This window comes from Triticum urartu, chromosome 5 (genome assembly GCF_003073215.2).
Source record: "Triticum urartu cultivar G1812 chromosome 5, Tu2.1, whole genome shotgun sequence".
NCBI lineage: Eukaryota > Viridiplantae > Streptophyta > Magnoliopsida > Poales > Poaceae > Triticum > Triticum urartu.
Genome location: NC_053026.1, coordinates 226,662,223 through 226,734,311, shown reverse-complemented (window position 1 = coordinate 226,734,311; position 72,089 = coordinate 226,662,223). Strand labels below are relative to the sequence as shown.

At 44.5% G+C, this 72,089-nt stretch overlaps 2 protein-coding genes and 1 pseudogene across 2 annotated transcripts; 2 read left to right on the top strand and 1 right to left on the bottom strand.

The window, feature by feature from the left end:
* Nucleotides 1-47,287: 47,287 nt before the first annotated feature.
* Nucleotides 47,288-50,614, bottom strand: LOC125506949. The gene is made up of 3 exons (XM_048671656.1): nt 50,565-50,614; nt 50,305-50,437; nt 47,288-50,198 (listed from the first exon to the last, which is right to left on the bottom strand). Exons 1-3 carry the CDS (start codon nt 50,612-50,614, stop codon nt 49,362-49,364), a joined length of 1,020 nt encoding a protein of 339 aa, XP_048527613.1. The 3' UTR covers nt 47,288-49,361.
* A 1,460-nt stretch (nt 50,615-52,074) lies between these two features.
* LOC125508467 (probable glutathione S-transferase) lies at nt 52,075-53,202 on the top strand. The gene is made up of 2 exons (XM_048673183.1): nt 52,075-52,605; nt 52,687-53,202. The coding sequence occupies exons 1-2, from the start codon at nt 52,285-52,287 to the stop codon at nt 53,059-53,061; spliced, it is 696 nt and encodes a 231-aa protein (XP_048529140.1). The 5' UTR covers nt 52,075-52,284; the 3' UTR covers nt 53,062-53,202.
* A 5,915-nt stretch (nt 53,203-59,117) lies between these two features.
* LOC125506948 lies at nt 59,118-59,934 on the top strand (annotated as a pseudogene).
* Nucleotides 59,935-72,089: the final 12,155 nt, after the last annotated feature.

Genomic DNA, 72,089 nt, shown 5'->3' with positions numbered 1-72,089 from the left:
TAGGTGAAGCAGCAAGGTCGTCGGTGTTGTTCGGCGGTGCAGACGAACTCGAGGCAGTGTCGATGCGTGCAGAAGTAGGGAGCGGTGAAGTGGCATCGTCTTCATCCTCGATCACTCTGGCATTCACAGTTTCCGTGGAGGAAGAGAACTCAGAGTCTTCAAGAGACGGAGTTCGTCGCAGTATAGTCCTTCTTGGAGGTGTGGAGTCAAACTTGAAATGTTCAGAGAAGCCATCCTCTTGAAGATCATCTTCAGAACACATAAGCATCAGCCCTTTCCATGTACGCCGACAGGTTTCATGGGCAACAAAGGCATTCTTGGTGGCAAGATTGCGAATGCGGTTGACATCCACCAAGAGGCTTTGCATTTGGCGCTTCAGCCAGTCATGATGCCTATCTTGTTTCTGATGAAGGGCAACCAGAAGCTCTCGGTCATTGAGAACACGAGATCGCTTCTTGGGGCATTGGGAAATAGTGCTTTCAATGGCTTCAGTGAGGGCACGATGAGGTGCACGTGTAGTACCAGCCAGAGGATAAACACGAGTGACTGCTTCAACTCCTTCAATGTTTTGAGAGAAACTTTGATGCTCAGCATTCTGAAGACTAAGAGGCTCGTTGGCTGGCTCTGGATAGATGGCTTCAACGGACATATCAATGTCAGGCAGAAAGATCCGATGATTGCGAGCAGATGGCTGATATGAGACTGCTGAGTGTAGTTTGATCAGCCGCATTATCCATGGAGCGTAAAACTTCAAGCCAAAAACATCAGATCCTGATGCAGCAAGTTGGCGGATGAAGAAGTCTTGTGCATTGAAGCATTTGCCGTGAAGAATATAAAAGACCAAAGTCTTCATTGCACCTTCCAGCTTTGCATGTGGAGAATGTCCTTTGATGGGCCAGAGAGTTCGCCTGATAATGTGATAGATAGTGCATGGCAGATACTCAAGGTCTTCAACAAAGAACTCCTTAGGATATGCAGCATCTGGAGGCAAAGGCTTCATCATGCTAAGAATCTGAATCATGTTCGGTTCAGGCTTCTGAAAGATGCTCTCCATAGCTGCACTGTGAAGCTGACAACCAGGTTCATAAAGATCTCCAGGAGTGGACAGACCAGTGAGCTCAATGATTGCAAAGGCTTTGGCTTCGTGATGAACATTACCGGTCATCCACTCAAGGACCCAAGTCTTCAGATGTCTGTTGTAGCCACGAATGTGAAGAGTGGCATAGAATTGGAGCAGCAACTCTTCGTTCCAGTGCTCTTGGTCGGTGACGAAAGGCAACAGTCCAGACTCTTTGAAGCAATCCAGAGCTTCTTCCAAGCAAGGCAGACTAGTTATGGCTTCAGTGTCAAGACGCATATGAGGGAAAATGCGACCTTAATTGTACAGAATGCATGAGTAATAACTTTGCTACGGATAGCTCCAGAACCGATCAGAAGATATTCTTTCCCTTGAGTAGGGGTTCTTGGCGCTATTGAAGAAGGTGTTGTCTGCTTTGAAGCCGTTGACATTAAAGGATCCGGGTGCTGATGCAGGACCTGGAAACCTGGGCAACCTTGGCATTGGCTTCTGTACCTGAGGCCTATGCTCAACGTGATAGTCAAACTGAGGACCAGCAGCAGGCGCAGGAACAGGAGCAGTAGCATCATTGGCTTCACTGACTTCTGGCACATTTATTGGTGCAGGCTCCACATCTGCTTCAGCCATGACTACGTCATTGGCTTCATTTATGTTGGTGGTGGCAGCCTCAAGATTCTCAACCTCCACTTGATGAGCTGGAGGGTCGGGCACAGACACGTTCTCCTCGAGAACGGCTTCTTCAGTAATGGGGGGGAGTAGGGACACGTTCTTCTTTTTGTGTGTCATTGGCTGATGCAGCCGGAATGTCTTCAGCAGCTTTAGCCTCAGACTCGGAGACATTCACAGTAGGAGTGGCAACTGGAAACACTTGACATGCAACAGATTGGTGGGGCACTTCTCCTTCTGGAACGCTCAAAAGAGGGACTTGAGACCTTGGTCCTTTGCGAAGCCTGCGTAACGCTGGCGACGCCTCTAGAGACGGAGTTGGCTGGGTCTCAAATTCATCTTCTTCTTCTTGCCGGGGTGGTGTGACTTGTTGTTGTGGGTGGTCAGCCCATGATGCATCCTGGGTAATTGGCATCAGAGGACGACCAATACTGATGAGTTCGCTGTGCGTAAGCACAGGCGATGATACCTGTTGGTGCTCGATCTGAGGAAGAACTACATCATCTTCAACATTGTCATGGTGACCAATGTCTTCAGCAGCGGTGGGATCAACTGCTAGAATGTCTTCAGCTGCATGAGCCTCTGTGGAAGCGGGGTCATGGAAAATCAGTTGGCGCTCTTGGTGTGTAGATGCAGGGCGAACCATTGAGATAGGTTCAACAACTAAGGGCTCTGTGGGAGCAGCCGATCCTTCTTGGTCTTGCGCTTCTTCTTGGAGGGAGCAGCATCAGAGGCTTCAGGATGTTTCCTCTTTCTGGCTTCAGCCTCAGCAGTCCTCGTCTTCTTCAGTTCTGAAGCGGTTGACCTGACCTTTGGCTTCGAGCCAGTCATGTTGGCTGGGAAGACAATGGGATGTGCTTCCTGCCTTTGTGCGTCGGGTTCGGCCACAGCTGGCTTCTTCTTCTTCTTTGCAGCCATCCTGGGATCGATGCCAGGACGACCAAGGGCCTTGTGCTTCTCACCCTCATTGTAGGGTTGCACACACTTGTCAGCCAGGCTCTTCATGCGCTCACAAGAACCTTGAGCTTCTTCACGCTTCTTGAGAAAGGCTTCTTTGAGCTCGTGCAGCATGATCTTGAAATTTTGACCTCTTGCACGCTGAGCTTGGCCATGTGCTTCTTGAACTGAGCTTTCTCAAAGTCAATCTTTTGCTTCAGTTCAACGATGCGCTGAGCTAGAGCTAGCTCTGAAGCAATGGCGCCATGGAAGGCGACACTGAGGCCAATTGGAAGTTGCAGATCTTCAAAGCTGAGGTTGGGCGTGTCAAACCACTCATCAATGAAGTTGTGGATAATTGCCACGTCAAAGAGAGGCAAATCATTGAAGATTTCTGCTTCTTCTTTGCTCTTGATCAGTTGCTCAAGAGCGTCATCTGCAAGATCTTCATCGCTGGACAGATCAATGGCGTCGTTGCGCAGAATAGCAGTAGCAGTCAGTTCTTGGCTGGCGTGTTGCAAAGGCATCTTGACTCTCGAGGGCTTGGAGATGCGTGACAAATCTTCAGACTGCACACTGTCTTCAGGAGGTGCGGTAGCCAGTGGCTTCGCCCGTGAGATTTTTGGTGCTGAGGCAGGCATTGAAGCTTTAGGCTTCTTCAGTTTCTGTGGCTTCGGCGGTGCAGGCGCTTCATCAGATTCAGCGTCATCTGCAGGCTCATCCACGGCTGTCCCTTGAACCATGATATGAGTGATGAGACCTTCAAGGTTGTAGAAGGGCCCAACAAGATTGGGTTCAGCTTCGTGGGTGCCATCGGCACGGGGAGCAGAAGGGCCAGGGTTGAAGTCTAGTCCCAATGACTTCTTGTTTTGCTTAGACGAATTCTTGGCAAATTGGAAGTTGCGTTTGAACAGATTGTCATCACGACACCATAGCAATGACGATGGGTGTGCATCCGCAGGCTGTGGTCCACGGACCATGCAAGGATAGAAGTCTTGTTCAATGGCTTCATCTCTGGACCTGGGTTGAAGATTTTTGTATAGGATGTCTCCCCATGGTCGCTTGATGGCGTTTTTCTCAGCATATTCCTGTGTCACAAACCTGTACTTGAACCATTGTTCAGCCCAATATCTTCGAATCCATTAGATTTGGGTCTTGCGCTGATTGTAATCCTCTTCAGGATCTGTCTTGTAAAGCTCTGAGAGGTCATCGGGCAAATCTCTTGACGTTCCCCCAGGACGCTGTCTGCCACCCTTCCTTACTGATTTCTCTGCAGCCATGAACTTCAAACTGAATGGCTTCAACACGTTCAAAGGTTTCAAAGGCTTTCGCTTGCTGGACAAACAGGAACTGGCTTCGGGAGAATTTATATGATGCTGTAAGAAGTCTTTTGATCGAACTCTTTACCATTGTCGTCGGGACCCAGATGATGTTTGGCTGGCATTGGCGTCGTGAAGCATTTGCAGTCTTGCATACCAAATTTCTTCAGGCAATCTTTGAGGTACTTCTCTTGAGATATGAAGATGCTGTTGCGTTGCTGACGTATTTGAAGACTAAGGAAGAACTTCAGCTCACCCATCATGGATATCTGATATTGCTCTTGCATCATATATCCAAACTCTTCACTGTATTTCTGATTGGTGCAGCCGAAGATAATGTCATCCACATATATTTGGCACACAAACAGTTCACCATCATATGTCTTCGTGAAGAGAGTGGGGTCGAGGGAACCAGATTTGAAGCCTTTGCTCTTCAGGAAGTCTTTGAGTGTGTCATACCAAGCCCGAGGGGCTTGTTTGAGGCCATACAGTGCCTTGTTGAGCTTGTACACCATGTCAGGATGTTTTGGATCTTCAAAGCCAGGCGGTTGTGCAACATACACTTCTTCTTCAATCTTGCCATTGAGAAAAGCGCTCTTCACATCCATTTGATATAGAAGTATGTTATGATGATTCGCATAGGCCAGCAGTATGCTCATGGCTTCAAGTCTAGCCACAGGAGCAAATGTTTCATCGAAGTCAATCCCTTCAACTTGAGTGTACCCTTGAGCAACGAGACGAGCTTTGTTTCTAACAACTTGACCATGCTCATCTTGCTTGTTGCGATATATCCATTTGGTGCCTATTATATTGTGCTTGCGAGGATCAGGACGCTTAACCAGTTCCCATACATTATTCAGCTCAAACTGTTGAAGCTCTTCCTGCATAGCTTGAATCCATTCAGGTTCCATGAAGGCTTCTTCAACTTTCTTGGGTTCAGATATTGAGATGAATGCGAAGTTCCCACATAAATTTGCTAGCCGTGTTGCCCTTGAACGAGTGAGTGGACTTGGTGCATTGATGCTATCAATTATTCTCTCAATCTGTACTTCATTTGCAACACGAGGATGTACAGGACGAAGATTTTGCTCTTGCTGATCATTATCATTGTTAGAGGGATTGTCTTCAGGCTGAGCATTGTCTTCAGGTTGATCAAGTGCGGAGATGATAAGTTCCTCTTTAGGCTGAGCTTCAGACGGTATGATTTCTCCAGTTCCCATAAGTTTGATTGATTCACTGGACGGAACTTCATCTAGCACATTTGGCAGGTGCTCTCTTTGTGAGTCGTTCGTCTCATCAAACCGTACATCCACTATTTCAACCACTTTATAGTGAAAAAGGTTGAAGACTCTGTAGGAGTGCGAATCCTTTCCATATCCAAGCATAAAACCCTCATGTGCTTTTGGTGCAAATTTTGAAGTGTGATGTGGATCCTTGATCCAGCACCTGGCGCCAAATACTCTGAAGTAACTGACATTTGGCTTCTTGCCAGTAAGAAGCTCATAGGATGTCTTGTTCAGAAGCTTGTGAAGATAAACACGGTTGATGATATGACATGCAGTATCAATGGCTTCTGGCCAGAATTTTCTTGGAGTCTTGTATTCATCAAGCATCGTCCGGGCCATCTCAATAAGTGTTCTATTCTTGCGTTCGACGATGCCATTCTGCTATGGCGTGTACGGAGCTGAGAATTCATGTGTGATGCCTAAGGTATCAAGATATGTATCTAGGCCGGTGTTCTTGAATTCAGTGCCATTGTCACTTCTGATGTGCTTTATCTTGGCGCCATAGTTGTTCATTGCTCGATTGGCGAAGCGTCTGAAGACATCCTGCACTTCAGTCTTGTAGAGGATTATATGCACCCAAGTATATCTTGAATAATCATCAACAATGACAAAGCCATAGAGATAAGCAGTAGTAGTAAGAGTTGAGTAATGAGTGGGACCGAAAAGATCCATGTGGAGCAGTTCGAAGGGTTGAGTCGTTGTCATGATTGTCTTTGAGGGATGCTTGGCCCTCGTCATCTTTCCTGCTTCACAGGCACCGCATAAGTGATCCTTCTTGAACTTGACGCCCTCGATGCCTATGACATGCTTCTTCCTTGCAAGGGTGTGGAGGTTCCTCATGCCAGCATGCCCTAGCCTCCGATGCCAGAGCCAGCATTCAGAAGCTTTTGCTAGAAGACATACTGCAAGTTGTGGTCCTACTGAGAAATCTACCACATACAAATCATCTTTCCGACACCCTTCAAACACTAGAGACTTGTCAGATTCCATTAGAACAAGGCAACGATATTTTCCAAACATCACAATCATGTTTAAATCGCAAAGCATTGAGACAGACATTAAGTTGAAGCCAAGGGATTCAACAAGCATGACTTTATCCATGTGTTGATCCTTTGAGATTGCAACTCTACCTAGACCCAATACCTTGCTTTTACCAGTGTCAGCAAATGTGATGTGACTTTTGTCAGATGGAGGTAAAGTTGAGTCCATGAGAAGGCTTCACTTGCCAGTCATGTGATTTGTACACCCACTATCAATAATCCACTCTGAAGCAGCTGGTGTTGTACCCTATAGTGCAGTTAGGGGATAGGCTTCACGAAGAGAATTGTGAAGCAAAAACATTTGACGAACCAGTGGATTATTAAAGCTTAGATCGAGATTAGGATTGATAGGGCAAGTAGCAAGCGACTCAGAAACAAAGTACATAATAAGACCATTTGGGCATTTGATCTTGCGCCCTACAAGATGTTTAAGGTCCCCAGCAATAGTGTCAGACGATTTTGGTTTTCGGCTGGAGACCTTTCCCTGCAAAAGAGAGTTAAGCTTTCTTAGCCACCCACATCTTCAAGGGTGGCTTCGAAGCAATGAGTCTAAGTGCAGCATCTGAGAACTTTGGCTTTGGAGCCCTAGCAAAAAGTCTTGCAGGTGGACAATAGTACTCATAAGAATAAGCAGAATAGTTCTTGGTCTTATGAACATGGCGGTTTGATGAAACGCGCTCATATTCATAGGCCTGAGTATGATTTCCCTGCAAAACATTTGCGTTAGTGCGACTCAGGTGAGTCCTCTGTCTGTATGAAGCCTTTGGACCGTATGAAGCCTGTGGTCTGGGGTTCGTCTTCTTCACCTGTGGTGTCATGATGACATTCACAGGAAGATTCTCCAAACACCTTTTCGGCACCCAGATCTTCTTCATAGGCGGTCCATTCCTGCAGTTAGTACCAATATACCTGGCAAACACTTCACCATTCTGATTCTTAAACAGTTTATAGTTTGCATCAAAGGATTCATCAATAACAATGGGATTAGCACAAGTGAAGCCAGATAGGGTGGATGGATCCGCTGAAGGTTCCTTTGCAGCAACCCATGTGGTTTTGGGGTACTGCTCAGGTTTCCAGTAAGAGCCATCATCATTCATTTTCCTTTCGAACCCAACACCCTCTTTCCTAGGGTTTCGGTTCAGGATCTGCCTTTTGAGGACATCACATAGTGTCTGATGCCCTTTGAGACTTTTGTACATCCCTGTTTCAAGCAGTGTCTTCAACCTAGCATTCTCATCAGCAATAGCAGTGGTATCCTCGGCAGAGGGGTTAGTTACCACATCAACAGTTGAAGATATTGCAATAGTAGCAGCAGTAGAACATTCAGCAACATAAGTAGCGTTATCACGCTCAATGCATTTAAGACATGGTGGTTCAAATCCTTCCTGAGCTGAACTGATCTGTTCGGCGCGAAGTGACTCATTTTCCTCTTGAAGATCTTCATGAGCCTCTCTCAATTTCTCAAGATCTTGCTTCCTTTGAAGATAATCATAGGAAAGCCTTTCATGAGTTGTTGAGAGCGTTTCATGACAACTTTCAAGTTCCTCATACTTACCGTGAAGATTTTTTATGTCTTCAATTAAGGACTGAGATCGAGTCATTTCAGCGTCTAACAGATCATCGCTTTTGTCTAACAGTTTTTGAATATGTTCCATAGCTTTCTGTTGTTCAGTTGCAATTTTAGCAAGTGTTTTGTAGCTGGGTTTGGAACCACAATCAGAGTCATCGTCACTAGATGTTTGATAGTGAGTAGTGCGTGTGTTTACCTTGGCACCGCATGCCATGAAGCAGTAGGAAGGAGCGGAGTAGTCCTTGTCATTTGCATCGGTGTCGGTGATGAAGTCATTGTCTTCAGTGTTAAAGATGGACTTGGCAACGTATGTTGTAGCCAGATTCGCAACGCCAGAATCAGACTCCTCCTCAGACTCCACCTCCGCCTCCTCAGAAGCGGACTCCTCCTCGGAATCCATTTCCATGCCAACAAACGCACGTGCCTTGCCAGATGAGCTCTTCTTGTGTGATGAAGACTTGGAGGAAGACTTGGAAGAAGACTTTGAGTATTTCTTCTTCTTCTTGTCATCAGAGTCATACTCCTTTCTCTTCTTCTTCTTGTTGTTCTCATTGTCCCACTGTGGACACTCAGAGATGTAGTGGCCATGTTTCTTGCACTTGTGACATGTTCTCTTCTTGTAGTCATGAGCAGAAGCTTCATCATTCCTTGAGCTTGATCATGAAGACTTTCTGAAGCCTTTCTTCTTGGTGAATTTTTGGAACTTCTTCACAAGCATAGCAAGCTCCTTTCCAATGTCTTCAGGATCATCAGAACTGCTGTCAGATTCTTCTTCAGATGAGGAGACAACCTTTGCCTTCAAGGCACGAGTTCGCCCATAGTTGGGACCGTAGATGTCTCTTTTCTTAGAAAGCTGAAACTCGTGTGTGTTGAGCCTCTCAAGTATGTCAGACGGATCGAGTGTCTTGAAATCAGGACGTTCTTGAATCATCAGGGCTAGGGTGTCAAACGAACTGTCAAGTGATCTCAGGAGTGTCTTGACGACTTCATGCTTGGTGATCTCAGTAGCGCCGAGGGCTTGAAGCTCATTTGTGATGTCAGTGAGTCAATCAAATGTGAACTGGACATTCTCATTGTCATTTCTCTTGAAGCGGTTGAAGAGGTTGCGAAGGACACTGATTCTCTGATCTCTCTGGGTTGAGATGCCTTCGTTGACCTTGGAGAGCCAGTCCCAGACTAGCTTAGATGTTTCCAAAGCACTCACGCGGCCATACTGCCCTTTGGTCAGATGACCACAGATGATATTCTTTGCAGTAGAGTCCAATTGAACGAACTTCTTGACATCAGAAACAGTGACACCTTCTCCAGTCTTGGGAACGCCATTCTTGACGACATACCATAAGTCGACATCAATGTCTTCAAGATGCATGCGCATCTTCTTCTTCCAGTAGGGATATTCAGTTCCATCGAAGACGGGGCACGCAGTGGAGACTTTAATTATCCCTGCAGTCGACACAGCTAAAACTCCAGGTGGTTAAACCGAATCACACGGAACAAGGGAGTACCTTGCTCTGATACCAATTGAAAGTGCTAGTGATCGACTAGAGGGGGGGTGAATAGGCGATTTTTATTGAAGTCTTCAAAACATGTAAGCTTCGAAGACAAACGATAGAAATAAACCTATTACCATGCAGCGGAAGGTAGACTACACTAGGCAAACCATAGTCAAGTATTCAATGAAGTGAAAGCACGATGACTAATAGCAGCTAGGCAGTAAGGATCAGGTAGGAAGATATTGTGAAGTCAATCAGAACAAGTAATCACTCAGTGAAGCCAAATGGTGATGCAATCGTATAATGACTTCACAAGGACCAACAGTAAGTAAAGGGAAGGGAAGGATGAAACCAGTGACTCATTGAAGACAATGATTTGTTGGACCAGTTCCAGTTGCTGTGACAACTGTACGTCTGGTTAGGGAGGCTAAGATTCAACTCAGAAGACCTCGTCTTCACCTTATTCCCCTTGAGCTAAGGACACCCAGTCCTCGCCCAATCACTCTGGTAAGTCTTCAAGGTAGACTTCCAAACCTTCACAGACTTCGTTCACCGGCGATCCACAATGACTCTTGGATGCTGTAACGCCCCGAGACCGATGTGCCAGGTGTCGTCCAGTTATTCGCTGTTGTTGCATTTTCATTGCTTGTGGGTCATGAATTGCATATCATGTCATCATGTGCATTTCATTTGCATACGTGTTCATCTCTTGAACCCGAGCATTTTCCCCGTTGTCCGTTTTGCATTCCGGCGCTTCGTTCTCCCCCGGTGGTCATTTCATGTGTGGGGATTAAACATTTCCGGATTGGACCGAGACTTGCCAAGAGGCCTTGGTTTACTACCGGTATACCGCCTGTCAAGTTTCGTGCCATTTGGACTTCGTTTGATACTCCAACGGTTAACCGAGGGACCGAAAAGGCCTCGTGTGTGTTGCAGCCCAACACCCTTCCAATTCAGCCCAAAACCCACCTAAGCCTGCTCCATCATCTAGAGCGTTCGATCACGATCGCGTGGCCGCAAACCGTGCTCAATTTGGACTCTCCTAGCTCCCTCTACCTATATAAACACCTTCCCCTCCGAAATTTTGGATAAAACCCTAGATCCTTCTCTCTCCTCGCGCGCCGGACAAAAACATCGCCGGCGGACATGTCCGTTTCGACCTCCGCCGCCGTCCGCACCAATCGCGTCGCGCCACCTGTCACGCCGCCGCCCCACCGCCGCCGCGGCCCGCAGAGCCCATCCGGGGCCCGCGCGAGCCCGGATCTCGCCGCCGCCCGACCCGCGTTGCTCCGTCGCCTTCTCCAACGCCGACCGGCACCGCTGCTCGCCGGACTTCACCACCACCGCCCTAGCGCGGCCGCCCGACGCCGCCGGCGAGCTTCACGCGCCCGCGCCAGCCCCGCCTCTTCCCGCCGCCGCGCGCTCTTCTCGTCGACGCCACGCCGCCGAGCCCGCACCTCACCCCGCCGCCTGCCAACCACCGTGCCGCCCTTCTCCCTCGCCGGCGCCGCCACGGTCCGCCTCGCCGTCACCGCCACCTCGTCTCCACGGCCGCCGTCCGGCACCACCATCCTTCACGCCGGCGCGGCTTCGCCACCCCGCCGCGGTTAGCTCGCCTCGCCGCCGTCCTTTCCGTCTCCCGGCCACCGAGCCGCCGGATCTCCACCGCGCCTCGCCGGAGTCGCCGCCCGCCTCGCCAGAGCTTCGGCCAGATCCGATCTGGATCGGGACCAGATCCACCGGTCCTCGATCCAAACGCCTCCCCTCGTCCGGATCCACCTCGTCCCGGATACCTCCGTCCCGCGTTGACTTTCGCGGAGGTAAAATTTCACTAAGTCCCAAAAATCCCAGATCCATGTGCCTCTATTCATCGCATCGTAACTTTGCATCCATAGCTCCGATTCATGCATATAGCATATCAAAATGTTCGTCTCAGAGAGCACATCATTTCATTCCATTGCATCATTTTCATTTGAGTTCATCTTGATGTCCGAAATGCTGTTATAAGAGGGTTACTTGAGTTAATTGTCAGATCTGCTACTCCATCTTAGAATTTTGTCATTTTTGCCATGATTATTGTGTGCATGATATGCCCTGATGCTCTACATATGTTTTGTTAAGAGTTTTGTCATCTTTCCAGAGGTGCAACCCATGTATTTTTGTGAGGTGTGTGGTGCCTATTGCAAGCTTGCAAAGTGGTGCACTTGCTAATTCTGTTTTCAGGGACTTAGAATTTCCACTAAGTCCTTGTCCTGTTTATCTCATGTTATCATATGTTCATGTTGTTTCCTAGTGATCCGTGCCTCTTTTGAGGATGATCAGTAAAGGAGTTTTGTTAATATTGTAGTGCTCTATCCATCCATGCCTTTGTTTGCAATTATGGAGCATCCTAGCTTAAGTCAATCGAGCTCTACTTTTGCTACTTTGTGAATCTGGGCAGATCGTCAACTTGTTTGCGATTTTGCCGTTGTTGTTGTAGTTGATCCGTGCATGCTATGCTATTGTTCTTGCCATGTCTAGCTTGCATTTTGTGCCTTCTTAATGGATGTATGCTTTTTTTGCCATGACTTGCACCGTAGTGAGTGCATCGAGCTCGTAAACATGCCTACTTGAGTTATATTTTAGAATGTGTCAGTTTTCACTAAGTCTGAAAACTGATTATGTTTTTGCTATGTTCGTGTGCTTGTTAGTATATTTTTTGATTCCTTTTGGCTCAAGGTCACTAAGGGAATTTTGTTAAGCTATTTGATTAGCTCCATGCCATGTTTTACTTTGTCATGTTCAGATCCTGTAGCATGTTGTTTTGTTGCTCTGAAGAGAGCTACTTGGTCTGAAATTCCAGACAAGTGTTAATTTCACTAAGTCTGAGATCTGTTTGCCATTTGCATTTTTGCCATGCTTGTTTGAATCTGTTAAGGGATGTTTTGGCCGAGACTCAGTGCTAGACTTTTGTTAAGCATCTTGAATGCATCCCTGCCATGTATTTTGTTGTCATGTTTGAGTGCTGTAGCATGTTCATTTCGCTGCATTTAGATGACTACTTGCTATAAATTGCAGATCGCGGTCATATTTGAATCGCTTGCCATTTCCAAACCGTAACTCCGATTCCGGCGTTCTTTATATCGTTTTCAAGCGATTTCATCTCATCTTTCTAGTGGCACACTTGGTTTTCCAAGTTGAGGCCAGGTTCATGCATTCCTTGTCCAATCATGCATATGCATCGCATACCGCATCCCGCATATCATACCATGTCTATGTGGTGGTTGTTTACTATGTTGTTTGTTTCTTTCCGGTGTTGCTTCTTCGGGTTGGTTCCGATAACGTCGTGTTTGTGAGGAACCGTTCGTCTACGTTCCGCTTGCCTTCTTCATGGACTCGTTCTTCTTCCTTGCGGGATTTCAGGCAAGATGACCATACCCTCGAAATCACTTCTATCTTTGCTGGCTTAGTTGCTCGCTCTTTTACTATGCCTATGCTGCGATACCTACCACTTGCTTATCATGCCTCCCATATTGTTGAACCAAGCCTCTAACCCACCTTGTCCTAGCAAACCGTTGTTTGGCTATGTTACTGCTTTGCTCAGCCCCCCTTATAGCGTTGTTAGTTGCAGGTGAAGATTGAAGTTTTGTTCCTTGTTGGAACATGGAGATGTTGTTCCTTGTTGCACCATGTTTACTTGTTGGGATATCACAATATACCTTATTTAATTAATGCATCTATATACTTGGTAAAGGGTGGAAGGCTCGGCCTTATGCCTGGTGTTTTGTTCCACTCTTGCCGCCCTAGTTTCCGTCATATCGGTGTTATGTTCCCGAATTTTGCGTTCCTCACGCGGTTGGGTTATAATGGGAACCCCTTGACAGTTCGCTTTGAATAAAACTCCTCCAGCAAGACCCAACCTTGGTTTTACCATTCGCCCCCTAGCCTTTTTCCCATGGGAGTCGCACATCCCGAGGGTCATCTTTATTTTAACCCCCCCGGGCCAGTGCTTGTCTAAGTGTTGATCCAAACTAGAGCCACTTGCGGCGCCACCTCGGGGAAACATGAGGACTGGTTTTAGCTGTACGTAGTGTTCATCCGGTGTTGCCCTGAGAACGAGATATGTGCAGCTCCTATCAGGATGTCGGCGCATCGGGCGGTCTTGTTGGATTTGTTTTACCATTTTCGAGGATGTCTTGTTGTACGGGGTTACCGAGTCTGATCGGAATATCTTGGGAGGAGGTCTATTCCTTCGTTGACCGTGAGAGCTTGTGATGGGCTAAGTTGGGACATCCCTGCAGGGATTTGAACTTTCGAAAGCCGTGCCCGCGGTTATGGGCAGATGGGAATTTGTTAACGTCCGGTTGTAGAAAACCTAAACTTAACCTTAATTAAAATGAATCAACCGCGTGTGTAACCGTGATGGTCTCTTTCCGGCGGAGTCCGGGAAGTGAACACGGTTGTTGGAGTTATGCTTGACGTAGGTTGTTTTAGGATCACTTCTTGATCATACTTTTATCGACCGTGCTTTGCCTTCTCTTCTCGCTCTCATTTGCGTATGTTAGCCACCATATATGCTAGTCGCTTGCTGCAGCTCCACCTCATACCTTTACCTTACCCATAAGCTTAAATAGTCTTGATCGCGAGGGTGCGAGATTGCTGAGTCCCCGTGGCTCACAGATACTTCCAAAACCAGCTTGCAGGTGCCGATGAGTCCGTGCAGATGACGCAACCAAGCTCAGGAGGAGCTCTATGAAGATCTTGTCCTTTGTGATGTTTCGTTCTAGTTGATCAGTAGTGGAGCCCAGTTGGGGTCGATCGGGGACCTTTGTCGCATTTGGGGTTCTTCTTTTATTTTGGTTCCGTAGTCGGACCTTGTGTGTATCTGGTTGATGTAATGCTTTATTCATGTAATTGTTTGAACTGGCGATTGTAAGCCAACTATGTATCTTTTTCCCCTATTGTATTACATGGGTTGTGTGAAGATTACCTCACTTGCGACATTGCTTTCAATGCGGTTATGCCTCTAAGTTGTGCTTCGACACGTGGGAGATATAGCCGCATCGAGGGCGTTACAGATGCTCAGAACGCGACGCCTAGCCGGCTGGAGGATTCACAGTCCTCAAGTGTAATAAGTCTTCAGATAACACAGACAGGAAGACTTCAGTGATGCCTAACACTCTTTGGCTCTAGGTGGTTAGGGCTTTATCCTCGCAAGGAATTCTCTCTCAAAGACTTCGAGGTGGGTTGCTCTCAAACGACAAAAGCCGTACTCTAACTCTGAGCAGCCAACCGTTTATGGTTGTAGGGGTGGGCTATTTATAGCCACTAGGCAACCCGACCTGATTTGTCCGAAATGACCCTGGGTCACTAAGGAACTGACACGTGTTCCAACGGTCAGATTTCAAACACACACGACAACTTTACTTGGGCTACAAGCAAAGCTGACTTATCCAACTCTGGACAAGATTTGCTATCAAAGTCTTCACTCGAAGACATAGGATTTTGGTTAAGCATCACTTCAGTCATTCTGACTGGTTCTCTTGGACCCCACTTAACAGTACGGTGGTTCCTATGACTCAACAAAGAAAAACACAGAACGACGAAACTGCTAAGTCTTCGCGCTCCATAGTCTTCACGCGATGTCTTCTCTTGTCATAGTCTTCAATGTGAATGTCTTCACATACCACCTTTGACATCAATGTCTTCATACATTTTTAGGGGTCATCTCTGGTAGGAAAACCGAATCAATGAGGGACTTCTACCTGTGTTATCCTGCAATTCTCACAAACACATTAGTCCCTCAACTAGGTTTGTCGTCAATACTCCAAAACCAACTAGGGGTGGCACTAGATGCACTTACAATCTCCCCCTTTTTGGTGATTGATGACAAACTAGTTGAAGTTTTCAACGGGGAATATAATCTGTGAAATTGTAAAGGATAGGGAATTGTCTTCATAAGTTGCAAGGGCTCCCCCTGAAGATGTGCGTATAAGTAATTTGCTTTTGGAATGCAAATGCACATGGCAGGTTGTACTTGTGGAGATCCTCTTCAACTTATGATGACAATTCATCATGCATGAAAAGTATGTGAAGATAATGACATGCATAATGAAAAACGGACGTCTGCAAAATGATCTAAGTGCGGAATTTATCATCGCACATGCGGAATTTATCATCACATCACAGAATAGCAAATAAGTAGCAGACGACCATCGAGTTTAAGTGTTACAACTCAAAGAACCAAATGTATCAAAACGAGAGTTGTAAACACTAGGCAAAACATAAAGCAACCGCCCATATGGACCCGCTTGAAGACTATCAAACTCATATGCTTCTCCCCCTTTTGTCAGTAAGGACCAAAAAGGTTTGAAGACATAGAGCGTCTACTCGTTCCCATGAGGAGTAGGTGAAGCAGCAAGGTCGTCGGTGTTGTTCGGCGGTGCAGACGAACTCGAGGCAGTGTCGATGCGTGCAGAAGTAGGGAGCGGTGAAGTGGCATCGTCTTCATCCTCGATCACTCTGGCATTCACAGTTTCCGTGGAGGAAGAGAACTCAGAGTCTTCAAGAGACGGAGTTCGTCGCAGTATAGTCCTTCTTGGAGGTGTGGAGTCAAACTTGAAATGTTCAGAGAAGCCATCCTCTTGAAGATCATCTTCAGAACACATAAGCATCAGCCCTTTCCATGTACGCCGACAGGTTTCATGGGCAACAAAGGCATTCTTGGTGGCAAGATTGCGAATGCGGTTGACATCCACCAAGAGGCTTTGCATTTGGCGCTTCAGCCAGTCATGATGCCTATCTTGTTTCTGATGAAGGGCAACCAGAAGCTCTCGGTCATTGAGAACACGAGATCGCTTCTTGGGGCATTGGGAAATAGTGCTTTCAATGGCTTCAGTGAGGGCACGATGAGGTGCACGTGTAGTACCAGCCAGAGGATAAACACGAGTGACTGCTTCAACTCCTTCAATGTTTTGAGAGAAACTTTGATGCTCAGCATTCTGAAGACTAAGAGGCTCGTTGGCTGGCTCTGGATAGATGGCTTCAACGGACATATCAATGTCAGGCAGAAAGATCCGATGATTGCGAGCAGATGGCTGATATGAGACTGCTGAGTGTAGTTTGATCAGCCGCATTATCCATGGAGCGTAAAACTTCAAGCCAAAAACATCAGATCCTGATGCAGCAAGTTGGCGGATGAAGAAGTCTTGTGCATTGAAGCATTTGCCGTGAAGAATATAAAAGACCAAAGTCTTCATTGCACCTTCCAGCTTTGCATGTGGAGAATGTCCTTTGATGGGCCAGAGAGTTCGCCTGATAATGTGATAGATAGTGCATGGCAGATACTCAAGGTCTTCAACAAAGAACTCCTTAGGATATGCAGCATCTGGAGGCAAAGGCTTCATCATGCTAAGAATCTGAATCATGTTCGGTTCAGGCTTCTGAAAGATGCTCTCCATAGCTGCACTGTGAAGCTGACAACCAGGTTCATAAAGATCTCCAGGAGTGGACAGACCAGTGAGCTCAATGATTGCAAAGGCTTTGGCTTCGTGATGAACATTACCGGTCATCCACTCAAGGACCCAAGTCTTCAGATGTCTGTTGTAGCCACGAATGTGAAGAGTGGCATAGAATTGGAGCAGCAACTCTTCGTTCCAGTGCTCTTGGTCGGTGACGAAAGGCAACAGTCCAGACTCTTTGAAGCAATCCAGAGCTTCTTCCAAGCAAGGCAGACTAGTTATGGCTTCAGTGTCAAGACGCATATGAGGGAAAATGCGACCTTAATTGTACAGAATGCATGAGTAATAACTTTGCTACGGATAGCTCCAGAACCGATCAGAAGATATTCTTTCCCTTGAGTAGGGGTTCTTGGCGCTATTGAAGAAGGTGTTGTCTGCTTTGAAGCCGTTGACATTAAAGGATCCGGGTGCTGATGCAGGACCTGGAAACCTGGGCAACCTTGGCATTGGCTTCTGTACCTGAGGCCTATGCTCAACGTGATAGTCAAACTGAGGACCAGCAGCAGGCGCAGGAACAGGAGCAGTAGCATCATTGGCTTCACTGACTTCTGGCACATTTATTGGTGCAGGCTCCACATCTGCTTCAGCCATGACTACGTCATTGGCTTCATTTATGTTGGTGGTGGCAGCCTCAAGATTCTCAACCTCCACTTGATGAGCTGGAGGGTCGGGCACAGACACGTTCTCCTCGAGAACGGCTTCTTCAGTAATGGGGGGGAGTAGGGACACGTTCTTCTTTTTGTGTGTCATTGGCTGATGCAGCCGGAATGTCTTCAGCAGCTTTAGCCTCAGACTCGGAGACATTCACAGTAGGAGTGGCAACTGGAAACACTTGACATGCAACAGATTGGTGGGGCACTTCTCCTTCTGGAACGCTCAAAAGAGGGACTTGAGACCTTGGTCCTTTGCGAAGCCTGCGTAACGCTGGCGACGCCTCTAGAGACGGAGTTGGCTGGGTCTCAAATTCATCTTCTTCTTCTTGCCGGGGTGGTGTGACTTGTTGTTGTGGGTGGTCAGCCCATGATGCATCCTGGGTAATTGGCATCAGAGGACGACCAATACTGATGAGTTCGCTGTGCGTAAGCACAGGCGATGATACCTGTTGGTGCTCGATCTGAGGAAGAACTACATCATCTTCAACATTGTCATGGTGACCAATGTCTTCAGCAGCGGTGGGATCAACTGCTAGAATGTCTTCAGCTGCATGAGCCTCTGTGGAAGCGGGGTCATGGAAAATCAGTTGGCGCTCTTGGTGTGTAGATGCAGGGCGAACCATTGAGATAGGTTCAACAACTAAGGGCTCTGTGGGAGCAGCCGATCCTTCTTGGTCTTGCGCTTCTTCTTGGAGGGAGCAGCATCAGAGGCTTCAGGATGTTTCCTCTTTCTGGCTTCAGCCTCAGCAGTCCTCGTCTTCTTCAGTTCTGAAGCGGTTGACCTGACCTTTGGCTTCGAGCCAGTCATGTTGGCTGGGAAGACAATGGGATGTGCTTCCTGCCTTTGTGCGTCGGGTTCGGCCACAGCTGGCTTCTTCTTCTTCTTTGCAGCCATCCTGGGATCGATGCCAGGACGACCAAGGGCCTTGTGCTTCTCACCCTCATTGTAGGGTTGCACACACTTGTCAGCCAGGCTCTTCATGCGCTCACAAGAACCTTGAGCTTCTTCACGCTTCTTGAGAAAGGCTTCTTTGAGCTCGTGCAGCATGATCTTGAAATTTTGACCTCTTGCACGCTGAGCTTGGCCATGTGCTTCTTGAACTGAGCTTTCTCAAAGTCAATCTTTTGCTTCAGTTCAACGATGCGCTGAGCTAGAGCTAGCTCTGAAGCAATGGCGCCATGGAAGGCGACACTGAGGCCAATTGGAAGTTGCAGATCTTCAAAGCTGAGGTTGGGCGTGTCAAACCACTCATCAATGAAGTTGTGGATAATTGCCACGTCAAAGAGAGGCAAATCATTGAAGATTTCTGCTTCTTCTTTGCTCTTGATCAGTTGCTCAAGAGCGTCATCTGCAAGATCTTCATCGCTGGACAGATCAATGGCGTCGTTGCGCAGAATAGCAGTAGCAGTCAGTTCTTGGCTGGCGTGTTGCAAAGGCATCTTGACTCTCGAGGGCTTGGAGATGCGTGACAAATCTTCAGACTGCACACTGTCTTCAGGAGGTGCGGTAGCCAGTGGCTTCGCCCGTGAGATTTTTGGTGCTGAGGCAGGCATTGAAGCTTTAGGCTTCTTCAGTTTCTGTGGCTTCGGCGGTGCAGGCGCTTCATCAGATTCAGCGTCATCTGCAGGCTCATCCACGGCTGTCCCTTGAACCATGATATGAGTGATGAGACCTTCCAGGTTGTAGAAGGTCGTCGGTGTTGTTCGGCGGTGCAGACGAACTCGAGGCAGTGTCGATGCGTGCAGAAGTAGGGAGCGGTGAAGTGGCATCGTCTTCATCCTCAATCACTCTGGCATTCACAGTTTCCACGGAGGAAGAGAACTCAGAGTCTTCAAGAGACGGAGTTCGTCGCAGTATAGTCCTTCTTGGAGGTGTGGAGTCAAACTTGAAATGTTCAGAAAAGTCATCCTCTTGAAGATCATTTTCAAAACACATAAGATGATGGTGCCTGCAGCCCTACGTGGGCTGGAGGAGAGGGGCGACGGAGAAGGGATGTATCTCCAACCAGGTCCGCACAGTCGACTGACAGAGTCAACCCTGAAGCACCTGGCTGGACTAAAAGGTATTAATCCGCTGTTTGGTTTAACTTGCGCATCTAGAACTGGAAGGATTTTTCTTTAAATAAAGAATGAATGGATAAATACAATCTGAGGAAGCACCCATACATGACCCGGATATATGAAATCAGAACTAAGTGGGCTAAGCCGTACTTAAAGGGTGTGTTCTGCGCTAAAATGACGAGCATCCAACGAAGCGAGAGTTACATGTCACCTGTTAGCCCGATGCACTTTTTTGTTAGACAAAATATGAGGCTCCAGTTTAACCGTGAGAGGGAGGAAACAATGAAGAGAAGAGAACCATGATAGTAAGTGCCTGCCTGTTAGTCAACGAGTTTACGTTGCTAATTAATTTTCAGTTTTCATTGGCATAAAAATTTGTATCTTTTGGTGATGGCAGAGAGGTGTCGTGCGGAGAACAAATCTCACAATAGAGCGGCACCCAAGCTAAATGTACAGTGCGTGCTATGTTCGAGCAATGTGGGCGGATCTTAATCTAAGGCTCTGCATACAATGTTATAGAGGTTGAGAAGATGAAGTATGTAGCGAGGCACAGCAATGCGTCAAACCGTAAGAAGTGGAGTCTGAGTTGTTTATGAGGTAACAATCAAGGACTGCGGATCTGAATTAGTGTGTAGTGGTCGGTTCCAGCATACAGGGATGCTATGCTGACATGTCTTAAGGGTGAGCCTGCTATTTTTGTAGCGTTGCATACATGGCAGCCATGCTTGGTTTAACTGAAAATTACATGTGCTGAGATATTTATTATTATCCTTTGCAGGTCATGGATGTCCTTCACATTGAGGAGATTCCAGCAAAACAAGAGGTGGACAAAGGATGCGAAGGACATTCTGCCTGGGCATCTCGTGCATTATCAGAAGGACCAATTTGTTGATAAGTCTTTGTAGGCAGGCAATGGATGCTGCTAGGATGGCCTGGATGGGGGATGGTATTGCTGAAGCGCTCGAGCACCTGTCGGCCGGTCTGATAGCTCTAATGGCGAGTTGTGCGCTGCTAGGTGAGAAAGATTTAAATATGGCCGTGTAGTTTGTGATTCGAGGATTTTCTCGTGTGTTCTGTGAGCCACTCCACGCCTGTTCCTCCAGTGCGTAATCTTAGTATTGCTGTGTTGTTTCGTGCTGTAGTGTAACTCGGCAGACCTTATCCATTGGGAGAACAATAACAAAATTGTTCTACTTGGCATTTGAATTTTGTATGCTGTTGTACGACTCATGCGAGTCCCAAAGAGGGTGCGTGCCAAAAGGCCTGTATGATGCATGTCTTTTTTTTTTTTGAGGGAACTGTATGATGCATGTCGTAGGTGCTGCCATGGCTTGCATGCAGGGATGAGGAGAGGTAGAAAATGTTTGTGGACTGCCAGTCATGGCTGAAATTGTAGCAAGAAGACAGCGGCGGCGGGTTTTGCTGGGTGATATAGGTGAGCGCGTGATCTAGGGTTTTCTGAAGGGATTCACCAGTGAAAAGATGGATAAGGCCGTCTGAGTTAGTGGACGTGAAGGATTCTTTCTGACGGATCGTGATGGCTCAGGAAGAAAGCTAGGCCGTGAGCCTTCGCTGAAGCTCACGCAAACGGGCCGGCCCATTGGCAGCGTCGAACCTAGAATTCACGAAAAACAAAACGTGCCGAGAGAAGTCGAACTCCCGACCTCTTGTTGAAGAGCACCAGTGGTAACCACTCGGACTGGTAGGGCACTATGGTAAAAAGTAGCGCTAAAGTTTTAAGTACTAGATACAGTAGCAGATCCGTCTTTTTTCAAAAAAAAAACAAATTAACATTCAAGGGAAAACTGTGAACGAAGTTTCTTTAAAAAATGCGAATACTATTTGAAAATGTGAACAAATTTTCAAATTCAAAGAAAACCTTTAAAAGGGAACAAATTTGTAAGAAATGCACAAAAATTGAATAACATGAACAACTTTCTAAGCTCTGAACAATTTTGTAATATATGCTGAACAATTTATAAATACACATTGAACTTTTTTTTATATTCGCTGAACAATTTTAATTACACGTTGAACATTTTAATGATGTATGTTGAACAATTTTGAAATACGTAATGAACATTTTTTTAAGATACCCTGAACATGTTGTTAATATACGGTGAACATTTTCTTAAATATACAATGAACATTGTTTCAATATACAATGAACTTTTCGTATAATACGGAACAAAAGAAGGAAAAGAAAAAATAAACAAAAAAGGGGAGAAGAAAGAACCATACGAAAAATCGGAGAAAATAAAACAAAAAAATGTGAATGAAACACAAAAGGGAAGAAAAAACAGAAATAAAAAAGAAAAGAAAAAATCGGGAAAAAAACAACCGAAAACCGGCCAAAAACAGTGAAAAACTGGAAGCAAAAAAACCATAGAAAAAACCCCCAAGAAACAAGGAAACAGCAGCGAACCAAATCCGTACGTGGGCCGGCCCAAGTGGGACTTGCTTCAGCGAAGGCTTGACGCCTGCGGGCGTCAAATAGGATCTGCCTGATCTGCCAGCGAGATGGTGCCTACCGTCACAATGAATGCTGCCAGGCCCACGAAGACTTCATACGAAATACGTGGTGACTACAGCCGCGAATACAAAGAGGGGCGCTGATCCTAATGCGACTGGGCGGCTGAGATTCCGGGAGCAGCTGAGCTCGCGCTCAGAATTAAATTTTTGGTATATTCATATACTATACCTAAGATACTCCAAGTTGAGTTATATGGAAAAATTGCAAGTGAGCTCATAGTTTTATTGTATCTGTGAAATACGTACATATTTGTACGCAAAATGGAGTATGAACAAAATATAATACATACTACCAGAAAGTAGTACATATACTACCTAAACATTCTTATATACTACATACTACGTGTACATACTCTCCTATATGATAAATACTACATATAACGTACGAAACAAAAGTGGGAGTATCTCCGATATGATGCAGTACCTACGCATATATATGAACAAAATTAGTAAAAAATCTGAGCATATTGCATTTGCTAATTCATCCAACACATTCAGAGATACCTAGCTTTTGGGTGAATTGAGAGGAGAAGGAGGTACTCACACGGTAGGTAGCCCAGGGCCGAGAAGGGGATGGAGAGGGCAGGCGCGCGGGAGGGTGGCGGCGCATGGGGGAGGGCCAGCGCGTGGGGAGGGCGGGTGTGGGACGGGGGAGGGCGGCCGGAGCAGTGTGGGGGCAGGCCGCCGATGAGAGTGGGAGAGAGAGTGGAGATGGAGAGTGAGGAGGGGAGACTGAGAGGTCAGGCGCGGAGGACGATGATAAGATGGGCTTAGTAGTAGCCGTGTTTAGGCCCAACGCTACTGCTAAAGTCAATAGCTCTAGCACTGGTACAAGACAGGCGCTACTGATGGGTGTCAATTTAGTCCTATAACTTTGAAACTGCAATTTTAGGTCCCAAAACTATGTTAGTTTGTTCATCTCAGGTGCTAAGCTTGCATGGCCAGCATCGATGGTGCATTTTTTTGAAATGAGCCATTTATATGTGTCTACTTCCCCAAAAGTGGTCCACACGCTTCCACGTTTGTTGTGTGTGTTTGCAACCTGCACACCCACTACTTGCGTGGCCATGAGCTTCAATGCAGCATTGCTGGGAGGTTTGCCGCGGCCGCCGGGGAGATCCCGAGTCTGTCGGCATGGAGGACGATATCCCTCTCCCTTGGCATGGCCGCCGGGGCAACACCGAGCCAATCGAGATGGAGGACGCCATCCCACCTTTCTCTCATGACACTATCATTGCCCCTACACCCTTGCCGCAGAGCTGGTCCTAGAGGTTGTTGTTTGGGCACGAGCATGGCCAAGGGTGGGGAGTTATCGTTGCTGCCGGACGATGAAGAGGAGTAACGCAGGCCCAGCAGTAGCCACATGTGGGTAGAAATTGGACGTTGTGCGACGTGTCGTTCTGCTACTGTGGGATGAGGTTGAGATGACCGGTCTACTCCCCTCACTGGAGCTCAAGCCATTATGCCACTGGTGACCTGCAATTTCTATGTTATAGGACTAAATTGACATACCTCCAATAGCTTTAGGACCTAAAACTGCACTTTTAAAGTTATAGAACTAAACTTACACACCTCCAATAGTTTTAAGACCTAAAAGTGCGGTTTTGAAGTTATAGGACTAAACTGACACCTCCTATAGTTTTAGGACTTATGATGCATTTTACGCTTTTTTCTATATGCAAAAAATTTAATTGGTGGCGTGGCGCCAACAAGGCATGTCAGTGGTAACATATATTTACTGCTGGGGTTGGCCATGTGGCACGCCATTAGCACACAAATACTGCTGACGTGTGCACAAACGCCACCAGTAAATTTTATCACTGGCGCCATATTGGTGGTGTTGGCACCCAACATCAGTAAGGCCAATTTTGCCACGCCATAGCTAAGCTTTTATGCACTAGCGTATGTGGTCTACATTACACCGAATGGAGTACCAACCATTGTTCAATGCAGTGTGTATGCTGCTGAAAATTTTGGCAACATGATCTCCGGATCAAACCACCACCTCCCACGACATAGGTATAATTTCGGTCACATAGGACTTTACTGTTGGTACAATGTCTTCTTTTTAGTTTGCCGGACTGTTAATTTGACTATGCTGGCCATGTGCTATTCATCATGCTTTTGTATCCTCTTGATACTACTTTTTGAGTTAATTTTGATCACATACTACCTCTGATCCTTATTAATTGACACTTGTTTAGTAGTACAAATTTAGTTCAAGTTTGTATTAAACCAGCGTCAATTAATCTGGATTAGATGGAGGACTACTATAAAAAGATGCATGCATCAGGAGGCGCTGGAAAGCATGCCCCATCCTCTTGTGATACGTAACCCATTCCGCATATGAGCATTCCTTTCATCTTCATGGTTGACAGTATAAGCATTTGACTGATTTACAATTGGAAAACATTCAAATTTCCTAACTAATAAGCAGCTGCCACTTGTATGTCCAAACCCCACCCCCGCCTGCACTGTATGTAGTTATATTTCAAAAATAAAACGGGTCAGGAATAAACCCAATTCAACTAAACCTGGACCGCAACCCGGTTCCACAAAAACAGAAAAGGAGGGATCACAAAACACACCAAACACCTGTCATTCACCAATTCTTGACCCCCTTCACCAGCTTCACCCATTCTTCATCCCCTTCACCGCACTTGACCTATTACATGAGAAAAACAACTATAAAAAGAACCATCAGAGAAACTAGTTACAAAAAAAATTCCAAAGACAACAGGAGACTCTGGAATGTGTGATCGCTAGCAATTGTAAAGCTCTGGAATTTCAGAAATTTTGATGTCTAATGCCCAAAACTACAATGGGAAAGGTATGGAAATTACACTACAATCCTGAAAAAACATACAGTGGATGTACACTGTAAAATACAAAGGAAATGCCACTGCAAGTTCACATCGATTTATAATTGTATTGCTCATGAAGTTACACTGTAAACACCCACAAATTACACTGTAAATCCCCTAGAATTGCATTGTTATTATCAGGTATTTACACTTGTGAAAACTAATGAACTTGCACTGTAAGTACCCAACAATTTCAGTGTAAATCCTCTGAAAAAATACATTATACATTAACCCAGGGAGTTACGCTGTAAAGACTGATGAACTTACACTGTAAATACCCAAGACGTACAGTGTAAATCACCAAGAAGTACAGAGTAAAATAGCAAAGAAACTACAGTTACTGGAGTCCAAAAAATACATACTACATACATAGGAGTTTAAGTTGAAAGTATGCGAGCATATGCTATAAAAACACAACAAAATTACAGTGAAACTTCAGAGATAGTGTACTACAATTTACAATGTAAATGCAGGCAGAGCAACATTTTAATTACCCAAACTTTCCATCTATTTCTAAATGGTTTGTTGCTCATAATTAAGCTAACACTGACATTCCTCTTTTCAAATATGTCGAATGAGGAGCATGATAAGGACAGTAACTGAAGAGGATCTACTGAGAATGTCATAGGAAGAACTCATAGTACAGTGTAAGTCTGTAGTAAAATCCACTTTAATCTATCTGACATAAACCTACAGCAATTACAGTGCCGAAGCATTCAAATTACAGTGTAAATCTGCAAGAAAATCCACTGTAATCTACCTGACATAAACCTACAGCAATTACAGTGCCGAAGCATACAAATTACAGTGTAAATCTGCAGGAAAATCCACTGTAATCTATCTGACATAAACCTACAGCAATTACAGTGCAAAAGCATTCAAATTACAGTGTAAATCTGCAGTAAAATCCAATGTAATCTATCTGACATAAACCTGCAACAATTACAATGCTGAAGCAATCAGAGTTTGGGTGGATGCCCCTGAACTGGATGTGGCGGCCTGGAACGGGATCCCCACGGTCAAAGAGTGGTGGTCGGCAGTGGTCCTTAGGCGTGGACATCGAAGGAAGGCGATTTCATCACTCATCATGCTTGTTACTTGGGAAGTGTGGAAAGAGAGAAACGCAAGGGTGTTCCACCATGTATGTAGGCTACCATGCGTGTTGGTCGAGGCTATTAAAGCGGAGGCGAGACTCTGGATTATCGCAGGGGTGAAGCATTTGGGTTCTTTGATGCCGCGAGAGTAGGATTGTATTTTCTTTCCATTTGTGTGAGGTGTAATGGCCAGGGGCGGAGCCAGGATTTGAATATAAGGGGGGCGAAGAAGCAAGGATCAAGTCTCACACTCGCATAGCAACATTCATTTTCGAATAACATTACATGTAAGTTATACAAGTCGCAACAACAAATGTTGTCATACTGTTTGTTTAAATTTAGCCATGCACACATTTATCTATAAGATCATAAGAGTAACCCCTCAGACCCATATTAAGTGTCGCTCAATGAAGAGAGTAATAATCTGTACCATTCTTAATTCCTCTCAAGGTTAAACTAGACAATATTGTATAGCTAAATGGAAGCAACAGGAAAAATTAGATCTTATCTCTCTCAGTACATGTTGTAATTAACTATTCTTATGAATTAAGTGATTTAAAATTGGTGCATCAAAGAGTAGATTAGCTGTAATGTATATACCTTAAGGAACGATCTAGCCAGAGAGTTCACTTCACGGCGCCAACTGCGTGCAGAAAGCCGGCGACGGTAATAAGAGGCCGTTGTTGCAGGACTACTAAAGTGGCCAGGTTGAAGATAGTATATATAGATACTCACAGCAGGTCTCCAATCTCTTGTCCTCCCGCGGTGCTCTTGTATGTGACTCTGGACGGCGGCAAGCGGCCACGGGAAGTGCACTAGACCTAGACTCCCATATAGCAGCGAGAGGCAGATACACGGTCGACCTGATCAGACGCAGGTACACCGGTCGATCTGATGATTCTGATCGATGGCAGGGCAAAGCCACGATGTTACATGGGCTGGGCTTTTTAGTTCTGTACGTTGTTGATCAAGGTTGGGCTAATTAGCGGCTTAATTATTATTACCCCCGGCCATTAGCACAGCAATAGTACCACACCGCTCGCTGAAATTAGTTGGGGGTGCGATCGGTTGGGGGGGGTCTAGCCCCTGCTCGCCCCCCCTGTCTCCGCCCCTGCTGCCCGTGGAGCTGTCCACATCCGACCACGTCACCGCCGTCCGTTGCATGACCTCCTTGCCTCCTTCACGGGCTACCCACTCAACGAGGTGCTCGGATGCAACACGCGGGTCTTCCAGGGAGCCGCTGCCGAGCGCGCCGCTGTTGCCGAGGTGCAGGATACTTATAGTTTGAGTGTTGTTGGCACAGCCTGACCTCGCCGATGAGACATATGGAGTTTTTTTCATAGCGATCACACACCTCTGGAGGTTAACTGGACTACTTTCCGAACTGACCTTACGCGGCAAGATATGCAAGTGCAGAGGAGCTAGCTGATGGATTCACCATATACAAGGCATGCAGGTATACTTGACCATAGATTGATTCCGGCATGATGTACTTTGCGCGTGCTATTGGCGCATTGCAGGTGGATTGATTTGGTTGCACAAGCTAGCTTTGTACTTGCAGATTGGTTCCCGCGGCATTGCATCAGGGAGCAAACGGAGCCTGGTTTTCATGTGTAAGATGAGAGAGGCAACTGATGTGGTTCTTTATCACGTTGCGACTTTCGTAACCACGTGTTAATTGAAGTTCAAGTGCAGGTATTCCAGTGAGTCGGATATGCTAATTATTAAGTGACATCATTTTTTTACTAAATGTTAGTACAATGGATTGGCAGATGATATTACTTTTTTTGAGAAAGGGAATATATTAATATCGCGAAGATACCAATCAGATGATATTACTTGGGCCTGACACTCATGATTTTCTTTTTGCACTCCTCAAAAATATATGTGCACCAAGAGCTCTATAAATGCGGAAAGAAAGAACCTTGGCGTAATGGCAACATATTCATCTACCTTTTTTTGCGAGGACATATTCATGTACCTTGACAACTTTTAAGTACCAATAGTTGAATAATTATATGTTTTCTTTACAGAACAAATTTTTTTATGTAACCCAATATTTGTAAATGAAAAGGAGAGATACGCTGCTTTTACATTATAGGTGGTCCCCTTAATCTGTTTCAAGCTAGAGAATAGTGTGCATGTATAGTCTGATCTGTAATTCACATACTGGAATCAAATATTAAGCACCGAGCAGCCTTAAATATCCCTGGATTACATAGGTTATGTATTGTAACCCCCTTGCATCCATGTTGCACTAAACTACTCCAATTTCCATCTTATGGAAGAATTTCGAGCTAAAGTCTTGCTAGCATCAGATTTTGTCTCCTAGGTAATGGATATCATACTGCATGTAGCTAATTCAAGGAATATTACAGTCCGAGGCCACCACTAAGCTCACAAACTCTCGGGTGGAACTCGGAACGAAGTCTTACAAATTTTATTCAAGTAGCCATCCCTAGCAAACACATGCACGACTCTATTTGCAGACCATTGCACCCAATTAACACCAACCTCCTCAAAACTACAAAGGAGGTCTTTACATGCTCCACAACATGGCCATTTGTAAATCCTTGACGACGCTATTGATCTTCTGGACCATTTTCAAAGTTTGTAAATTGTAGTGGTGTTTTTCGGACTCACAAGAATTCGAGCGTCATTTATCCAATTAACCCTTCTTTCTTTCACAGGTGTGTGCGGAACGATATACATAAGTCAAAGATTTACTAAAGCTTTTGGGTTGTCTTTAGCTGATAATGGCCCACATTTTCATCACTATGAGGTCAAACATAAGTCAATAGTTAGTCTTAGTGCGACATTTAATGCTAGAACCATCAAGCATTCCACTTTTCTCAGGTTAACAACATGAAAAAGATGATTTACTTGATTTTGTGTACTATTGAACTGAGGCATATGATATATTTTGTTCTCCCGTTGCAACGCACGGACATGTTTGCTAATCTATCCCTAATAATAAAGCACGGATTGACTCTGTGGGTTCACCGTCACAATACGTTTTTTTAGTGAATTTACGCTTTTAGTTTCAATTTAAAACATATACATGAGGTGGGACTAAAGCGATGATCGACCACGGATTTGCTTCTTCCTCCGTAAATTTTGTCCCTCAAACTCACCGGCGCACTGGCCCACGCGTACACTCGAATGGATTCTCGGCCCAATAACAAGCCTGTTCCCATGGGCCACCCAGGCGGACATCCAAGGAAAACATAAAAAGAAAAGGCACCGTGTTGCAAGAATTCGAACACGTGACCTCGATAACCCTGAGATGGAAGTCACGCCATTCTAGCCAGCTGAGCCTGCGACATGATGTGAATAAAGCAAAGTTATCTCTTAGTTGTAGACTACACCCAGACATGGAGGTTGTGGGCCAGCTGAACATGCAGGTAGCCATAATAAGAATCCTAATTCAACTTGGCTACATGTATAAGTCTGTAGAAAAAGTACCTATGTTTTTGGTTCGTTTCGTACGTACATATTACAAGCTACATTGTTTCTCAGCTGCAAAAAAAAGGTCTTCTCTATTGAACCGTCAGCAACAAGAATGGGCTCTGCTGGAAGTCATGAAAAAGAAGCGCCGAAAAGTAATACTTCGCTAGGGATCAAGCTTATAACTTCCCGTCGAGTATAAGCTGCAACAATCAATTATCGTTAGTCCCATGTTGCTCCCTTAAACTTATTCACATAAATTTATATACGTTTTACCCAAGATCCATGAGACATGGATGTTGAATTTATTGGGACAGAGGGAGAAAATCTACTAGATTATATGTTGACTAAATTAAACAGAATTTGTGAGGCGTTTGTGGTGGAATTAAAGGAAGAGAAGAGAGAGACCATTGGATTATATGTGTGGCTAATTATGATGGGATTCATTAGACACAGGAGAGACTGAGGTGATCCATGATGGAACGAGTGGGGGCTCTCCGATTAAATCTAGACACACATATTTGAGGGAGAGAGTGGGATCATGAGCCCATTTGGAGATTAAATCGGTGCTTCATGCACGCAGTCAACTAATCAAACTTGATTCGTGAATCGCATGACCAAAGGGTGGGGTCATGGGGAGTACATCGCCTGTTCGGTACCAGTCGCCTTGAAGGGAGATTATGGGATTTGTGAGTTATGGAACAAAGGTTACAGATTGCCTAGCAGGATATAGTCATATCATAGCATGACTGTGTGGTTGGATCTAGGACCTTCATGTATAGAGAAAGTCTTACATCTAAATTATAACTGTATTACTATGGAATAAAAATCTTATTAAACCCGTGAAAAAAGCCAATTAGTTATGCCTCCCCTTAATATTTATATCCACATCAGTGGTCATGTATATTCTACAAGATGTGATTTATCAGCCACATAATTCTTAGCTTTTGTTGCATCATATTTGCTGAACAATGAATAAAATGACATATCTTCTAGATTAATTCCTCAACAACTTTTGTTCCACTTTATTTATACAGTGGAAAATTAATCATCTATAGCGGTGCTATAGTGGTTTTAGCAGGCAAAGGTGCAAGCATTTTCTATTTTTACCCGTTGCAACGCACGGGCCTTTTTTGCTAGTAATAATAAAGCACGGATTGACTCCGTGGGTTCACCATCACAATACGCTTCTTCTCGTGAGTTTACGCCTTCAGTTTTTTTTCAACACGTCCATATTTTTTCCAAAATCCAAGGTGGTACTAATCTATCTATCTATATCTATATCTATATCGATATCTATATCGATATCTATATCTATACCTACTAATAAAGGGGCTATTGCTTCTTACCACCGTAATTTCGTCCGTCCGCTTCACCCATATTATTTTCTATATCTAAGGTGGTACTATTTATGTGATCACGGAGCGATGCGAAGCCTGCGTGAGGGAAAGGCACACGCAGCTTGGGCTGTGGCCCAACTAAGCTAGCCCACATAAAGGGCCTGGCAAAAATATTAGATGTTTCTTGGAATTGAACTCACGACATCACCTTCACCTACCTATTGTCGGCACCAATTGAGCTGGCTCGGTGCTTTGCTAAGAAGAAGAAAGATTGTTTCACCAATTATTAGTCCCACCTCGTGTCCTTAAATCCAATCCTACTAATTTATATAGGCCTCTCAATGTCCTGGTTATCAAGGAGCTGTCTCGGAATCAATAAGCAAAGGCTGAGAAAAGGAAGCAAAGGAAGGAAGTCATACATGCACGTTGGGCTTTGAGGGAGATTAACGGAAACTAGGAAGTGTAAATGGAACAAAGGAAAGGAGCGAAGGAAATGGAACGGAACGTGCGGAGAAAGGCTGCTGGACTGGCTCCGATGGAGCTACGAAAGCCCACGTGTGTCCGCTCGCTCGGCTCCAAGCGAGCACGGGCGCGACGCAGGGGCAGCAGCTTCTGCTCGATCCCGTCGAGCTGCTCGACCGGGGCGGCGTGCTCAATCTGCTATAGAGAAAGCTCTACTACTCTGCGCTATAGAGAAAGCTAGCTCCCAGGTTGATTTTCTTTTGACAGAATAGGTTGGTTTCACTACAACGACGAGGCGTACACGTGATACATGTACGAGGCTACCGGCCGTCCGTGACCAGCGGCGGCGGTTTACTCGAGACAACAAAGAAAATATTTCTTTTTCTGTTTAAAGTGGAGGGAGAGAGAAAACATAGAAAAATAAATCTGTTTCAGGAGCTTGGAATTGATGAACAGGACGAGATGTGTGCGTGCGGTTCTGGTCTCTCAACGTGTGCGCCTTTTTTTTTACAGAAGGAGCCTATCCGATGTCTATGTGAAATGCTTGTGTTTGGATCAAGTTCAAATTATGCAAAAAAATAAGAAAGAGAATGGAATGTAACCTTGCAAACCAAACAACCAATCTTCTCTAAAAAAATTTACATAGCAAAAAACGGCCTGCATTCGAATATTTTAAGAACTTCCATCTGATGATTGTGCGAAGCTGAAGGAGGTGTCATCGGAGTACATGAATGCGGCTTCATGAAAGAGAATGGAATATAACCTTGCAAACCAAACAACCAATCTTCTCTAAAAAAAATTAACATAGCAAAAAACGGCCTGCATTCGAATATTTTAAGAACTTCCATATGATGATTGTGCGAAGCTGAAGGAGGTGTCATCGGAGTACATGAATGCGGCTTTATAATAAAAATTTAATTGTGGATGCCAAAAACTTTACCATCATCGACGAGAGGACGACATTGCGAACATTAAAAGTGCCAACATGAATGAATGACTCACTAGAAAAGTGTGACGATTTTTTTCTTAAAGCATGATATGCATTTCTTTTATACCTCGACATGCGATGGGTGTTTGGTGGACATTAAATTTTTGGGGACATTTAAAATGTGTTTTGCCTTTGGAAAATGCTATGTAATTTTCAAATAATGTTATTGCATTTTAAATGTTTGTGTAGTTTTAAGAAAAGTATTCACGTATATTCATATAATGTTCATATAAAATGTTCGCTCTTCTTTAAAAAAATGTTCATGTAATTCTAAAAGGCATTCAAATGCTTCAAAATATATTTATAATTTAAAAAATGTTCATGCTCTATTTAAAAGGCCCATGTGATTTAAAAAGTGTTTATGTGTTTTGGAAATAAAGTTGATGCATTTTGAAAAACAGACGTACAACTTCAAAGTGAGTGCTCTTTTTAGCTCATGAGGAGTGGCCATCATGTCCAGCTCGACAAATTAGTTTTAATAGTATTATACTTCCGCTTGCTATGGCCCGGTTCAATAATAGGTGTGTCATGTGGTGGTCGAGATAATCACCTTGTGATTGACCATGTTCGGATGCATTGTGATCATGTCAACACCGCGATCATAGTCGGTAAGGGCGGAAAGGAGGATAAGAGACAACACATGTGAGGTGCTATGGTGAAATAGATAGCGTGGACCTATGAAGGGTCCTTGAGTCATGCTTATTGTTGTAGGAACATACGATTTTTCTTCTCCCGTTGCAACGCACGGGCAACTTTCCTAGTTAAATACAACTGTACAAATTACATCGTTGCCATGCGGGACCTAAATAAAAAGGATCCATGAGTATAAAGACACAAGGGTGGGCCTTTGGGCCAAACCCACACACGCACGGTACACACACTCAGCCCAACAATTACTAATTAGTGGGCCTGAATGCAAAAAATATCAGTTGCAATGACAAGGTCTACCCAACTTTGACAGTAAAAAATAGCAGGGCATGTAGTTGTCCTTACATTGCCTAAAAAAATGTAGTTGTCCTTACAATTGCCATGGAATCACGCAATCACTAATAAAGCACATTAATTAAGATAAACTTAGTCCTAAATTATGCGAAATACTTACAATCACACGCTCAAGCAGCAATAGCACACATAATATTTCAAACAGAAGCTCAAATTTGATAAGAGAAAAGAAAAGGAATATCGGAAAGGTGCCATAGCACCCGGGTGTCCCGGCACCCCCTTATCCGGTGGGTTCGGTGCTTTAAAGATTCGTGCCGGGGCCTAACAGCAACAGGCCACTTGCGCTGTCATGTGAATTAAGCAGTCAATTTGCAGAGTCAAGCAGGGGCCGTCCAACCAGTAACCCTATTTCAAAGGCATGCAGAACCACTAAACCATTAGAAGAAATGGCTCAATACGCTTCCATTTTCAACAAGATGGACCACAAAAACAATTGCTGCCAGGAAAGGACTAACAGGCTCAGGTAGTCTTATTCAGATAAAATGAGAATACTCTTGCAGGACAAAAATAAACAAGAGAGTTGGACCTGGTACTCTTTAGCATTCATCCCAAACAACCAGAAAAAATAAGGTTTAATTTTTGCAATGCAGTGTAATATTCAAGAATTATAACAAGATGTAATGCCTTCACAGAATATAGTCAAACGATACAACACAATGGTATAAACAAATCAAGTGTTCAGTTATGATCAAGAATTTCACCAAATGCTGCGAGTGGCACTTGTTCAGTTATTGATGGCTGCAGCTTGATACCTTCTTCACCTGCCAACCTAGACCTTAAAGATTGCCTTTAAAGTTCAGTTTAGGCTGGTCAGCCTGCAAAGCATCAAAAGATAATAAGCGTGTGTTAGGAACAATCAACAACTCATGTCATTTTAACAGAATTTTGCTATAGACCAAATCCTCATGCAAAGGTAAACATTGGCAAAACATTGTACCGATTCACAAAAGTATTTGTCCAACTACATAGCAAGAGCAAGCAAGTCAAACCTAACAACTCCAAATAATTATCATATTGTCACAAACCATACTTGTGCAAGATAAGAGCCGGAAATGACAAGTAGCATATGAGGAGACAATTGGCTGTTAACTAGAACTGAAGTTTCGAGAATTGGACAATGCCAGTTGACACAATGAAAGAATAGCTCATCAGTGATTCAACATACATAAAGCAATCAGTATGACAACATCTAAAATAGGCAAAGGTGGAACCATAAATCAGCATTACTTATGGCATGAAATGTTCTGTTGTAGATGGATTATATTTTAGCCCGTCGGGAAAAAACTTGTCAAATGCAAATCCAGGTCATTACTGAAACTACCTCATAGGCATGAACTAGGAATCATGTTCTGGCAGTCATCCAAACTTTTCCTAGTGCAGGAAATTTCAAGCTACAAGAATCTATCAGTCTCATAGCTTATAGCCAAATTTACTACCTCATCACAACAAGAAAATCTTTGCATGTCCACACAACAAAACAAGGTTGAAAAAATGAGACAACAGAACTGAAATTTCAAGATGCATACCTGTATAGACCAAGAACGAATAGAGAACAGAGCACAGTGGCAGCCTCTAGCTGCGACTCTAAGGCAGAAAGAGATACAGACTGCAGTCACCAAGCAAAGAGAATAGGGATTACAAACACTGATGCAATGGTTCCAATTAGATACCGGATAACCATGTGGCACAAAAAAAATTGTATGCTGTAGATTCGACTCATGATACGGCGCGTCTATTCTTGTATGCAGTTTAGGGTTCAAGCTGGAGCGATCATGGTTATAGTTGGGTTCCAGCTTGGTGGTCACTGTGATATTAGTGCAAGAGACCTACTCGGTGAGAATAGAGAGCTGCTTACTAGCACGTCAGATCTTGTGCACATAGTGCATTTGTACTAAAGAGCCACTAGGGATCTCACTCGCTGGGTCAGCTTATTAGTGGTGGCGTAGTGCATGTGTACACATGTCTACAGTGTTCATGCTTACATTTAATGCTGACAAAATTAGACTTGTAAACTGGCAAGGCTATTCGGATGTATTCCTTGCTTGGACAAAGATCGATCAATAAAACTCATATTGAAGTAAAGGAAGGAAGCATTGTAGCAGCTGCCAGAAGTTGACATCAGAAGTTCAGATGCCAGTATTGATATGCGAACAGATGGGCCAAATCTAGTGGAGAAGGCAGAATGGATGAAGCCTAATACCATGACAGGTAACAAGAACCAAACAGAAGAATTTTCAAATATTTGAACCAAACAGGATTCCTAATTAAATTGCCTAGGCTGGCCGGGTGTTATGACTTATTATGTAAACTGTAAGAACCTCAATCTTGTAGATTGATATGAATACAGGATGCACCCAAATTGGATAGTACAAACAAGTACTACCGCCATCCCAAATTATACTTATAATTTGGAACAGAGGAAGTAAAACAATTTGGATGAAGGGTATTCTTCCAACTGTAGCAGCAATCAAGCAGGAGGGCACATGAAACCAAATGAATGGCACTGAGTAGAAACGACAAGAAACGCTTCGAACAGACAGATCAACACTGGAAACCAACAGTCAGAAGCCACAATGGAGACAAGGTTTGATGCTCTCACCAACCTGAAGGATGTATGCTCAGCTTGATGCTCCAATCACAGCAACCGCCTGCAACTGAAATTGAACTGAACAATATAATGACATGGACCATCAAAGATATATCAGCATGCAATTGACATCACATTAACAGCAGTAGCCATAGCAAATATGAAAAGAAAGGAGATAAGACGTTTCATCGAATATGCCTTACTGCATTTGCACTCTTAACTATACATGCTTACCACATTGTCAGTATTGCGAAATGCCAGAATGTTTCGAAACTTATAATACCTACTAACATCAACACAGAGCATAACAATTATCCAGACCTTCCCAGGAATACCACAATGAATAAAATCAATGAAGATTGAAAAATATCAATATATAGTTCATTAGTATGCCAAAGGCTCAAGTAAACCAGAGCATGGTAAAGAAATACAGGAACATGCAAACTCAGCAAGAAAATATTACTATTGTCATTCATCACAGGGTTTACACTTTACAGTACATCCATCAGAAGAATCAGTCCATGTGATTCTGAATTTACGAAGGACTCGCTATCTAAATTGTAAGTTCGAGAAAGACGATGCCAGTCTAACATTAGAAAGAATCAAACACTTGACACAGATAGAACATGTCTGATGAAGTCCGACATACCGATAGAGCTATAAGTAATATTGTAACATGTTTGCATTTAGGTGGATGCATGTGCGCTAATTCTTCATATCCTGTTATAAATCTGGACAAGGCCATGTACTGTGTAGACAATGAAAATTGGAAACAAAGGCAGAGAATTTGCCTGTCAATAACAGTGTGTATGCAGTGAACACCTACTATTTCTGGATACTGAAACTTTCAAATCAATAATTTGAACTTCCAAACATAGATTATAACATTTACAACTGGAATCTGAAACCTTTCAAACTCAGGAAAGTACCAAATTTAACTTGAAAAAGAAAACAGAAGAGAACATTTGACTCATAATACATGGTTCAAGAAAAATAAGTTGGCTACATCCAGAAAGCCACAGGAGTGAAGAATATCTCATTTAATTCATGTCCTTCAGTCATCTGGTAGGAGCGCGCCGTTCGCCGCGTCGTCCTGAGCTCTCCATTTTTATCATACTTGAGACTAAACTTGGTGAAGTGCAGCACATGGCGGCGCGGCCCATCACAGGGTCCGAAAGGCTCCTGATCCTTGTGCAGGCGAGACTCGATCAGGCAGTAGTCACTGATGCCGCCCAGGTAGAGAAGGGTGGCCCCTAGGTGCCTTTCGTCTGCATTGAAGAGCTGGTCCCCGAGCTTCCAAGCTGGCATGGTCGACATTGAAGTGTAATCAGCCATTGGCGGCACCTCGCAGGAGCAGACGTAGCCGACTCCGCCATTGTGGCGGCAGAGCCCTACCCAGGCATCAAGCTTGTCATCAAAGTAGGCCTGGCCTTTGAAAGGCATTACCCAGTTGCCTGGGGTCATCCAGGCGAGGCACTTGGTGTCCAGGACGAAGGTTCTGGCTGCTTTGGAGACGAAAAGCAACCGGTCGTTGGGGTGCACTGCAAAGGACACAACTTCACCGGACATGAACGGAGCCAATTTGTGACTTTTGGTCCAAGAGCACTGCTTGCCTTGCTCAGTTCTGCGGGGTGGCAGGGCGTCGAGCACATACACGGAGGATCCCAGCATCAAGTAATGCTCGCCACCTACAGACGCGAACAAGGGCTTGGGACTGCTGCCGTCTGGAAGGGAGCAGAGTTTGACCCCCAGCGTTTTTGTGTCGAATATGGGGAAGGCGCCTGTGGCATCACAGTGGACTGGCATGGCGAGTATGCTCGTGCCGTACGCGCCGAAGTGCGACAGGCGGCAGTGGCGGCCGTAGAAGCGCACGACAGGGGGATCTGGTAGGGGCTCCGCCTCGTCATCGTCATCCAGGTCGGCGCCGGCGTCAGAGTACATGGCGTCGATGTCTATCTTGCGGACGCTGTATCCACTTTCCCAGTCATCCACCACGAGATAGACATGCTGTCGCAACTGCTGCAGCTGCGACGGCGGCGGCCGCCGCCGCTTGGCTGTGTGGCAACACGGCTGAAGAGTCAGCTGCCGCTTTGACATGCCGTCGAGTTGCTATGCCCCTCCTCTCCGGCGGTCCTGTGTTGCAAGCCGGCGAAGTGATCGAGCCCGTAGAGTAAGAAATCAAGACCGGCTGGACCATATAAATAGGCGAAAGAAGATGGTACCTGAATTCGAGTCAGATTGGCTCAGGCAAAAATTCCCCCCGCGAAGGAATCCGCCATCGGATTGGACTCAGGGAAACGCCTCCCCGCCAATCCGACTCCCAGCTGGCGGCGGCGGGGGAGGGAGATTGGGGTCGGGGGGGCTGCGGCGTTGTGGCGTCCCTCTATACATTTGAGAACCCTAGGCCGCGCGTGAGAACCATCACGGCCACTTTCAGGTAACCATCACGGCCACTTAAACAAATGTTGTTTTTTAGTTGGCCGATGTTCATACAATTATTACATTTCTATATAGATTGTCTCGTTAGGACATCCCGACATTCAGTTGTCGGAGGTACAGATTGACCGGTCCCTAGAGGCATATATTTTTTGGCTGTTCGGCAAGACAATGTTTACGGAGAACCACGTGACCACTGTCGATGCACGACTCATCGGTATTGCACGAGAGATAACTGACGCACGTTGCCCTGCGGATATTCTATAGAGGAGTTTTTGTTCTGCTCTGTTAGCGGCTACGTACAGAGGCCTGTGCAAAGCTTGCTTGTTGAAGTCTAGAAAATCTAGTCTTGTTGGATGTCCATTATTGTTGCAGCTCTGGTCATACGAGAGATTTCCTATTAGATGACCCTATGTCTACGTTGATAAACCTTTTGGTTTGGAGGACTTAGCTGGGACTTATGTGCCTGCTATCAGCGACTTACCTTCTATGGGATCTGTTTGGACACGGCGAGAGGTACTTTTATATTAAGTAATAATTAATTCAATTATTTCTTGCCATTCAATAGTATTACTAATGCTTATTTGTTGTCATGCACAGAGACAGTTTGCGCATACTGAGGTTAGGGGATGCTACCCGTCCTTCATGGCGCAGTTTGATAGTTTGCACGAGGATCAAATTATTTGGGAGCCATACTCACCTCAAGCTATATCATCGAGGTACCCAGTTGGGATTTCTGGATTGTGCACTAGAGATCGGCACTTTTGGATGACCAAGACCAAGTTGGTGTTCGACGTGACGGTTGAGGAGATGTCTCTTCATAGGGTGATGAGACAGTTCGGTCTATATCAACAGCCTGAGATTCCAGATATTCCACACTTGCCAGACCACGTGCACAAGTAAGTACTAATACTATTTTAGTTGGCAGCTCTGCATTCATAATATACCTAATCATGTATCGCGCATGTCAATCTCAGGGACAGTCGCCTAGGAGGAAACAAGTCTATGGCTTATTGGCTTCAGAGCATTACCCCTTACGTTGAAGAATGGACTACCGCTGCAACAAATATCTGAGGTGAGGTTCGGCCCTTTAACTGGGAAATGTTCGGGTTGTATCTGCAGCGTTACCGGCATACAACGAGGATCTACTTGGTTCCATCAGCTGCTCCTGATCAGATCGAAGCCCCTCTCACCAGCGATATGTATCCAACTGCCTCTGTTGTGGGAAGTAGACACCACGCGGTAAATGCCTTGGTTCTCATATGTTAAGTCTTTTGTTAATCTGGACATATTCGCTTGGTTGTCTATTCGTGGTGTCTATCATACAATGAGGATATAATTGGTTAACTCTTTGTGTACAGGGTGACTTGACACTACAGGCGCGAGAGGAGGTTTCCACTTTAATGCGGCGCTTTCAGAGGGGAGAAACTATCCCACCGCGAGAGGGCGTCTCATGGTTGAGGCGTCTTGATGACAAGCTACGCGGGATTTACGCAGCTGTTACGTGTAGACGGACTTCGGATGTTGCACTTCCTCCTCCAGCACATCGTCCGCCACGTCCCTCTATACAGCATTCAGAACCACGACCCTCTGTGCACCGTTCAGAACCACGACCCTCTGTGCACCGTGCAGAACCTCATCCTTCACAGCAGGGAGATCTTCCTGGCATGAGCCACCTCCTTCGCAGCCAGGGAGCTCTTCCTGGCATGAGCCACCTCCTTCACAGCCAGGGAGCTCTTCCTGGCATGAGCCACCTCCTTCACAGCTAGGGAGCGCTTACTGGCATCAGCAGATGAATCTAGGTAACACTACTCACTACATTCTTTTGAACAGTGTAGTAATCGTTCTTGCATTCTCAGCAGTCACTGATGCTTACTGGTGGTGCTTCGTTCATGCATTTGTATCAATTTTACTTTACCGCAGGCGGCAACCAGTTGCAACCGTTCATGCATTCAGAGCAGTCACCGATCCTTAGTGGTGGTGCTTCGTACTTTGAGGGCGACCGCGAGGATGATGACCAAGCTACAAACATTTATGGCTTCTCGTAGACAGTGTTTCACACTCCACCACCACCACCGACGCAGGAGACACAGACCGTGACAGACGAGGTTAACTATGGTCGTGGTTATCGCGAGCCTCGTCCACCGCCTCAGCGCTTATCGCCTTCCGGTCCTCGCCCGAGGAAGACCCAGACTCGTCGTCGTCCCCCGCAGTGATATGCTTATCTATCTATGTATGACTCATTATCTATGTTAGTTTCAGACTATTCGCAGCTGTGTGTCAGTATTTATGTATGAGACATGCTTCATGTATGTGTTACTATCGCACTTGCTTCTATGTGATCAGGAGACATATATTGTTTTATGTATGCGAGAGACATATTACTATTAATTCGCATTCTTATTCCAGTTACATTTCCAAATAGACTACAACCGATAATTAAGATACAAGTACATCTGAATTAAACGGTGCGGCTGAACTTGTGCAATACATCTTACATACTACAAAATGAAATTCAGATAGAACATAATGCCCTACAATAATACAATACAAACTAATAATGCAAATACATCTGAATGAAACGGTACAACGGGAATACATCTTACATACTACATGAAGTCATCATCGTCATCCTCCGTTGATGCAGCCCTCTTGCCCTTCGACGATGCGCTCCTCTTGCCCTTCGACGATGCGCTCCTCTTGCCCTTCGACGATGCGCTCCTCTTGCCCTTCGTCGATGCAGAACTCTTGCCCTTGGTCGATACAGAACTCTTGCCCTTCGAGGATGCAGAACTCTTTCCTTTGGACAATGCAGAACTCTTGCCCTTCGACGATGCAGAACCCAGAAGCGGCGGCATGAAGATATCATCGTCGTCCTCGCTCTCCTCAGTCCATAGAAATGGATGCTTTTCTGCAGTCCTTCTGAAAGTTTCACTCTTCGGCTCCACCACCGTCTTCCACCTTTCATGCAACCTAAGAAGTTCTTGACGTACCTCCTCATAGGTCCTTTCAGGCCACCCAGACCTACGTAATTGGTGAGCCAACTCATTCATTATGGTGTCACTACCGGTGAGTTCGTCCCATGGAACTATCCTATTGTCCATCCTGAAATCGGTAGATAGACTCAGCAGAGTGTTGCTCATCTCAGGGTGAAAACTACGATCGAATGGATAATGGGACATCTCGACTACACTACACTGGAATGCTTATCCACCTCCGCCTGAAGGGGGTTTTATAGATACAGAGGAGAAAATGGCGGGAAAGAATAACTGCGGTATGGCAGGAAAGGGTTGGCGGGAAGGGATTGACGGGAAAATAAGGCGGGAAGGGATTGGCGGGAAAATAAGGCGGGAACGGATTGGCGGGAAAATAAGGCGGGAAGGGGTTGGCGGGAAACGGGTGGAGGGAACATATGGCGGGAAGGGGTTGGTGGGAAACAGGTGGCGGGAAGAGGTGGGCGGGAAACGGGTGGCGAGAAAATACATTTCAGCATGAGCCATGCAACTTCGGCCTAGGCTTGACCAAAAAGTGACTTTTCGGCCTAGACTTGACCAAAAAGTCTATTTCGGCCTAGAGTTGACCAAAAAGTGCCTTTTCGGCCAGGAGATGGCCGAAAACAATACTTCGGCCTAAGTGTGGCCGAAAAGTACTACTGCGGCCAAAGGATGGCCGACGGGCTACTAGTTTTGGTTTTTTTGCATTACGTCCTATAGTTTCCGAAATTGCTACAAAAAATAACATAGTTTTGAAAAAAAATCGAGACAATAAGAAGAGAAGAAAATGTGGGCCAAGATTGATAGTTTCTCATCTTGTCAGTGGTCTGACTGTATTATTTTTATGAAAGAAACAGGCACTATAATTTGCAAGACACGGGGAAGTGAAAAATATGAGCTCATGTTTCTTTAGAATTTTAGAAAAAGTGTGTTTTATCTTGATGTTTAAAATTAGGGCAATAATTTTTTAGAAGTCCAATTGAGAAAGGTAACATGATGTTTTTTCAGCGGTCCACACAGATTGATGAGTTCACAAGGAATTTGCCTTTTGCAACCATAAGATTGATGAGGACCCGGAACGCATTCAGTGTAGAGCTGGTAGTATGACATCAAATCTTGAGTTAGTTAATTACATGCTATTTGAAATGTTTTGTTGTCCATACTTCACCCCTTTATATCCGCTGATTTTATGTTAATCACAAAGATTGAAGGTCGAGATTTTTTTTTCATCCGCCGTTTCCTTATGATAGACATAGACCAATTCATCCGATAATATTTTTGTTTGTGAAAAGCTAGACCCGAACCAGGATGACAAGTTCATAGACGGCAGCGCACCAACCAACTAACCCAAGAACTGTTTTTGAAAATTTTAAGGAAGATGACTTTTTATTGGTGACGCAAGTTTTCTTTAAAACAAAACTTCCCAGCCCAACGAAAACAAAGTTTGGGCTGACCTCCCGATACCCCAGTTTGGGCTGGACACGGTCGTTCTGCACTTTGTTCTCTTTCCTTTTTTTTCTTTACTTTTTCTATTTCTTTTCTTTTCTTTTTCATTTTTCCATTTTTCTTTCTTTCTGCTTTCGTGTACTATACAAAGTTCATTGCATGTTTTATATACAAAAGTGTTCATCGTATTTTTAAGGGAATGTTCACCCTATATTGAGCAAATGTTCATCATATTTTTAAAAACTTCAATGTGTATCACAAAAAATGTCAATAAGTATTTGAATAGTTTTCAGAGTATATCACAAAAATATTCAATGTGCATTTTAAAATTGTTCAGCATATATTACTAAATTGTACAATACATTTGTAAAAAAAATATTATATATAAAACATTTCAACAAATGTTCGGGATTTCAAAACTTTGTTCATGTTTTTTGAAACTTTTGATCACTTTTTTCAACAATTGTTCATGTTTTAAAAGTTTTTCAAATTCGGAAGTTGTTCACATTTTTCAAATACTATTTCATATAAAATTAAAACACCTATTATTTTAATATTTGTCATCTGAGAGATTAGGGACAGGCACAAGCGACAAGGACTAATATAAAAAGTCTCTAATTGTCTGCACATAAATGGCGCGCCATGAGGTAGGTGATGGTTGGGCATGCGATACGCACGGGGATGTTTGCCAGTGAAACTAATAACAGCTGCTGGAGTAACTCCCAGACTCCCGTTGTAACGTGGGAAGAAAACCAATCTTCTCTGCCTGACCTTCCTTTGACCTAAACTAGCCACGACGCTCCAACCGTAGTCCGAAAAGAAAACCAATATTCTCCATATGACTCTGATTACATTTCATTCCTCTCTTATCCTCCGCCTACTATACGCAAAGTCTCCTTCAACATGCGGACGGCTGCGCCGCTGGTATTTTTTCCGTAATTGCTAGGTACTATCTGATGCTAGTTAATTGTGTTTCAGGATTTCATATGTTTAGTTCATGATTCAACAAAAATAATTGCTACCTTTGGATCTGCTAGCCAAAATGGTGCCATGCAAGCAAAATTCAGTGGTAGAACATACTGCCAAAGAAAATAAATGCTTATAAATTTTGTTTCCGGGCATTTTAGACCACTAGCGTGCAAGGTGAAGCGAACACTACCATGTTGAGAACTAATCAGCGGTGTGCATCCTGCCAGGCATGCTACAGGTTGAGTTGCGATTAGTGCTGTTCGGCCGTAACCGTTGCTGGAGTGCTACCGGTTAGCAGCGTTCGGCCCGAGTGCTGCTGGCTGTATACTACCAGCGGCGCGGTAGTAGCGTCGCTCCGGCCAAACGCTGCTACAAGGCACGTCTGGACGCCACTAATGAGGGGGTCTTGTACTACTGAGACACCGTCTCACCACCCCATCCCTCTAACCACGTCCCCACCTACCTCCTTTTCTCCAACGCTGGCAGCCTGTGCCCACTCTCCGCCGACCCTGCACCCCGAACAGTCAACCTCTTGTTAGAGTTAATTGCTCACATTATGCTACTGGTAATCAGATCTTATGTAATACACATGAACACTATTTGATTTGATGCGGAAATTAGTGGACAGTAGAGTGATTATACCTCCGTTTGAAGAGGCCATCTCGATGGAGGAAGTAGAGTCTGATGTTGGTGATGAATTGCAGCAGCGTAGTCGATCACAACTCCGGCACCTCACCAGAGTAAGGCTAAGCCTTCACGTTAACGTCCAGTGCGGTCCTGATTAAAACAAAGTTGGAGTAATTATCAGAGGGCATTGTTACCCTAAGAGATACCATGATCAAATAGGTGCAGGGATGCCCTCGTTTATATATAGCGTTGTATATGACGTGAGACCTAACCATCATCGTAATTAGGCCCCCAATCATAGGTGCAAATTGCTAATTACTGTTATTTACTGTTAATCCCATAATTAACTCATGGACCCACTTTAACTTACGGTAATTAACATATTAACCATTTAATCACTTAATATTTCTAACGTTCTTCCACTTGATTGAATCGTTAACATCATTAGTGCATACTTCGACAAAGGCATCACACCAAGATAATGTATTCACAACAATAGATAATCATTACTGGAACCCCAAATATATAGCGTAAGACTTCATCTCGGAAGAGATAATTATTTATGGTTGGCAGTCTGTATGGGCATGCATCATGCTCCCTAATTATGGTCATAATAGTTTGTTTCTTTATTAATCATTATTTGCACTTAGTATGCGAAACAAACTTCCTTATTCCAAGTTGAAATATTGAGATCTCATTATTTTAGTTACCCGGATAGTTATAGGCTTTCCATTAGACCGATGCTACCAATATGTTCTCAAAAGAGATTTGGTGGGAAGCCTTTAGTCAGGGGATCAGCAATCATCAATTTAGTACTTATATGCCGGAATTAATTGTTTTCACAACTAGATACTTAAGGTCAATGTGTTTGGCAGCACCACTTGACTTGTTACTCGAAAGGAAAACTGCAACTTAATTATCGCAGAATAATGTAAGTGGTTTATTTATATTGTCTACCACTCTAAGTCTAGGAACAAAGTTCTTAAGGCATACAGCTTGCCCGGTAGCATCAGAACATGGCACAAACTCTTCTTGCATCGTTGAAGATGCAGTAAGTGTCTGTTTGCAGCTTTTCCATTAAATTGATTCCCCTGCAAGTGTGAAGATATAGCCTGATCTGGTTTTCTTACTATCCTTAGAGCATGCAAAATCAGCGTTTGAGTAACCCGTAATTTCTGGGTTGTCAGTCTTTCTATATCTAAGCATATGATTTTTAGTCCCTTAAAGATAGCGCTTTACTTTCTTGATAGCTTTACAGTGATCTAAGTCTGAATTACACTGATATCTGCCAAGCATTCCAGTTACATTTGCTAAGTCAGGACGTGTACATACTTGAGCATACATAATGCTCCCAACAGCGCCGAGGCGTAAGGAATTGTCTTCATTTGATCAATCTTAAAAGGCCAAACCTTAGGCAGCATTTGTGTAGCCAAAGGGAAGAGTTCCTGCAGTGGAAGATAACATCATAAAGATCCCAATATACTATTGAATTGGACATGTGTGGCACCTGCACAATTACTAGTGTCTGATAAAGTTAATAGAGATGATAAAGCTGAACTGCTGTGGTAGGTGGGCCATCTAATAATTGTACATAATCAAGTCGTAAATATAGGCATGCCCGCTCCACTTTTGAGCCCCTATATAACGAGCACTCATGGAGCAGCTAGTATACATGAGACATGATGTTTTCCAAGGAGTTGCCGCTTTACCGAGAGCCAGCACGTCGAATCAGTTAGAAACAAGGACAGTTCATGGGCTGTCGTAAGAATGAGAGGAATCGGGATCAGTTCTATAAGAATGTCTGGCAAATTTAGGATTCAAATTCCAGCGAGATCAATCTTCCTAGAGGAATGGTTCAGTTTCCAACAAGATGTTCGTGTACATAGGGTAGTTTTGCTATCTTAGAAGAAATGAAAAATTATATAGGAAATAGTTAATAGGTGTAAATGCTAGGGTACTGACTAGACCGACTTTCTATTTTGGAAAGGGGATGATCCCAGCCTCTGCATCACACGATGCACACAACCATTTTATTAAACGTAGATAAAGTTGAAGTCGTCGATTATTAGACAGTAATACAAATTAAAATAGAACATGACAACTACCGGTCGCACCCTAGACAGTCATAGCCCATCCACGTAATCTACAAGTAGCTCACCAATCAAACTAATTGAGTAAACCCTGCGCAACTATTTGCAGCCGGCTATACCCAGAGGCTATGAGAGTCCGTATGTTGACATGATGCAGTGATGACCACATATGGATGGAAGTCGTAGGCCTATAGATAACATGTAAGTAATTATGAATAGATGATCTATTAAAAACATAGTCCTTTCAGCAATTCCATATTGCCCAGGGAATGACACAAACTCCCACACGAATTTGTCCTTTCATCGTATGACGGATACAACTCAACTAGTTTCCAAACAAATTTGGGGTACACGTTGGCGCTGCTAAATTGTATGTAACATGAATCGTGTGTTAGATCAAGGTAGTAAATGGACATGACGGAAATAAATGATGAATTGTCTTGTTCTAATCACAAAAATAACATTTTTGCTACCATGACGATTACGTTTAGTCTGCTGCTTTAGACTAGTCTACAAAGCCTCATTGACCCGTGTAGTGGTCAAGAAGACGGCCAGTGAACAAGAAAAACAATCATACAAGGAATATTAATAGTCCCTCCGATCCATATTAATGATCGATGATTTAGTAAAAAGTTGTATTAAATCAGCAGCAATTAATATGAATCAGAAGGAGTATTGTTAATTTCAGGGGGAAAAAACTACCAACAACTAATCATGGGAGAGAAGTTCTACTCATGAATGACTAACCTAACAACAATTTTGTTTAACTTCTTAGGGGACGAAGTGCACATATCACTCTTCTGTACAAAACTAAAAAGGGAACAATTCAAGAGTATCTCTGACCTTCCCTTAGTTTCATTCCTTAGTGGAATTTTCATAGCGCTTTATTCCAATAACGCACAATCCATGGTAGCTAAATAAACCAAACAATTTTTTTACCAGATATATAGTCGCTCGCACCCAACTTCGCTTCGTTTCAGTCCATTTCACAGAAGATGATAAAACACCCGAGGGTCGTCATTCGTTTATACACAAAAATGTGCAGCAAAGCCAAAGCAAATGAAGCAACCGGGTCCAGAAGAAGGTGCCGCTGCTCCTCCTCGACAGCAACCCGGTCCACAAGGTGCTGCTGCTCCTCCACAACGGCCTTGCCGTCGACGAGTCGCTCGTCGGGGCGGGCGGATGGGGTCTAGAGGTCTGCACCCGTTGAGGATGTGTCGGGTTCGGATATCCATACCCTGCTTAACATGTACACGCCACACAGCCGAGAAATACAAGCACAACAGCGAGCTTGGCCATCATTGCCATCGGCTATGCCTGGTGGGTCTCTGTAAGACGCTGAATTCACCATTGCCATTTATAGCCTACTGTCAGCTCCAAGACGAGAGATACAGAGATGCACCGAACGCTGGTTGCGCTACAGCTAAAGCAGTTGACATCCCTCTGCAGTCCAAAGTAAGACAAAATCTCTGCTTGACGCCACATTCAGCACTAATTGCGACGGTAGCCATGATCATTGGCTAAAGACGACGACACTGGAATATATAACATAGAAGCTGATCAACACACAAGATTTGTTTGTTTACACACACAACGTGAGTGTACAGAAAAATGAGAGCAAACGACTACGAGCCCACCAAACGAGCCATGGTTCTCTTCGTCACGCTACAGACCGCAAAGCATACTGAATCAGGCTCCCCACAGCCATCATCACTTGTTCAAGATTTCTGTCGCCACTGCCAACAACAACTTGGCCACGAAGCACCGTTTGCTTCCGAGGTTAATTTCTCTTCTGCAAGGCAAACCGATAAGACAGCACATGTGAACATCATAGAAATAACAGCATTAGGTTTAAGAGAGTACAGATTGCTACAGCAAGCAACGCTGCAACTCCACCAGAAACAAAACATCTCCTTCGCTCCCTAAAAATTTAATACACACGCCTCATCATCTTACAAGGTACATCCAACATCCAGAATCACGGCAACAATCTTCCAAACATACCTAGGCACAGCACACTGAAAAAGCAATGTGACCAATGGATTCTTTCCAGCAGCAAAAGCGACATTTCTCATCAACCTTCCAATATCTCTTATCCAAATGCAACAACCAAAGTTCTGAGGCAGCTACGACTCAGCTAAACAATGGGTATCTACATTGGACTCATGACCTTCACATATAAAATCCATCTCTTATAAATTTTGCCAAATATCACACACTTCTGTTAGTCTTAATGTGAACTCCATAGTTTGGCCCCTGAATGGATTTGGCAACCTGGATAGAGTGTAAGACTACCTCTGTGTGCATGCCATTGTTTTCTGCGGCATCAGATCCAAGATGTGATCAAAATAAATAGATAGTGACAATAGCAAGGGGAAGGACTGTGCATATTGATTATTTGTTCGTACCAACCTTGTCTTCCCTCGGCACGACTTGGCGTAGGAGGGAAATTCTAGCTCCCGCTCGTTGCAGGAGTGAAGGAAGCGGCACACACTACCCAGGCCTTTCTACGCAATCCCAAAAAACATTTTTTTTTAAATTGCAATCTTCCTCTGAAGTATGTATGCGGTTCTATTAAGTGATGCTCTCCACTTATTCCCTAAATGTCCATTTCATAGTTGTTGCTGTCACCAATTAACGAAATAATCAAACCATACGCCAAGACTAATTTGATGAACATTAATTACTGTCAAATATTTGAGGAAGACAGTGAGTCGGGATGTCCATTCATACACAAGTTCATATACATTTGTTGCTGAAGAGTCACATAAATATTTTGATTAATAAACATAAAATGCAAAACTCTAATCCATTAACAATAGTCACAAGGGAGCAAATGTACCTTGAGAACTTCTGGGCAGTTCTTATACGCATTGTACTGCATCAACAAATGCTTGGAAGGACCCAAGCCAGTGATACAAAATCCTTTGATGATACTGATTGCCCTGGGTAGTCGGCAACAATTTCATGCAAAGATCTATCAACCAAAGAATACTCGCTCCAGTTCCCAAAGCTTCCAGTAAAGTACAAGCAGTCTCTTCGAACTCCCGGATGATCTGGACCAAGGCAACCAGCAAACTCATGCATATTAAAGAACAAGCTACAACCACCAAGGCTATGTGTCCTCGCCCACTTCCTCTCCTTGGATTGCCACTGTAACACACGGTACTGCCTCCTTCTGATAATTAGCAATAGCTCGTCATGACACTCTGCGAGCCAGGCCACCAAATTACCATCTGGTACTGTATGTGCGCTAAGTTCATCCCCAAGAAATGACAACACCACGGAATTGTTATCAAGCTCGACAACAGCAAGACGATAATTTGGATAAATCAACGCGTAGAGGGTGCCTTTCACGAACATCAGACTGTGAAGGTTGTAGCCCTCATGGCACCGCGCCGCTTGCCACTGAGCATCCCCAATGCGGCAGTAGTAGATGTCGCGGTGCCATGGCGTGAAGGCGAGGATTAGGTCATTGGAAAAGAGAATAGCTCCAACACATTTCGGGGGATCGGGCAGGCGGGCTCGCTCGCCTGTGAGGAGGTGACGGATGCGGAGCTCGGGGCGGCTGGCGCTGGCGCTCCTGCCTTGTATGGCGACGCGACAGCCGAAGGAGTGGAAGCAGGTGAGGGCGTGAGGCTGAGGACTTGGCGGGGTGAAGAGCCGGCCGAAGCAGGTGGGTCTTCCATGGGCTAGGGGGGCGCGTGGGAGGCGGAAGCGCTAGGGGGCCGAGGGGGATGTGGAAGAGCGCGGCAGACGTCTCGTGGTGGACGAGGAGTAGCGGACCCTGCGAGGCGAGGTTTGAGGAAGACAGCTGGAGGCGAGCCCGGTAGGCCCGGCAGGCAGCACGGAGAGTCGTCAGGCGGCTCGCGATCAATGGGATCAGCTCCGGTAGGAAGTAGGGCGACGGCGAGGTGGTTTCTTCGGGGTTTGTGGAGGATGACGACGAGGAGTATACGCTAGAACAGACCACGCACAATAATTAACCAAGCTAGATGTATAGAGTCAGTTACCTGTACATATACGTTTACTAAGGCAAACTACAACCTGACTTCCGGCAAGAAGACACGTATATACTACAATTACCGTGGTTTGTGGACGATGGATATGGTTTCCTCCTTCGGCGTCTTAGTCATAGTGGGGTGCCAGATCTGAAATTAGATGACATGTTTGGGGTGTTTCACCGGTCTGATTGGTTCAACAGCAAGGGCTTCATTTTTGGTGAGCCACCTTGGAGGTCGGCGAAACTGCATATCAGCTATGAAGCTGTGTCGAGCTCGGGTGAGGAGGTGATTCATCATTCTTTTCTTCGGTGGCTGTTGTCGTGCTGTTGTAGGCAGGTGACGGGCATTGGTGTCAAGCTCAGAGATGTTCTACTATCTTTTCAGTTTTCTCATGTCGGTCTTTATTTGATTTGAAGTTTGATCTTTATGATACGAATGAGACACGTATTATCATGCAAAAAAAATACTACAATTACCATGCAAATAAACTGCAATGGAAGCAAAAAAAAAGGCATGCATGTATATGGTACATAGGACACGTATAAGGAACGCCACCTCTGTTGTAGACACGTGGCAAATGTCTTTGCCGACTGTGAACCGTAAGCCAGGTGCTTTTTTCAGTAGGTACCGTGTGATCCCTATAAGCCTAGAGCTTTTTTGCAACACTCGGCATATAGATGGCCAGAAGCTGAGTCCTTCGGATTTGTAGGGTGTTTTTTTTAGAGTCGCCTTAGAGGAACATAAGTCGAGTATCTGAAAAATAGCTCATGACTTATAGGCTAACACACGGAAAAACATGATTTTTCCTGTAGTGTGCATTCAAGCAGATTTTTGATTTGTTTTAATAGAGAAAGGTAGCTGCACAATGAAACCCACACAACAATGGTATTCCAGAAAATACAAAAAAGTTGGATTCCAATCTTCGAATAGATCCAACCTCCAATTGGAATAGCCGATTGTGTACTCTAACACGATTGTGGACGTATCCACTTTTGTAAAGATTTGAAGGGTCTTATTTTCACTTTCCAATGTTTTATTCAAATCACCCCATAAGTTTACCAATGAATGCCATGTACAATGTTTATTCAATGGCCACCTTGAGAAAATGCTTTTGTTCTACTATTGCGGAGTAATGCCATGTTTCAATTTTTAGTGTAACTACAAATACGCGAAAAATCATGCTGCCTACCTACAATTTTTCATGTGTAACAGAAGTTATTCAGAAACATATACTATTTAAATTTCAAAAATCCCTAACCTGTGCAGTTGCACAAGTTGATGACTAGTATATAGAAGGTGGATTGCAACTCGAAAAAAATAGCCTAACTACAAACCGGGATAGCCTCTTCGATTCTTATCTTACAAGTCACAACCCAGCCAAGAAAAAACAAAATAAAAAGAGGCCGGCCAGTGCCACGAGAGGCCGGACCAACAGAAAAAAGACAATGGCCATGAAAATCAATGACGCACGATAGATCCAGCAATTAAAAACTTAGATGTGACATCCTAAATAAACATTTTGATGTGACTTACTCCACTATGCGCCTACGATCGGTTGCACTTTACAATGTTTAATCACTATGCGCCGAAGGAGGAAGCACCGAGGAAACTTCTCGGAAGCACCGGAACAAAACCATTTGACTGGAGATCTTAACAAGAAATATGTTCCAGCTTCCTGGAGAAGTTTCAATCTCATATCCCAGCTCCAGTATAAAATAGCACAGATTCATCGGGTTCCCAGAGCTCAGTCTCACGAACTATTACTACACCTGATTTGCAGGAGAGCGAGCAAGGCAGGGACGATGAGCTCCCCAGCGGCGGCCGTGAAGGTGATCGGCGCATTGGACAGCCCGTTCAGCCACCGCGCCGAGATCGCCCTGCGCCTGAAAGGAGTCCCTTACGAGCTCATCCCAGAAGACCTGAGAAACAAAAGCGAGCTGCTGCTGGCCAACAACCCCGTCCACAAGAAAGTTCCCGTGCTCCTCCACGGCGACCGCACCGTCTGCGAGTCCCTCCTTATCGTCGAGTACGTCGACGAGGCCTTCCCCGGCCCACCCCTCCTCCCCGCCGACCCCTACGAGAGGGCCATGGCCCGCTTCTGGGCCAGCTTCATCGACGGCAAGGTACGCAACCAACCCGACGGTGGCCGCACACCTCAGTCCTCGCCCAGCTTCATCCGCTGATTTTTTGCCTGCACCGTGCAGTGCTCGAAGGCGTACTGGTTGGCGCTGTGGGCGGAGGGCGAGGCACAGGAGGGGTTTGTGAAGGAGGCCAAGGAGAACTTCGCGCTGCTGGAGGCGCGGCTGGAGGGGAGGCGGTTCTTCGGCGGCGACGCCATCGGTCTTGTCGACATCGCCGCCTGCGGGTTCGCGCACTGGCTAGGCGTCTTCGAGGAGGTTGCCGAGGTGAGACTGGTCACCGAGGACGAGTTCCCTCGCTTCTGCCGCTGGGCCAAGGAGTACGTGTCCGACGAGAAGGTGAGGGCGTGCCTGCCGGACAGGTCGCACCTGCTCGCCCGCTTCGCTGCCAACAAGGGGATGTTCGTGGCCATCGCCAAGTCCATGCTGCCGCCCAAGTAGCTAGCCAGTGTGTCTATGCCCATCCATGGATGTGCACGAGAGCGCGCATGGGTGTGTCTATGCCCATCCAGCGATCGCCGCTGAGTCAGCTTGTGCTGTTCTGCTGGTCAGAATAAAAAAGGGGAACGTATTGGAGAGGAAGCAATGTGTAGGACAAAGTTTCATGGGATCCCTGCCATGGTTGTGCTGCCCTTGGAGCATGCACTCCGCGACTTAAGGTAGGAGGAAGCCATGTCCTCTACGGTGCTACGCGTCCAGGCGATTCATTTAGCGCCGACGGCTGACGAGCCATGGACAAATCGCCATGCAATATGCCCCACAAGCATCCATTGAATGCGTTTTCAAAAAAAAAATCACAATTTTTCAGACGTGCTGTTTATGCCACAAATGCAAGTGCACCGAATACAAATGCAGAACAGCACATATCCTAGCTAGCAGCTTCACCAGCAACTCAAAACAAAAACTGCAGAATATTTTAGTATATCTAAAGACAAATAAAAGGGGAGCAGCTCGAAACAAATGCAGAACACCATCGTGCAAAGCACGGATCCGGCTTGGAATCGTCTCACCTCTAGTACTCCTCATGTACTCCTCCAGCATTATATTCGCATTTCTTTACAAAGGGAGTATTATTTAGAAAACGAGACATAAATCTTGTTTTCAACATATACTTGAGCCTACTAATGTTATCTTTACTGCGTGCGCTGCTAGACTCGTGGATTTTTTTTTTGATCGAAAAGAGTTTCCCCCCGCTCCATTTTATTAAAACAAAGTAAAGCGAGTCACAGCAGACCATTACAAGCATTCGGGACCTGCCTGAATGGCAGGACCAGAGACAACGGAGTCAAAGACAAATTTCAGCATTCTAAGGAAGTGCAAAGACGGACATACATCTACCATGACAGGGGAACTGAAAACAGATCACTCTGCTATTTTTTATCTCTACTTTTCATTCTGGGTGAATCTTCAGCATCTCCTCTTCGATCTTTCTCTTGCAAGCTCTCAGGCCGACTCCCATGTAATCCTGAGCACCTCGCCTCTTCGCCGATCTAGGAGTTGGATGCATCTTCTCAGCAGCACCGATTGGTCGCCCACACATAGCACCTTTCATTGATGTAGTGACGAGCTGATTCTTGCCAAGATTGTACGTGTGTTTGTCTACTGTACGCCCTGAAAGCACATATCATTACACATCGTCCAAATGCTCCAAATGGTAGCAACACAAGCAATATTAGTAACAGACTTTTTGTTATTTAGATTCCAGAAGGAAGATAATTCATTCATGTCATTTGGAATACTAAACTCAAAAGAGTCAGATATATCACTCCAAACTTGTTTAGCAACCACACACTCAAAGAACAGGTGACAGACAGTTTCATCCTCATTACAAAATAAGCATTTTAGATTTTCCACCTCTCTCCTCTTATTCAGGTTATCCCTGGTAAGAATTTTGTTATGAAAAGCTAGCCAAAGAAAGACTAGATATCTGTGAGGTACAACAATCTTCCAGAATTTTCTCCAAATGGGGATAGACACCCCTCCCCAATTAATCATGTTATAAAATGACTTAACTGAATAGACCCCCGACGGTTCCAATCTCCAAATGGGTTGGTCCGTCTCGTCAGTTATTGTCATATCAGAGATGATTCGGATCAATTCATGCCATCTATCTAAAAATCCAGGCTCCACACATCTGTTAAAGGTAAGTTTGAGAGTAGAACCATCCCATACCTCAAAAACTGCGCAGCATTGCTGTTGGTAGATTTCATATACGTCCCAGAATTGGGTTTTGAGGGAAGAATCCCCCACCCAAACGTCATCCCAAAAACTTATTTTATTACCATTCCCTGGTTTCCATTTATAGAAGGGTCTAACCCCCTCGAAAGCCCAGGTGACACCTTTCCAGAAGGGAGAACCCACCCCCTGCCTAGACCACAATATATTCGGCTTAGCTGTTTTATATTTGTGGTCGATCAGCTTCACCCAGTTTTTGTTACTGTCCATAAAATACCTTTTAGCCCAAGAGGCTAGTAAGGCCATGTTGAATTCTCTCAGGTTAGATACCCCCAGACCACCAAAGTCTTTTTTCTGGGAGATCAAACCCCAGTTAGCAAGATGGTACTTATGTTCATCCCCCACATTCCCCCAGAAAAAATGAGCCATCTGAGAAGTGATGGCTTTGATCGCCCACTTGGGGAACTTAATAACTGACATGAGGTACATGGGGATACTGGCAATGCATGCCTTAAGGAGGACTAGTTTTGCCTCATAGCTAAGCAATCTCCCCTTCCATCCACATATCCTTTTGATGATCTTATCTATGATGTATTGGATGTCTTCTCTCCTCAATTTGAGGTAGTGAAGAGGAACTCCAAGATATTTTAGAGGGAAATCCCCTAATTTACAACAGAAAATCTGAGACAGGAGTTTAGCATCATCCTCATTCATATTGATAGGTACTACTTCACATTTGTCATAATTGATTTTTAACCCAGAAAGGTTTTGAAAGCAGGCAAGTAGCCATTTCAAGTTCCTAACATATTCAGGTTTAGGGTTAAGAAAGAGAATTGTATCATCAGCATATTGCAGGCATATGAGTCCTTGAGGGATGATATGGGGAACAATCCCAGATATGATATTGTTATTAACAGCTTTAGCTAACATGCGAGAAAACACATCAGCTACCAAATTAAAAAGCATGGGGGAACTTGGATCCCCTTGTTTTAAACCTTTTCCACCCACAAAGTATGGACCCAGGGTATCATTGATCTTAACACAGAAAGAGCTTTGTTGCAAAATGGATAAGTTCCATCTAATCCACTTAGCCCCAAAACCCCTAGATGTAAGCATTTCTACTAGGAAATCCCAGTTCACTCTATCATAGGATTTTTCATAATCTATTTTGAGAACAATCCCAGATTCTTTTGATTTATGGACCTCATGGATGGCCTCATGAGCAGTAACTACACTTTCCAAAATGAACCTGCCTCTCACAAAGGTAGATTGACATGGGGATAGGAGCCTATGACCAACAGGGCCAACTCTGTTTGTCATAGCTTTACTGAATATCTTAACAGAACAATTGCTCAAACAGATGGGTCTGAATTTCCTCATGTTCTTGGCATCTGGCTCTTTAGGGATCAAAGTAACAATAGAATAGTTTAGTCTCTGGACATCCAGAATCCCATTTTCAAAATCTTTAACCAGGACCATAAAGTCACCCTTGATCACCTCCCAGAATTGTTGATAAAAAAGAAAAGACAAACCGTCAGGACCAGGGGCTCCATTAGCATAAGATCCCATAATGACCTCTTTAATTTCTTCTTCTGAAAAAGGTCTTTCCAGGGAAGTATTTTCAGCTTCTGTCACCATTTCTTCATCAGACCAAAACTGGTCATCCAAGTGTATATTAGGTTTAGGCTCAAACCCAAAGAGGTTTTTATAAAAGTTAGTGGCCACCTCCATCATGTCCTTAGTGGAGTATACAGGCCCATTAGGGCCCTCCAGGACAGTCAATTGATTCTTCCTTCTGCGTTGATTAGCAACAGCATGGAAGTAGGCTGTGTTTCTGTCCCCTTCTTTGATCTTCCTATCTCTAGATCTCTGCCATATGCCAGTCTCTTCTTTCTTCCAGATCCCCTCAAGTTCCTCTTTAATTTGTTTCATTCTGAGGACATCCCCAGCATTTGTCCTGTTTTGTTCAGCAAAGATATCTAGGATATCAAACTCCAGAAGGAGCTCTTTCTTTTTCTTCTTCATAGCTGCTTCCAGATTAATGCTCCATCCTTTAACACTTTTCCTAAATAGTTTGGTTTTAAATTGCCAGGTCCCAATAGTAGTTGTACACGGTGATGGTGTGGCCCAAATTTTCTCCACTAAGGGTCTAAAATCTGGTTGGTCTAACCACCATTTCTCAAATCTAAAAGGTTTAGTAGGGTTATTGCTACTCATTCCAGAATCAAGAAGTATTGGGGCATGGTCACTCCCCACCCTAGGAAGGGCACATAAGGTAGTGAGAGGGAAGTGACTATCCCAACTGGTGGCAGAGAAAACCCTGTCAATAGTGGCAAAGATAGGGTTGTCTTGGTTGTTGCTCCAAGTATATACCCTGTTAGCTAATCTATATTCCATAAGGCCCCATTTATTTATCCAGTCATTGAACAATAATGTCCAGGAAGCATTTATATTGCCTGAGGATTTATCCTTAGCTTCTCTAATCAGATTAAAGTCACCTCCCAGTAAAACAGGATAACATAAATCATCCATATTCTCATGCAATTCCGCAATAAAATCAATCTTGTCTACAGCATAAGCTGTGCCATAAACCACAATCAGATGCCAACAAAACCCATCAGTCTTATTTTTCAGGGTAATGATAATGCAGTATTTTTTACAGCTAACACTAAGTACCTCAAAAAGATTGGTTTTGGTACCCACAAGGATACCCCCAGCAGAGCCTACAGCAGGTAGAATGTGCCAGTCATACACACTAGAACCAGCTAAGGCATTAAGGAAGGAGTCAGATAAAGTTTCTCTCTTAATTTCTTGAAATCCTAAAAAATCAGGTTTATATTTACCAACCAAGTCAGACAAGCACTGTAGTTTCCCTTTTTGGCCCAAACCTCTAATATTCCAAAAGATACCAATCATGGAATTTTGAAAGGGTGTGTCAGACTAAAAAGTCCTCCTCTCACATTATTCCCATTTCCACCCACATCATCAGCAGTGCCCCCTGATGTGTGAGTGTTGGGAATGTCTTTTTCTGGAGTATAAAGTCCATTATCAATGTCTGGTCCAATATCTAAACTATCAGGCAAGGAAACTTCAGGATTTTGGGAAGCAAACACAAGACATTTTTCAGATTCATCTCTAATAATCTGGTTAATGATGTGGTTCTTGTCTCTCTCATCATCACCAATTTTGAGATTAACTGCAGAAGCATAAGCCTCTAAATTAGAAATAGCATCATCAGTAAAAGACTTACTTTTAAAGGTAGGTGGGATCTCCAGGTTTTTCTTCATTTTGTAGGCTGCAGCTTTTTCCATGATGTTTTGCCTGTTGTGGGCTCTGGAACTCAGTCTTGGAGCAATCACTGGTCCCCACTTGGTTTTTGGTGAAGCCTTCCCTTTGGTTTTATCCATGAGCTCCATCATCTTCAGGCCAGTAGCTATGTGTGTCTCAACAGTAATCATATCCTCCTCAGGTTCAGCAGATTCACTGTCAGTGTCAGAAGAAGAATCTTCCAGTTCTTTCAGCAGACCAGAGCAATACATCTTTTGGGCAGACACAGGGGAAGTGGTAGCATCAATCCCACTTGGTGATGCAGTAACCATGGTGTTTTCATCAGCTCTGTTGAGTGGGCTGCTGAGAGATTTGATCGCTTCAGCAAAAGGTATTGAGGGTCTGTTTGGGCCCATATCATCTTGGTCAGGTTTCCTGTTGACTCTCACAGGAGAGAAGCATGCCTCCAAAAGAGCATGGGGATGAAATGAAGCACCATCATTAACTGTTTTCTTCCGAGGTGGAGTTTTTGTGGGGGCTCTGTTGGCAAGGTCTTGAGCATCAATGGGTTCCTCTCCATCATCCAGCAAGTCTTTATCCAGTTCCTCCTCCTCTGTTGTCTTGTTGTCCTCATCTACTGTTATATCAGTGGGGCCATCATCATCATTGGGGTCATCAGCACCCACCTGGTCAAAGCCCTCCACAGTGAAGGATAGGATATACGGTTTTTTCCTCATCTCCATAATTCTTTCAAAGGGGATTTTTGTTGGGTCTCTGTAGGCAATTTTGATCCTCACTTTCTCATAGAAGCTCTTCATCAGGCCATTCCAGTCAACATCTACAAGAATTCCAAAGCATGAGGCTATTTGAGATAGCACTTTTCATGTACACCATTTAGAGGACAGCCCCTCAACAATCACCCAGGCTTCAGTAAGTTCACTGAATGGGTCAATTGAGCCAGTCCATTTTTCCAGGTGGCACAAGAAGGAACGTAAAACATACTTAGTGACGTAGCTAGTTCTTCCAGGTGGCACAAGATATCTTCAGAAGGGTGCATGGCAGGAGAGCTAACGTTCGAAATGAAGCCACCACACCGCCTTCTAGCTAGAAAGATACGCACCACCATGTACATCGCCCGGCGAGGACGGTCGTTGGGCACTGTTGCAGATGAGCCGTTGTACCTACTGCGAAGTCACTAGTTCTAACAAGCCGAACACATATATCTCTCACTGAACTGTCAATGCGCCGCCTAATGTACGGGTACCCGCTTTCGCGCCCAGCCGCAGTGCGTAAATACTAGCATACGAAGTACGCACACAGCACGCATCATGGCCAAGCCCACAAAAGCATCACAACAGCAAAACACCGACTACTCAAGGGAAATCCATGGCCTCTGCCGCGCTCTTCGTCGTCCTCCTCGCCCTGGCCACCATGCGGCCGCAGACCATGTCGTCCCAGAAGGAGACGCACCTCAAGGTGTACTGGCATGGCACGACATGGTGAGCGGACCGGACCCGACGTCGGTGCCGGTGGCGCGTGCGGCCACGACCAACACCTCCAAGACAGCCTTCAGCGCCGTCATGGTCATGGACAACTCACTCACCGCGGGGCCGAGCCTCAACTCATCCAGGCTCATGGGCCACGCCCAGGGCAACGTACATCGCCGCCGGCAAGGACCAGCTGGCGCTGCTCATGCTCATGAACTTCGTCTTCACCACCGGCAAGTACAACGGCAGCAGCGTCGCCATTATCGGTCGCAACGAGGTGTTCACCGAGGTTCGTGAGATGCTCTGGCTCCTGTTGAAACGTTCGCCTCACCACATTCTGCCCTCAGTTATTTTTCTTTATCGCCCTTCTCCACTCCTCTTTTAATTTTTTTTCTCCTCACCCATCTCTCTCTCATATGTAAAACTCGCTCTTTCTATCTTCGGCGGCATCTAGTTTTCTCCTGTGTTTTTTCCTTACCAAATCAATCATCTCCTAGGCTGCCAACCATGTCTTCTCCCTCGCCCCGCGATGGCTAGGTCCACTCCCGATTGAATACCTCCGTCATGGCCCCACTTAGACGCCATCGCCGCCTTGCTCACACGATCCTGCCACGACCACCTTGGTCGTGCAGGTGGCATCGACAGTGGAGGAGAGGAGGCATGACAATCGACATACATGGTCTGAAGAACCACAACGACAGGCAATGCTCGAGGGTGCAGGTGGGCGCGGTGGTGGCACATCCAAGGTGGTGGAGGTTTCCAAGCTGGGCACATGCAGTGGCTCAACCTATTGACAAACAACTTCTGCCCCCTTGACCCAATCTTCATCTACCCATCCACGATCGCCGGGAATTGAAATCCTATAGTTGGAGTATAATGTCCGGCCCTCTCTCTCAGATCGGTCTTTTGGTTGCATTGGCTAGAGCATGCACTTCTACATGGTATCGAAGCCAAGAGGTCTTGAGTTCAAGACCCGGCTGGTGCAATTAAAATTGCAGCCCACTTTCGGTCCACGTTTAGGCCTGAGGGAGCCACACGTGAGGGGGAGTGTTGACGTATAATGTGGTGTCTAGTCTTCCATCAGATCGGTTTTTTGATTGCATTGGCGAGAGCATGCACTTCTACACCTATCATCCATTTCATGCATGCAAATCAAATATTAAACAATTTATGAAACAATTATCTTTTATACCAAGTCATAAGTCATAACCATGCCATAGCTAGGCAATCCTCGCCTTGGCTTTAAGGGTGTTCACTACGAGCTCATCCTCAAGGACCTCGAGGCACTAGTAGAAAACAGGGCTTTGGTCCAGGCCGGGTCAGCCCATTAGTCCCGGTTCAGTCTAGAACCGGGACCAATGTGGGCATTGGTCCCGGTTCGTGAGCCCAGGGGGCCGGCCGGGCCACGTGGGCCATTGGTCCCGGTTCATCTGGACCTTTTGGTCTCGGTTGGTGGGACGAACCGGGACCAATGGGACTCGCTCCTGGCCCACCACCATTGGTCCCAGTTGGTGGCTTGAACCGGGACCAAAGGCTCCCCTTTAGTCCCGGCTCATGTCACAAACCGGGACCAATGAGGTGCCTATATATACCACCTCGCGCAAGAGCAGAGCACAGTGCTCTGTTTTTTCTAGCCGAGGGGGAGAGGGCTTTGTGGTGCTCTAGCTCACCTCCTATGCACATGAGGTGTTCGATGGAATGCCCGAGCCACACTACTTAAGCTTTCTCCTCTCGAAGCTCGACCTCCAAGCTCCATTTTCCTCGAGATTTGTCTAGATTTAGCGGTCCGTCACGCCCCGTCCCCGTATTCACCGCCGTTGATCACCCGCGCCAATCTGATCACCGACACCACCGTGGTGAGCCTCTTGTTCTTATCTTCTTTCTGAAAGGAAAAATATTCTTACTTGTATGTTTAGATAGATACTTGTATCATTTTCTTACATTTATTATTGCATCTTATATAGTGCGATGGTTTTGGTATCCGCCCCCGTCGGCCCTCGTCCTGTCTATGATTCGGATGTGGTATGTATATTATCTTTATAACTATTGGTTCATTTATTGTTTATGAAAATTATGCCGACCAACGTGACATAGATTTTATTATCTAGGATGTATGTGAATCGGAAATGCCAACCGACCCTATTGTCGAGAGGTTAAATTTAGTTGAAGAAGAAAACAATTTGTTGAAGGAAAAAATAAAAAAAATGAGGAGGAGAAGATGATATTGGAGTTGCATGTTGCGGATGTCGTCGATGATCACAAGATCAAGATGGATGCAATGCACTTGAAGATTAGAAAGATTAGAAAATATGCCATTCATACCGAGGCTTGGTATCATTATGTCGTTGGATCAATTGTTACCTTGGTTGCGATTATGATCGCATTTGTTTTCGCATTGAAATGTTTTACATAGTTTCAATGTATGGTTTAATTAATTAGATGCTCTGGAGAGCTATATGTTGTTAGATGAGAACTATGTATGCACTTTGGTTTTAATGTGATGATGAACTTCTATTAATTTGGACACTTAATTATATATAATGCACGCAGATGAACCGGCAATGGATGTACGGTGACAGACACACCCGCGAGTACATTAAGGGCATGCATGAGTTTCTCGATGCGGCTGAGGCAAACAAGCAGAATGGTTTTATGTGTTGTCCATGCACTGAATGTGGGAATACGAGGTCTTACTCTAACCGGAAAATCCTTCACTCCCACCTGCTTTACAAGGGTTTCATGCCACACTATAATGTTTGGACGAGGCACGGAGAAATAGGGGTTATGATGGAAGACGGCGAAGAAGAAGAGTATGATGACAACTATGTGCCCCCTGAATACGGTGATGCTGCAACAGGGGGAGCTGGTGAAGATCAAGAGGAACCAGACGATGTGCCCAATGATGCTGCCACGGGTGAAGCTGCTGAAGATCAAGAGGAACCAGACGATGTGCCCGATGATGATGATCTCCGCCGGGTCATTGTCGATGCAAGGACGCAATGCATTAGTCAAAAGGAGAAGCTGAAGTTCGATCGCATGTTAGAGGATCACAAAAAAGGGTTATACCCCAATTGCGAAGATGGCAACACAAAGCTCGGTACCGTACTGGAATTGCTGCAGTGGAAGGCAAAGAATGCTGTGGCTGACAAAGGATTTGAGAAGCTACTGAAAATATTGAAGAAGAAGCTTCCACAGGATAACGAATTGCCCGACAATACATACGCAGCAAAGAAGGTCGTATGCCCTCTAGGATTGGAGGTGGAGAAGATACATGCATGCCCTAATGACTGCATCCTCTACCGCGGTGCATACAAGGATCTGAACGCATGCCCGGTATGCGGTGCATTGCGGTATAAGATCAGACGAGATGACCCTAGTGATGTTGACGGCGAGCCCCCCAGGAAGAGGGTTCCTGTGAAGGTGATGTGGTATGCTCCTATAATACCACGGTTGAAATGTCTGTTCAGAAATGAAGAGCATGCCAAGTTGATGCGATGGCATAGTGAGAACCGAAAGAAAGATGGGAAGTTGAGAGCACCCGCTGACGGGTCGCAGTGGAGAAAAATCGAGAGAAAGTACTGGGATGAGTTTGTAAAGGACCCAATGAATGTATGGTTTGCTTTAAGCGCGGATGGCATTAATCCTTTCGGGGAGCAGAGCAGCAATCACAGCATCTGGCCCGTGACTCTATGTATGTATAACCTTCCTCCTTCGATGTGCATGAAGCGGAAGTTCATTATGATGCCAGTTCTCATCCAAGGCCCTAAGCAACCCGGCAACGACAATGATGTGTACCTAAGGCCATTAGTTGAAGAACTTTTACAACTTTGGAATGGAGACAGTGTACGTACGTGGGATGAGCACAGACAGGAGGAATTTAACCTTAAGGCGTTGCTGTTCGTGACCATCAACGATTGGCCCGCTCTCAGTAACCTTTCAGGACAGACAAACAAAGAATACCACGCATGCACGCACTGTTTAGATGACACTGAAAGTATATACCTGGACAAATGCAGGAAGAATGTGTACCTGGGCCATCGTCGATTTCTTCCGACCAACCATCAATGTCGAAAGAAAGGCAAGCATTTCAAAGGCGAGGCGGATCACCGGAAGAAGCCCGCCATGCGCACCGGTGATCACGTGCTTGCTATGGTCAATGATTTACACTACGTAATCTTTGGAAAGGGTCCCGGTGGACTAGCTGTTCCGAATGACGCTGAGGGACACGCACCCATGTGGAAGAAGAAATCTATATTTTGGGACCTACCCTACTAGAAAGACCTAGAGGTGCGCTCCTCAATCGACATGATGCACGTGACGAAGAACCTTTGCGTGAACCTGCTAGGCTTCTTGGGCGTGTATGGGAAGACAAAAGATACACCTGAGGCACGGGAGGACCTGCAACGTTTGCACGAAAAAGACGGCATGCCTCCGAAGCAGTATAAAGGTCCTGCCAGCTACGCTCTTATGAAAGAAGAGAAAGAAATCTTCTTTGAATGCCTGCTCAGTATGGAGGTCATGACTGGCTTCTCATCGAATATAAAGGGAATAATAAATATGCCAGAGAAAAAGTTTCAGAACCTAAAGTCTCATGACTGCCACGTGATTATGACGCAACTGCTTCCGGTTGCATTGAGGGGGCTTCTACCGGAAAACGTCCGATTAGCCATTGTGAAGCTATGTGCATTCCTCAATGCAATCTCTCAAAAGGTGATTGATCCAGAAATCGTACCAAGGCTAAGGAGTGATGTGGTGCAATGTCTTGTCAGTTTCGAGCTGGTGTTCCCACCATCCTTCTTCAATATCATGACGCACGTCCTAGTTCATCTAGTCGACGAGATTTTCATCCTGGGGCCCGTATTTCTACACAATATGTTCCCCTTTGAGAGGTTCATGGGAGTCCTAAAGAAATATGTCTGTAATCGCGCTAGGCCAGAAGGAAGCATCTCCATGGGCCATCAAACAGAGGATGTTATCGGGTTTTGTCTTGACTTCATTCCTGGCCTTAACAAGATAGGTCTCCCTAAATCGCGGTATGAGGGGAGACTGACTAGAAAAGGCACTCTTGGAAGAGACTCAATAATATGTAGGGACGGATATTCTTGGTCTTAAGCACACTACACAGTTCTACAGAACTCTACCTTGGTGACCCCGTATGTCGATGAACACAAGAACAGTCTGCGCTCCAAACACCCGGAGCATTGCGACGACTGGATTACATGTGAACACATCAGGACTTTCAGCAGTTGGTTGGAAACACGTCTCAAAGGTGACAACACTGTTTGTGATGAGTTGTACTTGTTGTCCAGGGGACCATCTTTGACTGTATTGACTTACAAAGGATACGAGATAAGTGGGAATACATTTTATACGATCGCCCAAGATCAAAAGAGCACCAACCAAAACAGCAGTGTCCGCGATGCAGCAACCGAGAGCGGAAAGGATACATATTATGGTTACATAGTGGACATATGGGAACTTGACTACGGACCTAATTTTAAGGTCCCTTTGTTTAAGTGCAAATGGGTCAATCTGTTAGGCGGCGGGGTACAGGTAGACCCACAGTACGGAATGACAACAGTGGATCTGAAAAATCTTGGGTACACTGACGAACCGTTCGTCCTAGACAATGATGTGGCACAGGTTATCTATGTGAAGGACATGTCTACCAAACCGAGAAAAAGAAAAGATAAGGAAGCGAATACATCATACGATGAGCCAAAGCGCCACATAGTTCTTTCAGGAAAAAGGGACATCCTGGGACTGGATGGCAAGACAGACATGTCTGAAGATTATGAAAAGTTTCATGAAATTCCTCCCTTCAATGTCAAGGCTGACCCAAGCATCCTGATAAACAATGAAGATTATCCATGGTTACGGCGCAATAAGCAAATGACACAAGCGAAGAAAAAGTGAAGACTTTCTCCCGCAACTATTATGATGATACCATGCCAAATTTGTAACAGGCGAGTATGCTATGCCAACTTTTTCAGAGTTCATATGAAAACTATGAATTTAGGTTGAATTTTCTCTATAGGTGCATCTATGTTCAAATTTAAACTATTCAAATTAGAAAACTAATGGCACTAACAGAAAGTTTATATTTTTATAAAACTAATGGCACTAACAGAAAGTTTATAATTTTGCTGACCTAAAAGCAAAAAGAATTAAAAAATGAAGCAAAAAACAAAAGAAAATAAATAATACAGAAAACAAAACAAAAAAACTAGAAAAAAATAAAAATAGCAACAATAAGTATTTTGTTGTAAGTAGAAACAAAATAAAATAAATAAAGCAACAAAGAAAACTAAAAAACTAAAAAATTGTTTTCAAATTTGAAAACTAATGGCACTAACAGAAAGTTTATAATTTTTCTAAAACTAAAAGCAAAAAGAATTAAAAAATAAAGCAAAAAAACAAAAGGAAATAAATAATGCAGAAAACAAAACAAAAAAACTGGAAAAAAATAGGGCTCACCCCTATAATATTTGTTATGACTAACTAAAATTACCAAATAGAGTATAATGATAAAACACAGTAATATTAAATAGCAGGAAAAAGATTGACTCAAAAATCAATTTTTATAGTAAAGTTATTCATAAACTAGTGATTCACACAAATTTTAAAAAAATCAAATTTAAACTATTCAAATTTTAAAACTAATGGCACTAACAGAAAGTTTATAATTTTTCTAAAACTAATGGCACTAATAGAAAGTTTATAATTTTGCTGACCTAAAAGCAAAAAGAATTAAAAAAATAAAGCAAAAAACAAAAGAAAATAAATAATACAGAAAACAAAACAAAAAAACCGGGAAAACATAAAAATAGCAACAATAAGTATTTTGTTGTAAGTAGAAACAAAATAAAATAAATAAAGCAACAAAGAAAACAAAAAAACTAAAAAAGTGTTTTCAAATTTGAAAACTAATGGCACTAAGAGAAAGTTTATAATTTTTCTAAAACTAAAAGCAAAAAGAATTAAAAAATAAAGCAAAAAACAAAAGGAAATAAATAATGCAGAAAACAAAACAAAAAACTGGAAAAAAATAGGGCTCACCCCTATAATATTTGTTATGACTAACTAAAATTACCAAATTGAGTATAATGATAAAACACAGTAATATTAAATAGCAGGAAAAAGATTGACTCAAAAATCAGTTTTTATAGTAAAGTTATTCATAAACTAGTGATTCACACAAATTTAAAAAAAATCAAATTTAAACTATTCAAATTTTAAAACTAATGGCACTAACAAAATGTTTATAATTATTGTGACCTAAAAGAAAAAAGAAAACACTACAAAACTATAAGTATTTAGTTCTAAGTAGAAACAAAAAAAACAAAAAAACAAAAACAGTGCCACCTACTGGGCCCCCACGGCCTGAATACGACTAGAAACCCTACCATGGGCCAGGATTCAGGCCCGCGGGAGGCCCAGTAGGCCCACAGGCACAGATTGCAGTGTTAGGCCCGAAAGCCTGCTTCAGAGAGGAGCTCGAGAGGGAAGGCGCACCGCACCTTATAAACAGGTGCGCCTCCCTCTCAACTAGCGAGGTGGGACTAAATATTTGGGTTCGGGGCAGCACGGGCCTTTGGTCCCGGTTGGTGGCACCAACCGGGACTAAAGGGGGGCATTAGTTCCGGTTGGTGCTACGACCCGGGACTAATGCCCCCCTTTAGTCCCGTTGGTGCCACAACCTGGGGAACGTAGTATTCAAAAAAATTCCTACACACGCAAGATCATGGTGATGCATAGCAACGAGAGGGGAGAGTGTGATCTACGTACCCTTGTAGATCGACAAGCGGAAGCGTTTTGATGTAGTCGTACGTCTTCACGGCCCGACCGATCAAGCACCGAAACTACGGCACCTCCGAGTTCTAGCACACGTTCAGCTCGATGACGATCCCCGGACTCCGATCCAGCAAAGTGTCGGGGAAGAGTTCCGTCAGCACGACGGCGTGGTGACGATCTTGATGTACTACTGTCGCAGGGCTTCGCCTAAGCACCGCTACAATATTATCGAGGACTATGGTGGAAGGGGGCACCGCACACGGCTAAGAATATGATCACGTGGATCAACTTGTGTCTCTAGGGGTGCCCCTGCCTCCGTATATAAAGGTTCAAGGGAGGGGGGCCGGCCGGCCAGAGTGGCGCGCCAGGAGGAGTCCTACTCCTTCTGGGAGTAGGACTCCCCCCTTTCCTAGTTGGAATAGGATTCGTGGAGGGGGGGAAAGAGGAGAGAGAGGAGGAAGGGGGCCGGCCCCCTCTCCTTGTCCAATTCGGACCAAGGGGGGAGGGGGCGCGGCCCATCTCTGGCCACCTCTCCTCTCTTCCACTAAGGCCCACTAAGGCCCATATACCTCCCGGGGGGTTCCGGTAACCTCCCGGTACTCCGGTAAAATCCCGATTTCACCCGGAACACTTCCGATATCCAAACATAGGCTTCCAATATATCAACTTTATGTCTCGACCATTTCGAGACTCCTCGTCATGTCCGTGATCACATCCGGGACTCCGAACAACTTCGGTACATCAAAATGCATAAACTCATAATATAACTGTCATCGTAACCTTAAGCGTGCGGACCCTACGGGTTCGAGAACAATGTAGACATGACCGAGACACGTCTCCGGTCAATAACCAATAGCGGAACCTGGATGCTCATATTGGCTCCTACATATTCTACGAAGATCTTTTATCGGTCAGACCGCATAACAACATACGTTGTTCCCTTTGTCATCGGTATGTTACTTGCCCGAGATTCGATCGTCGGTATCTCAATACCTAGTTCAATCTCGTTACCGGCAAGTCTCTTTACTCGTTCTGTAATACATCATCCCGCAACTAACTCATTAGTTGCAATGCTTGCAAGGCTTAAGTGATGTGCATTACCGAGAGGGCCCAGAGATACCTCTCCGACAATCGGAGTGACAAATCCTAATCTCGAAATACGCCAACCCAACATGTACCTTTGGAGACACCTGTAGAGCTCCTTTATAATCACCCAGTTACGTTGTGACGTTTGGTAGCACACAAAGTGTTCCTCTGGCAAACGGGAGTTGCATAATCTCATAGTCATAGGAACATGTATAAGTCATGAAGAAAGCAATAGCAACATACTAAACGATCGGGTGCTAAGCTAATGGAATGGGTCCATGTCAATCAGATCATTCAACTAATGATGTGATCCCGTTAATCAAATAACAACTCTTTGTCCATGGTTAGGAAACATAACCATCTTTGATTAACGAGCTAGTCAAGTAGAGGCATACTAGTGACACTCTGTTTGTCTATGTATTCACACATGTATTATGTTTCCGGTTAATACAATTCTAGCATGAATAATAAACTTTTATCATGATATAAGGAAATAAATAATAACTTTATTATTGCCTCTAGGGCATATTTCCTTCAGTCTCCCACTTGCACTAGAGTCAATAATCTAGATTACACAGTAATGATTCTAACACCCATGGAGCCTTGGTGCTGATCATGTTTTGCTCGTGGAAGAGGCTTACTCAACGGGTCTGCAACATTTAGATCCGTATGTATCTTGCAAATCTCTATGTCTCCCACCTGGACTAGATACCGGATGGAATTAAAGCGTCTCTTGATGTGCTTGGTTCTCTTGTGAAATCTGGATTCCTTCGCCAAGGCAATTGCACCAGTATTGTCACAAAAGATTTTCATTGGACCCGATGCACTAGGTATGACACCTAGATCGGATATGAACTCCTTCATCCAGACTCCTTCATTTGCTGCTTCCGAAGCAGCTATGTATTCCGCTTCACACGTAGATCCCACCACGACACTTTGTTTAGAACTGCACCAACTGACAGCTCCACCGTTTAATGTAAACACGTATCCGGTTTGCGATTTAGAATCGTCCGGATCAGTGTCAAAGCTTGCATCAACATAACCGTTTACGATGAGCTCTTTGTCACCTCCATATATGAGAAACATATCCTTAGTCCTTTTCAGGTACTTCAGGATGTTCTTGACCGCTGTCCAGTGATCCACTCCTGGATTACTTTGGTACCTCCCTGCTAGACTTATAGCAAGGCCACATCAGGTCTGGTACACAGCATTGCATACATGATAGAGCCTATGGCTGAAGCATAGGGAACATCTTTCATTTTCTCTCTATCTTCTGCAGTGGTCGGGCATTGAGTCTGACTCAACTTCACACCTTGTAACACAGGCAAGAACCCTTTCTTTGCTTGATCCATTTTGAACTTCTTCAAAATCTTGTCAAGGTATGTGCTTTGTGAAAGTCCAATTAAACGTCTTGATCTATCTCTATAGATCTTTATGCCTAATATGTAAGCAGCTTCACCGAGGTCTTTCATTGAAAAACTCTTATTCAAGTATCCCTTTATGCTATCCAGAAATTCTATATCATTTCCAATCAGTAATATGTCATCCACATATAATATCAGAAATGCTACAGAGCTCCCACTCACTTCCTTGTAAATACCGGCTTCTCCAAAAGTTTGTATAAAACCAAATGCTTTGATCACACTATCAAAGCGTTTATTCCAACTCCGAGAGGCTTGCACCAATCCATAAATGGATCGTTGGAGCTTGCACACTTTGTTAGCTCCCTTTGGATCGACAAAACCTTCCGGTTGCATCATATACAACTCTTCTTCCAGAAATCCATTCAGGAATGCAGTTTTGACATCCATCTGCCAAATTTCATAATCATAAAATGCGGCAATTGCTAACATGATTCGGATAGACTTAAGCATCGCTACGGGTGAGAAGGTCTCATCGTAGTCAACCCCTTGAACTTGCCGAAACCCTTTTGCGACAAGTCGAGATTTGTAGACAGTAATATTACCGTCGGCGTCAGTCTTCTTCTTGAAGATCCATTTATTCTCAATTGCTTGCCGATCATTGGGCAAGTCAACCAAAGTCCATACTTTGTTCTCATAGATGGATCCCATCTCAGATTTCATGGCTTCAAGCCATTTTGCGGAATCTGGGCTCACCATCGCTTCTTCATAGTTCGTAGGTTCATCATGATCTAGTATCATGATTTCCAGAACAGGATTACCGTACCACTCTGGTGCGGATCTCACTCTGGTTGATCTACGAGGTTCAGTAGTATCTTGTTCTGAAGTTTCATGATCTTTATCATTAGCTTCCTCACTAATTGGTGTAGGTGTCTCAGAAACAGGTTTCTTTGATGTACTACTTTCCAATAAGGGAGCAAGTACAGTTACCTAGTCAAGTTCTACTTTCCTCCCACTCACTTCTTTCGAGAGAAACTCCTTCTCCAGAAAGTTTCCGAACTTAGCAACAAAAGTCTTGCCTTCGGATCTGTGATAGAAGGTGTATCCAATAGTCTCCTTTGGATATCCTATGAAGACACATTTCTCCGATTTGGGTTCGAGCTTATCAGGTTGAAGCTTTTTCACATAAGCATCGCAGCCCCAAACTTTCAGAAACGACAACTTTGGTTTCTTGCCAAACCATAGTTCATAAGGCGTCGTCTCAACGGATTTTGATGGTGCCCTATTTAACGTGAATGCGGCCGTCTCCAAAGCATAACCCCAAAACGATAGCGGTAAATCGGTAAGAGACATCATAGATCGCACCATATCTAGTAAAGTACGATTACGACGTTCGGACACACCATTACGCTGTGGTGTTCCGGGTGGCGTGTGTTGCGAAACTATTCCGCATTGTTTCAAATGTACACCAAACTCGTAACTCAAATATTCTCCTCCACGATCAGATCGTAGAAACTTCTTGTTACGATGATTTTCAACTTCACTCTGAAATTCTTTGAACTTTTCAAACGTTTCAGACTTATGTTTCATTAAGTAGATATACCCTATCTGCTTAAGTCATCTGTGAAGGTGAGAAAATAACGATATCCGCCACGAGCCTCAATATTCATCGGACCACATACATCTGTATGTATGATTTCCAACAAATCTGTTGCTCTCTCCATAGTACCGGAGAACAGCGTTTTAGTCATCTTGCCCATGAGGCACGGTTCGCAAGTACCAAGTGATTCATAATCAAGTGGTTCCAAAAGTCCATCAGTATGGAGTTTCTTCATGCGCTTTACACCGATATGACCTAAACGGCAGTGCCACAAATAAGTTGCACTATCATTATCAACTCTGCATCTTTTGGCTTCAACATTATGAATATGTGTGTTACTACTATCGAGATTCAATAAGAATAGACCACTCTTCAAGGGTGCATGACCATAAAAGATATTACTCATATAAATAGAACAACCATTATTCTCTGATTTAAATGAATAACCGTCTCGCATCAAACAAGATCCAGATATAATGTTCATGCTTAACGCTGGCACCAAATAACAATTATTTAGGTCTAATATTAATCCCGAAGGTAGATGTAGAGGTAGCGTGCCGATCGCGATCACATCGACTTTGGAACCGTTTCTGTAAGTGCATCTAGTGCCACCCCTAGTTGGTTTTGGAGTATTGACGACAAACCTAGTTGAGGGACTAATGTGTTTGTGAGAATTGCAGGATAACACAGGTAGAAGTC

What these genes read in the sequence shown, in the direction of transcription:
- LOC125506949 (XM_048671656.1), bottom strand. Translation starts at nt 50,614, where the DNA reads ATGACTAAGACGCCGAAGGAGGAAACCATATCCATCGTCCACAAACCA. An exon ending in TCCATCGTCCACAAACCACG is followed by an intron (nt 50,438 to 50,564) that starts GTAATTGTAGTA and finishes GGTCTGTTCTAG; the next exon opens with CGTATACTCCTCGTCGTCAT. An exon ending in CTGCCTGCCGGGCCTACCGG is followed by an intron (nt 50,199 to 50,304) that starts GCTCGCCTCCAG and finishes TCGGCCCCCTAG; the next exon opens with CGCTTCCGCCTCCCACGCGC.
- LOC125508467 (XM_048673183.1), top strand. Translation starts at nt 52,285, where the DNA reads ATGAGCTCCCCAGCGGCGGCCGTGAAGGTGATCGGCGCATTGGACAGC. An exon ending in CCAGCTTCATCGACGGCAAG is followed by an intron (nt 52,606 to 52,686) that starts GTACGCAACCAA and finishes TGCACCGTGCAG; the next exon opens with TGCTCGAAGGCGTACTGGTT.